At 39.9% G+C, this 58924-nt stretch overlaps 2 protein-coding genes across 3 annotated transcripts in view; one reads left to right on the top strand and one right to left on the bottom strand.

The window, feature by feature from the left end:
- LOC129257520 (acidic leucine-rich nuclear phosphoprotein 32 family member B-like) overlaps nt 1–3001 on the bottom strand; it is a 19910-nt gene extending 16909 nt beyond the window's left edge. Inside the window, exon 1 of one of the 2 annotated variants that reach the window (XM_054895860.2) lies at nt 2545–3001. In XM_054895860.2, the coding sequence (XP_054751835.2) occupies nt 2545–2610 (66 nt within the window). In that variant the 5' untranslated portion in view covers nt 2611–3001. The remainder of the gene's footprint in view (nt 1–2544) is intronic. The other variant, XM_054895861.2, reaches the window with a different exon arrangement.
- A 13567-nt stretch (nt 3002–16568) lies between these two features.
- On the top strand, nt 16569–28887 carry LOC129257521 (charged multivesicular body protein 5-like). Its single transcript, XM_064096736.1, has 7 exons — nt 16569–16753; nt 21599–21703; nt 22051–22097; nt 23153–23318; nt 24003–24111; nt 25305–25417; nt 26353–28887. Exons 1-7 carry the CDS (start codon nt 16685–16687, stop codon nt 26401–26403), a joined length of 660 nt encoding a protein of 219 aa, XP_063952806.1. The 5' UTR covers nt 16569–16684; the 3' UTR covers nt 26404–28887.
- Nucleotides 28888–58924: the final 30037 nt, after the last annotated feature.

The raw sequence follows: 58924 nt of genomic DNA, 5'->3' as shown, positions 1-58924 counted from the left end.
AAAACAGATGTATGATTTTGCAGGTGTCATCACACTGGTTATGCTGAAATGTTGAATACCCCGATACCTACATGTTTGATAATCTGTGCACCTTTTTATGCTGTATCAAATGATAAACCAGACACAAATTTCAACTTGCATTCTAGCCATTACTTTCATGTTTTTTACTTTGGAATCCATTTTTTTTTTTCATATTCAGTCAGACACCCCCTGCCATTCGTGCACATACTATTTGGGTTAAACCAGAAGTGGATCCAGTAAATATTATACCATTTTAAAGTGTGCCCCATCCCCCTTGAAAGTGAGGACCCTTTTTTTTTTTTTTTGTCAAATTTCTTGCAGACTAAAATCACTAAATGACCTTCAAGTCCTTCATTTAGATGAAAACCTTTTTTTTTCTAGCTTGTCAAATTTTCATTGGAAAATTGCACCCCCCCCCCCCTCCCTTTGGAAAATCCTGGATCCGTCACTGGATTAAACTTATCATTAGGCAACAAAAAAGAATGAAAATATCATCTATTAACTTTTACAAAACTTTCTACTAAATTACTGAAGACTACAGTATACAAGTATTACAAAATACAAGGTCCATATTTTATCAATCTACATCTCTAGATCTACTTTCAGGCAGATCTCTTCGGGATTAGAACTTTTTCTTCCCACAATTCCATCATTTTGCAGGTTTTTGTTTTCAAAATCAATGTTTGTTTTCCTCAACTTTGCTGAGATTTGGTTCATTCTATTTTCCTGGCTGGTTGGGTTGTCAATAGCATCATATCATCCCACTTAAAACATAACTGTTAATTAGTACATTCTGTTTTTAAATACAGGGGAACTATTAGAGGGGGATGCAGGGCGAATTTGCCCCTAAAATGCCCAAATGAGCCCTGAAAATTCTCATACCTTGCATGCATAGCCACCTAGGGTCCAATGCCATTATGTAACAAAGTCTGGCTGGTCAGAATAATTCTGCACAGCAGAGTGGTTATGGGAAATGTCGAGGATGGGGGTAGGCAGGCATGTATGTGTACATTGATATTCAACCAACCATCCCCCCCCCCCGCCATTTAGGGTTAAAAGCCTGGGGTAAACCTGGGCCCTGTCTTACAAAGAGTTACGATTGAGCCAATTAATCGTAACTCTATGGAAATCCATGTGTCATAATTTTTTCTCCAGGAAATTTGCAAAATGACCTTTGTAAACAAAGGAGAACACACCAAATTGTCAAGAAATCAATGAATTTATGGATATACATTCATATCTAGAATTTTTTTGATCAAACATGCATTTTATATGTTGACTTTGCTGGCTTTCCATAGTTGCGATTGATTGGATCAATCGCAACTCTTTGAAAGACTGGGCCCAGGGCCCTGTCTTACAAAGAGTTATGATTGATCAAATCAATCACAACTATGGACGGCCAGCAACATCAACATCTATTATGCATTTATTTTCTAACTATGAGTATGATGTATATTCATCATTTCATGCATTCTTTGTTTCATTGAAAATTCACTGTGCTTCTCTGTTTACAAAGGACATTGCGCAAATTTCCTGTAGAACAAATTATGACACTGATCATCTGATGGTGATGGATTTCCATAGAGTTATGATTGATTGATCGTAACTCTTAATTTGTACATGTTGTAAGACGGGGGCCCGAGTCTACCAATATTTGTATCAATTCTGATAAAACCAAAACAACACTGACACTGAGTATATGGAAGTCATCCACACTAAAACACAGTGTTATTGACAATTTGTGCACCACTGGCACTGACTGGCAGTGTGGCACTGCCACTACTCATAGCCCTCACTACGTCCTCCCAATGAGAGCTGAGCCTGGTGGGTCGACCTGTCTGGCTGAGCTGACTTTCCATGAAAAATGCCAAAGTTGACATTTCAATGTTTTGACTGAACTATAAACATGACTAATATTTAGCTCCTGCTCAAATTTTACAGATTACATTATAACACTGCCTCTAGCTTTGATTCATTGTTGATTTCGGCACGCACGATCACTCCAGTTAGAAATTATTGAACAAAAATGACGAGCCGAGAGGCCTTCTTTTATGTGTGGCGCGAATTCGCGTCGACTTTGAATTTCAAAAGTTGTACACACATCTCAACGTGCTACGCTACGTTATAATGGTAGTGCTGCATGCAGCGCAGACACATGTGCACTGTATGGGGAATACACAAACCGTTTAGCTCTATGGCATCAACTTGGTCAACGACCGTCATTTCTAAACAGACATGGTTGGGTATTGGAGGATTTTATATGGTATCAGAAAGGTTTTAAGTTTTCAAATCATGTGGAATATATTCTTATGATATAACGTAAGTGACCTATACTAATGAAAAGTTTGAGAAATACTTCGAACAATGTGAAATTTTGGACACAGAATTATGTTCCGACCAACGAAATGGGTAAAAAAAATGGCAGCGATCCTATGCATCTGAAAGTAAAACACAACAGTCCACAAATGAGAATAACAAGCGGAACACTGAATTTTATGAACAAATATTTGTAATGAAAATTACCTTCTGCGGATCTGCACCACGTAACTCCAGCTCGATTCTCCGATCCATCGTGGGTGCTGTTGTCATGCTCCTCAAAACTACTCCCTGCACTTTCCGATTGTCGGCGGGTGCGCTATCGCTAGTTCGAGCTGAGCAGTAGTAAAATTTGTAGAGCTAAGTTAGCCGGTCGCGGGGGTACGGTACCTCGATCATACACTGCGTCCAACGTATATACACGCGCTGTATGTGTTATCTCACTGCACTAGCTGGCTGGAGCTAGCAACTCCTTGATTCGGGCTAGGTAACTGCCGCGCATTGGTCGATTGGAATTGCATGCTTTTCGTACACACGGTACGGCGATGTGTATATTTCGTCATTGACTGTACAACAGTTTACAATAGACGTGCAATAGACGTGTAGCATATAGGCCAACATGTATTTCTGTGTAGAGAAGGCGTAAGCACGGTAATTTAAAGCTGCATTACTTAATCATGTGCATTTGCTTCAGAAGGAATATGCATAAAGTAAACCAGAAAATAATATCTATACAACGTAAATGATGAGATTTATGATAATAATGATAAATGCTGGTACTGATACTAAAATGTTAATTCAAATAATATCAATGTTAATGATAAACTTTATAAATCCGGGTATATCATAGGCCTAATAAAAATACAAATAAGTGATAATAATGATGATCATGATCATCATAATAGATAGATACATATAGATAACACAATAAAATGAAGATATCAACAAGTAGGCCTAAAGAAAGTTAAAAATGGCATTAATGAATGATCGACGTAAAGAAGTTAAAGGTCAAGTCCACCCCAGAAAAATGTTGATTTGAATAAATAGAGAAAAATCAAACTAGCTTAACGCTGAAAAATTCATCAAAATCTGATGCAAAATAAGAAAGTTATGACATTATTTTTCACAACAAAGTGATATGTACAATTGAATGACATGCAAATGAGACAATCGACGATGTCCTTCACTCACTATTTTTTTTTTTTTTTTTATTGTTTGAATTATACAATATTTCATTTTTTACATATGTGACAATAATTAAGGACCACCATGACTGAATCATATAGTATTAAATAATAATAATTTCACAGGTTCAGGGAGGAATTAATTGTTGTTTCACTTGATAATGAGGAGAAAATTCGAATATTTCGTATTTCATATAATAAAATACAAAAGAGTGAGTGGATGGCATCATCAGGCAGTCTCCTCATTTGCACATACCGACCAGAATGTGCAAATAACTGTTTTGTGAAATTAAGCAAACCTTTAAAATGTCATAACGTTCTTATTTTACAACCGATTTTGATGAAATTTTCAGTGTTGTGCTTGTTGGATTTTTCTCTTTTTAATCAAATCAACTTATGGGGTTGACTTGTCCTTTAAGAGAAATAATTTTTCACTTAATTCCTTTATGAACAGATTGAAATACTTATTTCGGTCGTACCAGCATTACGATTCATGAAAGTGAATTAAAAGTGGATTATTATGACTACCTTTGAATATCAGTCGACATTCCCTGATTATAGTTTTTTTCATACATCAGGGGCAGTGGCAGGGGGCACTTCCCCCCACCCCCACCCCCCCCCCCCAAAAAAAAGTAAACAAATTAAAAAATTATCCGTATGAAAAAAAAATCACTTTTTTTTCAAAATGAAATGCGCCCTTTTTCAAAATGAAATACCCTCATGGAGTAAAATAAGATAAATTTTTTGGTTAAAAAATAATCAAATTTTTGGCTCGCGCTTTGCGCTCTCATCAATTATTGTTTAGTAAGGTACTCATTCTGTCCTTGGTTACAAAATGCTTAGAATGTCCAGTTTTCAGGTTGGAATATCACAAATATTTGGCTCACGTTTTACTCTTGAATCAATTATTATTTAGTAATGTAGGCCTATTCATTATGTTCTTGGTTACAAAAAGTGCTTAGAAGTCAAGTTTTCAGGTTGGAATATTACAAATTTCACCTCAAGCTTCGCGCTCGCATTTTTCGATTGGTGAGATATGTATATATTATTCACCAGTCACTAAATGCAGTCCTTATCAGGGTTTTTTTTGCTGGTCAGTATATTTGAAATTTTCAGCTCACGCTTCGCGCTCGCGTTAACTCTTAAAAAGTGCTCGAAATGTTGAATTTTCGTGTCCTATTATAATTATGAAATGTCCAAAAGTTTGAGCTCGCGATTCGCGCTCGCAACATTTTGCAAGGAACGATGCCCTTTTACTGGCAGTTATTAGTGCCATAAAGGCCAGAAAGCGAGTTTCACAACTTAAGATTTGAAAAACTTTCCAACCCGCTCGCGGAAAAAAAAAAAAAATCAAAGCCGGAATCAGTGTGTTCTTATCAATCAGAAATCACTTCAAATATGCTTTGCTCAACTTGATTACTACAAAAACACACAACTACTTCACGCAGATGATAATCTCATGGTAAAAATATATGTTTAGTGCACCAAAATGCGCCGGTTTGACATGATAGTGCCCTTTTTTTACTTTACCCCCCCCCCCCAAATGAAAATACGTTCCGCCGCCCCTGTTATACATAAAAAAAATGATTATTTGGTAAATCCTTTTTTTCTTCTCACGTTTTCAATTAAACCAGAGGTGCTTTTGAATTGATAGGAAACCATATCTAAAGGTGTGGATGCAGGATTGTGATGAAAATATCATGTAAAAATCTATCAACCCATAAAATTTTTGTATTTAAAATTCTTATATTTTGCTCTGTCGCTTACGCTCACTGGTAACTTTTAAGAAAGTTTGTCCCATACGGCATGTCTGCCCCTAATTTTTCATTGGCTCGATACGTCTCTTCACCGCCCTTCAAGTTGTGCATGCATATCGCTGTTTGGTGTACACTGGGGTGTACACTGTGTCTGATTTCCCCCTTTTAAGGTCATTTATGTCTGCTTAACTTTTTTTTTCCTTTTTATGTTTCAAATTAACTGGTTGCTTGGGCACAACTGGAATTTCATTGCCCAATTATTTCCCCATTTATTTATTTATTAATTTTTATTTTTATGGGGGGTATACGAATCACAAATCTCCTAATTTTTTTACAATCAGGATAGTGTCAAAAGTAAAATCACGTATGTAAATACTCAGGAATTTTTCATTCTGGGGATATTTTTCCGCCAGCTGAGCTATGATTGATAGTATAAACTTAATGGCCCGAATTATCTAAGGGTGGCTGACTTTGGCCCACTGGGCTAACTATCCCCCGAGGGCTATAAGTTAGCCACCCTTCGAGAATTCGGGCCATTATGTTACAAAATATAATGTGCATTCATTGTGATGTCATGATAACCACGAATTTTCATGGTCGGCGCGCGGGCGTAATGACGTCACGCTATCGGGATTGGGGATTCCCCTCCCCGCGCCGCTGCTATGCTGCGCGCTGCTCCATTCAATCTCTTCGCATAGTTATGTCATAATGAGCCCGATTGCTGCTGCGCATTGTGACGTCATAATTCAGTTCACAAATATGATGGATGTGCATTGTGACGTCATAATGAGATAACGCACGGTGCGTAAATCTACAGACACAACATGCAAACCTTGATGTTTGTTTTGACGCGTGTACGCGAGATGTCTACACCGGTTTATAGTATTTTGATTTGCACTAGCTTCGACAGTGAATTGCATGAGATCATGCTGAATTAGCTTGACAGCAATTTTTTTATGGTAAACAAATTTTCTTGATTTCGTTTTGCTTACAGACTTTTTTTAATCATCACTCATTATAAATATTGAAACCATTTTTAAAATATTATTTTAATTCCGTATAAACATATCACAAAACTGAATTTTTATTTTAAAAAGGGCAAAATTTGCCTTCCTCCCCGCTCTGCTTTTGTTGTTGTTGATTGTTTTAAAAGAAGGCCATGTTGTGCTCCTTCATATATATTTTGGCCACTAGTATTATATAATTTATTTCAAATTCGAGATTTTTATTATCATTATCTTTATAATGGCAGTATATGTCGTTTATCTATAATATCAATTTTCAAGACAAAAGTTTAGAATCCGACAAAAGCGATTATCGTAATAAAAATTCAGCAAAAGTGATCAATACAGATAGAAAGATCGATTTCTCAAAAAAATATATTTTGGGGTTTGGGCGTGACAATAATTATCAGCCCATGCACCTGAATAATGACGGCACGCATGGATCTGTTTTACAAAATATTGCTGAATTAAAAAAATATATATTATTCAATGACTTCATTATTTCTATCAGATTTTGATTATATTTTAGCATTTTGCTCGTTGAATTGATTTAATTACTATTATGTGCCTCCTTAAAACGATAACATTAAAGTTAATATAATGAAATATACTTGAAACAGAATTGAGAAAACGTAATCAGTTCTCTTATTATTCGCTTGTGATTTAATTATTGTTCAATGAAACCTATATTCATCTTAAAGTGACAAAACTGCCTTAATGATGAAATTTCCAGTGCTTTGTATAGGCCCTATGCTTATTCAATTTTCTCAATTTATCTATATATAACAATCAATTTGTAGGGAATAAAACTTCAGGCCTCTAATTGAAGTAAGCCGTTTTGTTTTCAGACAAACTTATTTTTTTCTGATCCTTTCCATTATAGAAGAGAGTATTGAGACCAATATGATGTTCGGGGGTTGAAGAAGGCGTGGTCGCTCAAGCCCCGCCTCCATATTAATTGCTTCCTCCAATCACAAATCAGATGTGCATGTTGGGTAATATCAAACTCCGTTATATACCTTAACAGAATTTAGGCAATTTACCCGCGCAATGTATTATCACAGAGCCAACTTTTAAAGGGGAAATACGCTATTTATGATAATTAACTTTCGAGGAGTCACCGTAGTCACGCATGCATACAGAGAGTGCACCACTGCACGATTTCAACGGGTCATATCTTAATGTGACAATTTTATGGAAATTTTTTTCTTAGATCTCAGAATGTATATTTATGGTCAAGGGCAACTCAAATATAGGCTTGTTCAAAGATTTTCTGCGGGCAAATCTATAGGCGTATATAAGTTAAAAAGTTCCATGAAGGGAAACTTGTGTAACTCGGCCTAGGCGCCTTTATTTTGCCTCTTTTCTTTCCCTGCATTGGCTTTCCCGTTCTTTTTTGCAATCCTTTAACTTACTTTTATATCTACCCTCTCTACCTCAATATAATTTCAAATTGATTTGTTCTCTCTCACATCTTCTTCTATCCTCCCCTTCACTCTAAAAAATATTGGGTAAAACTGAGTGCTCCATGAGGGTAATTATGTGTCCAACCAACATTAGGCATTTCTTTTGGGAATTTTTATTTATCCAGTGTGATGAAAATTTTGCCCATTCTAAAGTAATAATTGCTGCTTATATTTTAACCTTACTGGACCATATTGGGTAAAATACTGCCCAAACTTGGTTGGACTCATAATTACCCTCGTGGTGGTAACAAATTTACCCAATATTTTTTACAGTGTTTCCCTCTTTCATTAGTGTTTTTCCTTCTTCACTTTCTTTCCCGTTTTCATTTTCTTTCCCTTTTCTTTTTTTCTTCTTTTTTTTCGTTTAGTTTCCTACTTTTATTACTTTTCTTTTCCTTTCTTTCTCCCCACGCAGGCTTTTCCCTTTTCTGTTTTTTTATAATTTTCCTGGCGAAACAAAAAATTATCCTCCAAGAGGAAGACTCTCCTGCCCCGCCCCCCCCCCCGGTCGGCTTACGCCACTGGTGTTGGGGTATATATAGGAAGTTCTACAATACTTGAAAAAATGCATCGGCCTACTATTATTCTTAATACATATGGGAATATATTATCATTTCATGCTAATATATGGGGCTGGAAATATCTAAATAGATTGAGTAAAATTCACCCAGCAAAAGGCTTGAAATATCATCAGTTTGTATAAAAAAAATTAACGAAGTTATTTGCTGCATGATAATATACGAGCTGATGATATCATGTCCCCATTTTCCATTTTTAATCATGATTATTTCATATTTCCATTCAACTTGTGATATGTATCCCTTTTGACAAAATAGTTTCTCCAAAGACTATCTGACACATTAAAAAAAATAGTGAATTAATTATTATTATTCTTTTTTTTTTGGGGGGGGGCTGGGAAATTGAACAAAATTTAATATGAATTAAATAAAATACAAAATTATAAATGGGGACATGACGTCATTTCGCTATATTCCATATTCATCAAGACATATGCGTATAGAACTACATGTTTCATCAAAACAATTGCAAATAAAAAAAACTTTGTTATTCCTTGTCCGAGTTTGAGTGTTTGTCTGATTTATTATCTAAATTTTATAAATCATACTATTTTCAGCCTGAAGCATTGGCGGCGGAGCAGAGGATTATCTTTTGTGTTTGGGGGGACGCAACAATAGGCGCCCCCCCAAACACAAAGGATAATCCTCTGCTCCGCCGCCAATGGTCTGAAGTACCCCTTAATAATATATTCATAAATGATTATGATATCATCATCATTATCATTATTTTCAGCATTATCATGTTTCTAATAGTATATTATTTTTATAAATTTTATGATCATTATCATCATCATCACCACCATCATCATCATCAATTGTTTTATTAGTTTTTCCCCTTTACATGGCACCGGCTTATTCATCTGTTGATAAACATGCAAACACTCTGTAATTCTGTTATATTCTAAAAAGTATTTTCAACTTTTAGTTTATTTCAATCTAAACAAAACTGACATATTGGGCGGACTTTGCCTGTGATCTTCACTGTTATCAACCGATATTTTACATTTTATACCTTTTCCCGATATTTTGGCGCTAATGGATATTCTGACGAGGTCAGAATTCATCGATACAGAGCCCAAGGGTAGCTTAAAATCTTCGCCTAAACCGCGGGTTACACATTGAAAAAATATATGTTTTCTGAATTTACAAGTGTGATAAAAATATTAGAAATAAAGTAATATGCAATAATTTCAATGCTATGTATGAACACGGCAAATTAGATAAAAATCATATCAAGTGCAACTTGTAGGCCTCAGTATTATCGTCAATGTACCTCATTATGCAAGCAACTCGGTTCTTTATAATAAGTGCAAAAGCGCAACAGCAGTAGGCCTATGCCTCTAAGATATAATTTTTTTATCCCCGATCAGTTCCCCGTGTGTTCTTTAGCTAAAGCGGCTTTCATCACAACATATTTTCAAAAGTAAAGAAGTAATTCACAATAGGAGGAGAATTATGCAATACATGGAATGCTACATGTATCGTGACGTGAACACCGGGTGTGAACATCTATTAAAATCCGTAGTGCGACTTTAACGGCCGAACTGGTTGTTCAGTTTCACGATGTCGGGCGCGAAGGCAATAGCGCCTATAGGGGGTAGAGCTATTGTGTGAATAGCAGTACCCTCTACTCCGTATTTACATTCAACTCGGCGGCAAATCGTTCGCCTTCCAAAGTTGGTGCACTGCACTCATCCGAATGTGTCTTCTGCTAAAAAGTTGAATATGTCTTCTTTCAGGTTTTCATGTGGAAGAACATTTATTTCAGAATATCGATGTATTTGTTGAGGTTTGTATGAAAAATTGTGGACTGAAAACATAGTTCCAGGAAAGACGCGATCGCCACGCGATCGTTCCGCATGCAAAATCATGAGATATCGTCGTGTCCCTATGTCAAGCGGGAACATTATATGAGCGCCAAATTTGAATAGGCATCATACTGCTCGTAGACCGTGAGGACTCTCTCTCTCTCTCTCTCTCTATATATATATATATATATATACATGTATATATACCAGGATATATGTAATTCCGTTCATGATCGAAAGCTCAATTTGATTACTGTTGCTTCTAGGATTTTAATTTATTCTTATAGGCCCTATGGTTTTTGTAGTAGAATTAGGTCTATTGTATTGGTAGTATTTTTATTGTAATAATGATTAATGATGATATCTCTATTGCCATTGCATCATTAACACAATAATGAAAATAATGATAATCATGATGATGATGATAATAAATAGTAAACATTGTCATGGTAACTCAGCATGATGTTTCTGCATGGGCGGATTCAGCTGATCGGCCCCTCGAAAAGTGAAGGCGTATATTATTTTGTTCACCTCGATCACTGGATTAGTATAGAGAAAATCTGACAAGCATATAGGAATATAACGCTGAAAATTTGATTAATCGGATAAAATTGCGTTTTGAAAATTTGGCTTATTTTCCCAAATGCAGTATATAGGCCTAATATAGTACCCCCCCCCCCACTCAGTGTTATTTAGGGTATATATATGCCTATAACATACCGCGCCTATTATGCTCGTTCCCTCAGTAAAGCACCCCCTATTTGATATCTGATTCTGCCAAAATTTGTGAACCCCCCTTTCGCGTGCTTTTCCTGCCGGTGGAGACCCCTCTAAATCCGGAACATTGCTAAATGTACCCGGGCCCCCGGTATCTCAAGTCCGTACTTTCGAGTCGATTATGGCCGGGGGACTATGTTTTTACTTTTCAAAATGAAATAATCCTGAATAAGCTATCAAAATTAGCAGGAATTTTAGGAATTTGATCCCGAGATTTTATCATTTTTTCTATGATATCCAAGATATTTTATAACCCTCTTTTAAATTTCTCAGGAGTCCAATTAAGAGAGAGAGAGAAAAAAAAAACACACCCTTTTAAAAGAAATTATCCGGGTGAATTATTATATACCCCTTTTTTACAATTCGCGGGCCGGACTTGTCCCGCGAAAAAGTACCCCTTTACCGGACATTTTGGGAATTGTGGTCCCTCCGACCCCGGGAGTGGGGGGGGGGGGACTATAATATAGTACTAGTGCAGGAGGATAATGATGGAACCTATATCGCAGGCTGCATAGCCGGGGGGGGGGGGGGTGTTCGTGGATCGAGTCCGCGGACGCCCCCAGGACGCCCCCCCCCCCCAGCTAACACAAAAACATTGACAAAATGTCATAAAAATGTTTGGTCGAACATCATGAAAATGTTAAAATCAATTGAAAATGTATGGTTTTCTCATTGCTAGAACATTTTCCTAACGTTAAGCTGCAACATAAAAAAAAACATTTTCAACACATTTTCCTAATGTATATTAATATTGATAAAAATGTTACAATGATATCGTTCTGATGTTTTAAGATATTGTTATAAAAAATATTTTTTAATCTTTTCTGAAACCATATATTCTATATATAATTTGAACGTTTTTTTAACGTTATAATGTTCGTTTAATGTTCTAAAATGTTATTTTAATAATGTTGAGGAAATGTCGCAAATATGATATACTTACTGATGTTTCAAGTGAATGTTTTCAAAATATTCATTGGTTTAAAGTTGAAGTTCATCATTATAACCCATACTATCAGATATTTTATCCTACTCCTGTAATAATCTAAGACCTATCATCCTATAGTACACCTATCCACTAAATACAATAATTGATTCCTTAATATATGTGACGACTTTCCAATACTTGGCAAATTACAGTTAATAACAGTTTTCTATATTTAACCTTGAAAATTTCACATACATGAATCATTTATTTTATGAAAATGATATGTTAATCAAGCTACATACTTTTGTGAAACTTTTGATGGTGGAACAAGTACGTAAAAATAATCACCTTAATTGTTATATATATTTAAGCTGAAATTTTTGTCATTCACTATTTCATGAATATTCATGAATATTCATGACTGCTAATCATGTCCAAATGATGGCCAAACGTTTTCTCAACGTTGGCATAATGTTTTCCCAACGTTGGCATAACGTAATTGTTTTGAACAACCCATGAACAAACTAGATTCCAACTTTGTATCATCGTCACAATCACCATATTCACTATTCAAGTGAAGCTATATTGCAACCAGATTTTGCGGGTTGGATTATGTACAAATAAAATGGATGAACAACACCATCTCCTTTTTTAGTAAAAATACTATGAAAACGTAGTTTCATAACATTTTAAGAACGTGTGATGTTATTACAATAATATTATAACAACCTTTAAAAAATATCTTTAGATCCCATGTAAAACTTTATTAAGATGATAGTAAAGTTAAAAAATGTTAAAATTGTATTATAAAGACACTAAAATAAGAATGTTTCTCATACATTTTGAAATATTTTTGGCAAATATTATTTTTTAAAATTGTTAATGTTTTGTTGAACTATTATAAAAACATTTTCATTATGTACGTTTCTATAATGGTTGATGTTATTGTCAGAATATTCTAAAAACATTTTTGAAATGTTAGTTTTTCATCAAAATATACCCTTATAAAAATGTTTGTAAAATATTAATAAGTTTCTGTAAAAAAATGTAAAAATCATATTATAAAAGCATCGGAAAATATGTTTGAAATACATTTCAGTAACGTTTTTTAAAAATATTAGGAAATATTTTTACAAAAAAGGTTTAGTTAAAATATATAAACATATAGTTTCATAACATTTAAATAACGTTTGATGTTATTGTTGAAATATTTTAACAGCGTTTTATATCCAATGTATAATATTATAAAATTGTTAGTAAAATGTTATTTTGTTTCCCCAAAATGTTAATATTACATCACACAAACTTGAAAATAAGGATTTTCTAATATATTTTTGAAAAACTTTTGGAAAATATTGGAGAAACATTTTTCAAAAATGTTTTGTTAAAATATTGTAAAACCATAAATTCAATTCATTTCAAGAACGTTTATTATTCCTTTCATAATATTCTAACAAAGTTTTTAAAATGCCATTTTTACATCCAAGATATAACATTATAAAGATGTCAGTAAAATGTTATTGTGTTTTTCTCAAAATGTTAAACTGATATCACAAAACGTCTAAATTAATGTTTCTAAAACATTTTTGAAACATTTTTAGAGAACATCAGAAAAATATTTTTCAAAAGTGTTTTGTTGAAGCAATTTGGAAACATATTTTCATGGCTCTTTATAACATTATATTTTATTCTTAAGATTGGTTTAAACATGTTATTTTTACATTAATTTTGTAACATTATAAAAACGTTAGAAAATATAATTTTGTTTTCTTAAGTTTTTTTTTTCATGTCATTTTAACATCACACTTGGACACTTTGATAAGATGTTTTTGATCAGGGCGACCAAATTTCACAAAACTTTTTGATGAAATACGGGACAATCGACAAAGCACGATGCACGAGCGGATCGATCAACCAAGCCGGATCGACGGAGCCAGGTCGATCATTAATAAAATAATCAACAAAGAAGGCTACACAATGTTAGACTTTTTTAAAATTTGTAAAGAAAAGGAAGGGAGGGTGAACAAAAGAATGAACCAGAGAAAGAAAAGAGATCAATTGAGAGCAAAGAAAGAAAAAAAAAATGAAGGGGAAAATGAAGTAAAGAAAATGAAGGGGGAAAAATAAAAGAAAGAAAGTTAGAATAAAAGAAGGATGAAAGAAAGAATAAAAGACAGAAAAGGTTTGCGTCATTCTTTGAAATTAATAAAAAAAGAAAGGAAGGGAAGATGAATGAATTTGTGAATTAAAGAAAAAAAAGGAAGAAAGGAAAAATGAAAGTAAGAAAAAAGGAGGAAGAAAAAAAGAATGAAGGAAAAAAAATGTGTAATTCATTCTTTGATAGAAGAACGAAGAAAAACAGGAAGGAAGTGATAGAAAGAATAAGGGAAAATAATTCGAAGGACAAATTGAAAAAAAGAATGAAAGAAAGGATGAACATGATGAAAGAGAGGGAGGAAAATTAAGCATGAAGGGGGAGAATAAAAAAGAAAGAAAATAATGGAAGGGGAGAAAGAACGAAAAGAAAAAGGAGGGGAAGGAAGATAGAGGCAGATAGAAGTTTAAGAAAAGAAAGAATGAAGGAAATAAAAAAGGAAATTTTAAAAAGAAGGAAAGTAAGAGAAAGAATTAAGGAAAGAAAGAATGTACAGAGAGAAAGGATCAGGAAAGAAAGCTATAGGAAAGATAGATGGAACAAAAAAGGCAAGCGGGACGGATTGAAAGAATGATAGGAAAAAGAAAACAAAATGAAAGAAATTCTAGGTCTAAATCTAAAACATGCGCGATAGTCTGCATGTTCTTTATTTAAAATTTGCTTAAATCCAGTTTCAGATCAAAATATCAATAATTGTCTGCTCGCGCTTCACGCTCGCCGTATTAATGATACCCAATTATTGATCATATCTTATTCACGATTTATAAAATATGAATAGAGTGTCCCGCTTTTAGGTCTAAAATCTCAATTTTCTTTCTCTCGCATCAATTGTTTAGTTACATACCTATCCTATTTATGATTAGAAAAAAGTGCTTAGAATGACCATTTTTTTTAGGTCGGAATGTAAAAAAACTTCCCTTGCGCTCCCAGTATTGAAATATGTATCGTCTTTGTAGGTAACTGTAAACAGTCCTAAACATGTCCCTTTTCAATCATGCTAGAACATTTATTAAAAAATTTTGCTCGCTCTTGGCGTTCACAGTAATTATCTAGTTACATACGCATCTTGTTCAGGATCACATACATTGCTCAGATTGTAAAATTTTCAGGACAAAATACATAAAAGTTTTTTAAAAATTCGCTCGCGCTTTGCGCTCGCACTTTTTATATAGGGCTTATGAGATTATTTCATATTTATGTTGTTTTATAAGAATAAAGCTAAGAAGTGACTGATCGGGGAAAATATAGGTGAAGATAATGTCGGGCCCCACCCCTATGCTATTGGCGAAAGTCGGATCCGCACACACAGAAAAAAATGTTGCCCCCCTGAAAAAGCAAGGACCCCCAAGTGCCCCCCAGGAAAAAAATCCTAGCTACGCCACTGCCCCCCTAGGCCGATCATCAATTATTCGGCACCCCTTTGAGGCACCCCCTACAGATCGAACAGAAATTTGGCGCCCCCTATATGAAACTCAGGTTTGTATGTGCCACTATGTAGAATACCGTTTCGGTGCCCCTAGATTCCCCCCCCCCTTTTTTTTTTCTCTCTTTCTCTTTTCTTTCCCTCCTTTCTCTCCCCTTTTCTTTTCCTCTTCTCTTTGGCGCTCCCCTTTTCGCCTGCGGGGGGGGGGGGGGGGGGGGGGAGAGGGGGAGGGCCCCGAAAACCCCCCCCCAACGATCTCTAGGGGGTGCCTCAAAGGGGTGCCGAATAATTGATGATCGGCCTAGGGGGGGCAGTGGCGTAGCTAGAATTTTTTTCCTGGGGGGCACTTGGGGGTCCTTGCTTTTTCAGGGGGGCAACATTTTTTTCTGTGTGTGCGGATCCGACTTTCGCCAATAGCATAGGGGTGGGGCCCGACAAAAATTAAAAAATAGGCGCATGCTATCATTCTTTGGTATCAATTTTAATTAATTTTTCATCTTTATCACTTTTTTTTCTTTATATTCATCATCTATGAAAATCTCTGGTCTTATACAATTATATTACGTACATTTTGTTTCATTCACATTCCTTCCATATTTGTTATCCGTTTTTTCTTCTTCTCTTCTCTTCATGTATATAGCTTCCGGCCCCTAGTTTATTTTCCTTGGATGTTGTCTCGTAGAACCTTGCGATGACGCTTGGCACCATCCTTTCCAAGACCCTTTCCTCCTTTTCCGCGACCTGACATCTTCATGATTTTTTTTCTTTTTGATGCTGTTGGCAAACAGGGGTTTTGAGCCCCCGGTTCCGCGGACCCCCCCCCCCCCCGACGTTGGGCCTGGTAAGAAAAGAAAATTGCAATATTTTTCATTACTATCAGACGACACAGAATAACGTGACAACTCGTCAGCTGTTAATTTCCAAAAATAGAAACAGTGATGTCATCATTGTGATGTTTGGGTCCAAATTTGTTGTAATCGATTAACTCGATGCTGTCTGATTTTTCCCCTATTAACATAATTTACTAACAGTATCATCAGACCCATTATCAATCCAAATATTGAAAAAGGTCTATCTAATAAGATATTTAAAAAAGAACAACTTTGAATTGTCTATCACCCTTTAAAAATTCGGAAATGTCTATATATGGCATATGAAATTTAAAGGGCAAGCGTAATCGATCATCTTTTTTGTCTGAACTTGAAGAAACAGCCTACATAAACGACTCGTATTTCTGATTTTTAAAGAGCTCATAACATCATTCAACATGAACAGACTATTTGGAAAAGGAAAACCGAAGGAACCTCCCCCTAATCTCACAGACTGCATATCAAATGTGAGTATAAATAAAGGTGTTTTCAGCATTTTTAGGGTCTCCCTTTTTTTAGTAGGAAATATATTTTGGTTCGGTCCCACCTAATGGTATTTTCGTAAGTTGAATTAGCAGAATGTTATAGACCTAGAGTTAGACTCTATTTGCATTGGGTATATTTCATTTCGCAAACAAGAAACACCCGAAGTTTTTAGAACGATTGTTGGGAGAGGAAGGAGTAGAAAATTACCGGTATTAGGAAGATTGGCCCAGGCTGGCCAAGACTACTGTCATTTACTGACTGTCTAAATCACTCCTAGTAGTGAGTAGTACCAATGGCAATGAGGTCCAACATTACATGTATGGACCTCATAGGCGACATCAGTAGTATTTTTGGTTAGAAATCTCTGAGAACAGGATATTTATATATTATATCACAAGTACAAGCTATATTCCTTTCTCTTATTTAAATTATAATTTTATAGTGTAAATGCATCGTTAGCAAAAAAAAAAAATGAAAGAAATGAAGGGGAACTTACATTTTCACGGCTTTTTCCTGATTTTCTGGGCAGCTGCTCTTCTCTTCTGACTCGCGATCGAAGCTGATATGAAGATCACGTGATTCGCGTTCTCGTCAGCTGATCGGTTGGTTATTCTTTTCGTCAGACGTTAATAATATATATTTTATAATGCTAGCATTCATCGCTAATTTAGGTGAAAGAGATTGAAGTTAAACAGCGCCAGGTCGGAATCATAATTATTTTGGAAGAGTGTATTTATACACTCGATCTCATACCTGACGTAGACGGCGCTATTCAACAAATGCACAATCTTCAATATAAAAAATAAAACAGAAAGAACGCCTTGAACACAGGCCAAAATGCCTAACGATTTCTCCGCGGCATTAACAACTATCGTAAAGGGCGCTCCATTTATCAATAAAGATGGATGCTAAGCTGTCTATGGCGACAAAATTTGCCGCAAATATTTACGAAGAATTGTGAGAAATGGTCTGAAAATGCAACAAAAGAACTGGTGAGTACCGATTAAATATTATCAATTTATTTAATAGAACATATTTAATGACTACAATGTAACAATTTCTAGATAATATTGCTTAGTTCTAAGCTAGGGCGGCCCAAATGCGCGTGAGTGGAGTCCCAGTTTATTAGCACGGGTAAGTATTGGGGTGTCGCCTAGAGTGGTCTAAATCAAATGACATGAAATGAGAAAGAGCCTCATCACCTGGCCCACTCACACGTATTGCGAGGTTAGTATTCGTATACTAACCTGGCCTGGCTCTGTCTCTTAGTTTTGTAATCCCCATTGCCATTGGCATTGCTTTATTTTGTCTGTTCCTAAGACTAAGTTACTCATGTTACTAAATAAATCAGAGTTGCATTTATTTCTTTTAAATTCAGTCTTCATTGCCTTATTTCGTCGATTAGTACCGGGTAATCAGGATTGCATCTTCCTCTTTTTTCACAATTAAAAATGTTGCTTTATTTCGCCGAGAACTCATAAGTTTTTTATTTAGATTTACTAAATAAATCAGAATTGCATCTAGGCCTATCTCATTTCAGTCTCCATTGGCATTGCTTTATTTCGCCGGGTCTTATAATTTACTTAGTAAATCAGAATTGCATCTACTTCTTTTCAGTCTCCATTGCTTTGTTGTTGTTGTTGTTCCATTGCTTTATTTCGTTGACTAGTAAATTTTATACTAAATAGATATATATCAGGATTGCATCTTGATTCATCTACCCCTCATTCCCTCCTCTTCAAAAGCACTCTGCCACTTTTAGACAGATTCCTAGAGATGGTAAATGAATATTTTTCATAATACGAATCATTAAAATCAATAATATCACATTTAAAAGGACTGCTAAACTGTCTAATTACTCCTTGTGATCCTTGTCCCCTTCCCATGTTGAGACTGTCAAATTTTCTGAAGGAGGGGACTCTGATAACGAGGAGTACTATTACTCGTGATCCAAGTCCCATCTCCCAAATAAATACAAAATGGCAATAAACCTGTTGATATTCCTCTTCAAAGCACTCTGCCACTTTTTGACAGTTTCCTACAGATAAATGAATATTTTCTGTAATATGAATCATTAAATAAAATCACATTAAAAACACTAAAACTGTCTCATTACTCCTCGTGATCCAAGTCCCCCCTCCCAAAAATAAATACAAAACGGCAATTAACCTGTTGATATTCATCTACCCCTCATTTCCCTCCTCTTCAAAACCTTTTAGACCAGTTCCTAGAGATGAAAAATGAATATTTTTGATAATGAATCATGAAAATTAATGAAAGCACATTAAAAACACCATAAAACTGTCTAATTACTCCTCGTGATCTGAGTCCCCTTCCCGTGTTGAGACCGTTAAATTTCCCATACAAGGGGACTTAGTTCATGAGTAATAGTATTCCTCGTTATCTGAGTCCCTCCTAGGGGAAATTGGACAGTCTCAGCACGGGAAGGGGACTCGGATCACGAGGAGTAATTTGACAGATTTATAGTGTTTTTACTTTTTAGTGTGATTTCTTTTGTTTAATTTAGTGTTTCATCAATTTGGAAGAATATACAGGAGTGAAAAGATGATTATTTTTGTCGTTTGAAAAAGTGTCAGAGTGAATTGTTTTTGTGTCAATAGAAAAACATGTGGTGGAAGGAAGTCCGCCGTTCAGTGAGAAGCTTCGCACCGTTTCGCATTGCGAACAATAGATTTCTTTTGAAAATCTTCCAACCGTGGATTCTATTGAAAGATTGCTGATATTTGAGGTGTGTCTCGAGTTTGTCCCCAGTGACTTGGATGATGATAAGGCCATTAAAATATTGATGAAGGTTTGAGGAAAATCCATTAAAGATTAAGAAAGTTATTAGAATTCAAATTTTGGGATTTGTGACGTCAAAGATGAGCAGCTGCCCCATATGTTATGTAATATGTCATAAATTTCAATTTTTTACTCGTTTGTGGTGACTTATTTTTGTTTTCTTTTTAGGAACAGGTGTGAAATGATTTGTCTGTTGATATACTGAAAGTACAGTAAAAACCATTTTCAAATTTCTGAGAAAATTACATATTTCATTGATTTTTCACTATACGATATGTGAGTAAGCTGCTCACATATGTCGTCACTAATCAAATAATTGAAATTCTATTGATTTTTTACTCTTGATCGATTTCTCAGACCTTCGGCAATATGTTTAAAATTATTTTTCTACAATTTTTGCAATAAACTTGTCAGGGTGAACTTCCCCTTTAACATTAGATCTACAGAAAGAGCCATGCTAGCGAGCCCAAGTAGTGTCAAGAAAGCAAAGGCAAGAGGAAGAAAGAGAAAAATGTGAAGGATTAAGAAGACAGGAAGAAGGAGAGGAGCTGATCAGACAGTAGATTGAAAAATCTGCCGTTTCTGATGAGTTTTTTTTAAACATTTTCTGATTTTTCTTGGTTTTCCTACACAGACAGAAAACTCCCATAGGACTTGTAATGGTGGTGGTTTGCATAACGCTTTACTACAGCATATACGGGGAAAAGGGTGCGCTACCTCACCCTCTTCGATTTCTCCTTAAATCCCACTTTTAAGGGAATTCAATCATCTTACCAGTTTTTCGAAAAAAGTGATGTAAAATCCAAAACTTTTATTCCAAAGAGCCGGTGTCGGGTTCATCAGTCGTTCATTGTCATGTTTGTATTGCGGCTTGAGCATACAAATGTTGCAGCCATTCATGTTCCTTTACCATCAGGGCATGATTCATACAACCACTGTGGTGCGTATGGGATACTTTGGTCTAATCAGACTGGTTCTGTACTACTAGTGAAGTAACCCTAAGTTAATGGGGGGGGGGGGGGGTTCAAATTGAATGTTAACTACCAGACTGTATAGTAAAATTTTCCAAAATTTCATAATTGATTGATTGAAAAATAGTTAATGAGACAATAATTTTCTTGAAAATTTTACTAGAGTCATGTACAGTCTTGTAGTTTACATCCAGCTTTACGTATGTGCAAATTTTGGGGGCAATCCCGCAACAGCGGCTGGGATTTGAAATAAAAATCTGGTCTGAAATAGCCCAGTTAAAATAGGGTTAATGAAATAAATAGTTACTGGTAGTACTAGTGAAAGGCATTTGGAAATAAATAGTTTTCATGTGAAAAATTAACAAAGTATAGGAAGAAAAATATTAAGAGCTAGATTGAGGATGCTTAGAACTTTGCAAAAATTTTCCAAAGGGAATTTGAAAAGAAAAATGAGAAGAATGGCCAAAAACTTATTTTCAAGGTCTTTATTTTCTTTAAGAAACAAATTGATTAAAATAGCTGATCAGTGATGTTTATTGATTTTTCAACTTTTTTTGCTGAAAAATGCCTGAGATCACTTGCTCGGTAATAAAATTACCATTTCAAGTGGCCTAAAAATTTCAGATGCAAAGTAGTCTGCTGTGCAAACCCTTCACTCGAGTAAAGTGTCTGAATTGCAGCCTACTCATGCCTTGTGTACTGAAGGCCCTCTCGCTCAGGCAAGTTTTGTATGTGCTAGTCTTTGTGTGGAGACACACTTGTTGATCAAAATTTCAATCAGGGTCTGTGCCTGCAGACTAGATGCAAAGAGGAGTATGATCAGAAGCTTATTTCGTTAAAAGAAACTGATCTTGGCAAAAATCTTACATATTTACTTTTTGTAGGTATTTGTCTATTTATGGTGAAAGTTTGATGAATATTTAGAAAATATTTTGTTCAATGTGATTGAAATAGTTGAATTTATAAAAAGTGTTTAGTGATTATGTGTAGGATGACGAGTTTTGCTTGACTTATATAACAGCTACCATCTGTAATGTATGTTTTACTTAATAGGTGGACAGTAGGTCAGGATCCATAGAGAAGAAGATATCAATGTTAGATGCAGAACTCAAGAAATACAAAGATCAGATGAAACGTATGAGGGATGGACCAGCAAAGGTTAGTTGCAGTTTGATTCTTGTTTTAACCTCCATACAAATGGCACTTTTGTTAGGTACATCTACTGAGCTATGTTGGTCATGCTTTTCATGTTATTTTTAATGCAGAATAGAAACACTCTTATCAGCTGTTAATCACTTAATTATTTGATGTTTTATTAGAATGGAATATCATATGTTTGCAGTAATTTATATAACAAAGGTGTCATAGCCTTAGCCAAAGTGCTCAATAATCTTGAATCTTAATCAAATATATTTTGCACCTTTTTGGAATGATATTGAGGTATTTACAACTATTTTATCAGATATTTGGATTCATCTTGTGCTATTCGTATCTTGTTGTTACAGAATACAGTCAAGCAAAAGGCCCTTAGGGTTTTAAAGCAGAGGAAAATGTAAGTATACAGGTTTAATGTACATTCATGTCAGAGTAGCATAATAGAAAGTATTCCACCCCCCCCCATGAAAATAAGAAGGGGGGGAACAAGACATAAACTGTGCCACTGATATAAAGAGTATCTTCATGCTAGGATAGCTTGGTAGCTGCTTTTCTCTTTAAACTTATTTACTTCAAGGAAACCCTAGCTTTCATACATCTTTTTATGGGATAAGTATCCAATCAGCAAGAATAGAAATTGTGTCATTTAAAAGTACAACTTGTATTTGAGTAACTTTAAGAATATTTAAGACAGTCTAAACATTTTGAATGCCTAAAATCCTATATGAATTATGCAAACCCAGAAGCATATTTAAAGGACAAGTCCACACCAAAAAAAAGTTGATTTGAATAAAAAGAGAAAAATCCAACATCCAGCATAACACTGAAGATTTCATCAAAATCAAATGTAAAATAAGAAATTATGACATTTTAAATTTTCGCTGAATTTCACAAAACAGTTATATGCACATCTCAGTCGGGATGCAAATGAGTGAACTGATGACATCACTCACTCACTATTTCTCTTGTATTGTATTATATGAAATATTCTAATTTTTTCCTCATTGTCCTGTGAAACAAAGTTTTATTTCTCCCTGAACATGTTGAATTACCACTGCTTAACATTTTATGGTTCAGTCAAGTTGGTCATTGTCAAATCTGCAAAAATTGAAATAATGTATAATTCGAACAATAAAAAACAAAAGAAGTAGTGAGGGACATCATCGATTCTCTCGTTTGCATGTGACTAAATTGTGCATATAACTACTTTGTGTAAAATAAGGTAAACTTTAAAATGTCGTAACTTTCTTATTTACATCCGTTTTTTATGAAATTTTCAGCATAATGCTTTTCTGATTGTTCTCTATTGATTCAAATCAACATTTTCCTGAGGTGTTGATTCAAATCAACATTTTCCTGAGGTGGACTTGACCTTTAAGAAAATTTAATTGATTGCGACTGTAGAAAGCAGTTATCTTATGATTGTCTTGCTTCCCCCAATGATACCTGTAGGTATGAGTCTCAATTGGACAACCTGAGGCAGCAGTCATTTAACATGGAACAGGCAAATTACGCAACCCAGACTCTGAAAGACACAAAGGCTACTGTGGATGCCATGAAGACAGGAGTGAAAACAATGAAGAAGGAGTTCAAGAAGGTTGATATCGATGAAATTGAGGTTAGACCAACTAGTATTTGTGCTGCATGCTATTATATTTTAGTATTCAATTATCATGAGCTGTTATATCAAGATACAAAAGACAATAGCCATTTGCTTTTTCTGTTGTTGTGGAAAGTACCAGTTTTCAATGCCTTTGATATTTTGATTTCACAGTAACCAACCCTTCCAGAGAGAATTTCACAATTAAAAAAAATTATGTAAAAGCTTCCTTGTAACTCTTTTTGAACATTATGCAAAACTTTTATTTTACAAATATTTGTTTCTAGGATTTTCACCACTCCAGCTATAGATGAAGGTGATTTAGAAGGGGTGTTGACCATTAATGACATAATCATTATTATCATTTTTTTTTTATCATTGCTCCTTCAAAAGAAATGTTGCTTTTGTTATTGGTTTTCTTCTGTCGTTGAGGCCAGTGTAGGTTCACTGTCTGTTGAAAAGGTTAAATTTTGAATAAGAGATTAGGATTGAATTCAACCTTTGTAATGGAATGATGCGTGAAAGTAGAAAAAAAGCCAAAATACTGACAGTGATGAAAGTTTGAAAGAGATTGTACCAGGAATGAGACAATTATAGCCATTTTGAAAATGAAATCTCTAATGCTATGTAAATCTCAAACTGGCAATTTGATGAGTTTAATTCCCTTTGACTTTAATATGTACTATGCTCATGTCAATACAGGATCTGCAAGATGACATGGAAGATATGTTAGAACAGGCCAATGAGGTACAAGAATCACTCTCAAGGAGTTACGCAACACCTGATGTAGATGAAGATGATTTAGAAGCTGGTAGGATATTATCTTGCTTTATTTTCTCCCTTTTTACTGTCAGTAGTACATCATTTGTTTATATCCAACATGCCGCAGTCACTTTCAACTGATACAACGTATTTACTCATACTCATTCTTACCCAGCATGCAACATTTTGAAAATGTATAGTCTTATAATTAGCATAGGAAATAAGTGAGGATGACAGTCGATTTTGCCTTCTTGATTGCCCAAATTTACCCTTAAAATTCTGATAATGAAAGGCTTTAAAGCAAGCATCACTATATCTATATTGCAGAATATTTAGAAAGATAATATTCTTCATACAGCAGAATAATTGCATCTACTGCATAATTGCTCATTTCACTTAAAGTAGCAGTGGGAAAAGAAATAGCCCCCCAAATTCAACATTCAACAAGTGGGATGAAAAAAATAGTCCCCCCCCCCCCAATAAGAGTTTTTTTTCTATCCTGCTTGTACAGTAGTATGCCCACTAGAATGATAAATAAGTTACTTCTGCTACTCTTTATAACATTAATTACAAGAAACAAAATATTTACAATGTTGTCCATGGCACTTTTATGCTTTGATTTATTGAAAGAACATCAAATGGCCATCATGGCTTTTCTTAAAAAAAAAAATCACAATATATTTTAAATTTTATTTACACACTTGCACCTATGCTATCACAAGATGTTAATTGTGTGCTTCTTGGGAGTTCAGTTTCCCCTTGAATTGCATGGTGATGGAGTTAAGATATAAATGTATAACCAGTATAAATATATGTTTAGTGATATAAACGGACCCAAACTTTACTGAAATTGACTTTGTGTCAATAAGATGTTGAGTGTGGGTGATGGGATAAGTGCTTGTTACTTGATTTTTTTTTGCTGAAAAAATAGTTTCTTTTTGTGTAAGTTAGGACCTTTTAGGATATGTGAGGTGTTTTTAGAGACATCACAATTTATTAAGCATCATCATCGTCATCATTAACATCATTATCGTCATCATTATCAACATCACCATCAACATAATCATTATTATCATCATTATCATCAACATCATCTTCTTCTTCAACATCTTGTTCTTCATCTTCTTCTTCATCATCATTATCATCATCATATTCTTCTTGATCACCATATCTTCTTCATCATCATTATCATCATCACCATCATCATTATTATCATCACAAATATTATCATTATTATTTTAGAACTTGAAGCTCTTGGTGACGATATGCTGATGGACGACGATACATCTTACCTGGATGAAGCCGCAAGTGCACCCGCTGCACCTGATTCCTTGCCTGGTGCAGAATCAACAAAGGTAAGAATGACAGGCAGGAACCGGGAATGGGAGAGGAAATGTTGGGTTAAAAGCTTATATGGTTATAGAATGGGTTTCATAAAAAAGTGTATTTCATTATTAGAAAAGAATTCCTGTATTGTTTGAAGATCTTAAAAGTTGAGTGAACTGACTAACACTTTGTGTTGTCTGTCATTGACTGTGTGTTATAAAAAGCAAGTCTTAAAAGGTTCCTTTTGAGATACTATTAGTAATAAAGAGGATAAATTAACCTATGATTTTATTCGTGGAGAAATACCAAAATGTTTTTGAGAGGAAAAGGTATCTGTTTTATTGTGCTACTTGGTAACAATTACTGCGATATGACTTAAGCAGGGAATTGGTGTGTTTTAATTCAAGTGGGCCTATATTACAAGACAACACTGCTGAGAATGTTGCATTGTGGGTAGTGAACCTGACCAGATAGGAGTAGTACAGGACTTGAGGTGGGGCTATAGGCTGCTGGTGCATATGCCCTATTAGTCAGAGATAAGAGATTGGAGAAAGGCATACATTTGTGCCATGATCTAACGACCGGAGTAAGCATAGATCTTTGTGTAAGAGAATGTTCTTTTAATGAATGAAAGGAGAATTTTACCCTTTGAACAAAGTAGCTTGTGTGAAAACAGAATAATCTAATAATATTGTACCAATGAAAGTTTGAGAACGAAATTACAAATGAAAAGAAGTTATGAGCTTTTGAATGTTGGGGTCACTAATGCTATGGCGACGCTCCCTTTGACAATGCCACAATGGTTTGTGATGTCATACATGTGCAACTCCCCTCTTTGTACACAGGAAATATACGCCAAAACATCTACTTTTGCTCATTCTCATGTTGGTACAAACTCTTTGTCAATTGCATTTTGATTATTAAAATGATTTCCTAATACTGTTTTTTTCTTTCATTCTTTCAGGATGGTGTTTTGGTGGATGAGTTTGGTCTACCACAAATTGCCGCAACATGAGAACATGCACCTAAACTTCTTTAAATTCCTATTTTCTTATAACTCAGTTAATAATCATATAAATAGTTGTTTGCTATATATATATATATCATTGTAAAATATTGTGCTGAGTAATGTATGTTCTTGCTTTGTAGATTGTAGAACTGAAAGTGAATATCAACTGATGTACTTTCAATGTCCTTGTTGTTACATGATAATTCTTCACTGACAAAAATATAATGTGGACACCAGTGGAGCATTTCATCAACATTTTCATCCGACAAGTTGTCAGATCTGACAACCTATCTTAATTCTGATTGGCTTAGAAGCACTGTTGCTATGGTAACTGTCAGATAAAACAGGACTTGTCGGATCAAATCCTTTCATGAAACGCTCCCCGGGAAGACTAGGGAAGACTAATTGGTGTAAGATGTGACAATATCAGTATGAATTTATTACATATGTCAATTGTTGAATGTCTCCCCAATAATTGACTTTAACACGTAACACTGCAACAAGTGAAATTCTCTTTTACCAACAAAAAAGACAGGATACATGTAATAACAACTCTTCTCCATGCTGGACCCCCCCCCCCCTCATTTTTTTTTAGGACTGCTGGATCATGTGTATATAAAAGCTTATTCGATGTCACAGATTCAAAAGGTTTGAAAAATGAAATGCTTTCCTTTCTCTATTTTTTTGCATCGGCATTTATACGAGTAAAAATTTAGATAGTGCACTTATATAAGTTATATTGGAATTACAGACTAGCTTGGATATTCCATTCCAATGCTGTTTCAATAGTGATTTTGTACTGAATCCTCCAAATTTGTACCTTTAAAATGCCCTTTATGTAGAAAACTGATTTCTACAATTTATTTTAGCAGATAGAAAACTTGAACAAGCATTGCATTCTCATCTATTATTAGGTATTTATATAACCCTTTTTCATAGTCTCTATTTATAGTATGTTCAGCAATATAAAGTAACATTTTCAATTGCATAAGCATTTCATGAGATGATGTTGTAATTGTAATTTTGTACATGACGTTTTATGAATATACTTTTTGTTAATGCAACTGTCTTGTGTAGTGGAGGTATTTTGCATGCATGTATATGCGGTCAGAAGCCAGTATGTAGTACAAATCCTTGATACTGTGGTTGTAAATTTTCATGAAATATGATATGATCTGTCATATTCATTTGCTGGTAGCTTATTGATATTTCAAGAATTTAAAATACCTGATGTTTAATCTGATCACGGATTACCTTTATTACGGGGGGGGGGGGGGGGGGGGGGCGGGGGGGGGGGTGCTGGCTCTATTCAAATTTTGTAATTTTAAGTTTATTATGAAGGAAAACACATTTTTAAATAGATGGGTCTGGAGTATACTACATATATCATACATTACTAGTAATTGCATTTCAGGGCCCTGTCTTACAAACAGTTGTGATTGCTCCAATCAATATTAACTATGGAAAGCAACCAACACTGTAATTGAGAACACATGTATGTCCATCCAAAGTGTTCACACCTGTATGGCGAACACTAGTGCATGTATCATTGTTCAAATCAAACCATCTCGTATGTGTTTTTCATTTACAAAGGGCCATTGCAGATGCCTCCAAAGTTGAATAGTAACATTTCTGGTCATGATTGGATCAATAGCAATTCTTTGCAAGGAGTTATTTTCTTTAAAAGGCTCGTCATGATTTTTTTTATCCCTTGCTCCAACAGCTAGGCGTGAATCCTGCCAGATTAGACACAATGGCCCAAATTCACAAAGGTGGTTTTTTAAACCATCGGTTGAACCCATGGTTTATGCAGATTTCCTGTATAAATTACGCTTATTTACCGCGTATATTAAAAAAGTCCAATGCTGATGCGCGCTTTTGTCACAATGTGCGAAATTGACGCCTGTTGCCGTGGTTAAGTACGATATTGTATTCATGAATCCACTGTTTGAAGAGTGTTCATGAGTCCACTGTTTGAAGAGTGGACTCATTAATTCCTAACAGTGGACTCATGAATGAAATAGCATGGATAACCACGGCAACAGGCATCAATTTTGCGTACTGTGACAAAAAAGCGCATCAGTATCAGACATTTTTTAATAGACGCGATAATAAGCGTAATTCATACAGGAAATCTGCATAAACCATGGGTTCAACCGATGGTTTTAAAAACCCCCTTTGTAGATTCGGGCCTATAGTTTTGAGAGGCCCACAATTCTGCAAAAACAATATGGCCCCTGAAATGGCATTGTGGTCAATCTGGCTAGATCAGCCATGCCACTGGAATCTAATTTCCCACCTAAAGTAATCCATATAATGAAGAGTCTTAGTATTTCTGATCAAAACTAATCTGAAAATATTCTATTGATTTGTACTATGGAGTTTATTTATAGCTTGTATGATAGCCTTTACTTTATGAAATATTATACATGCAGTGTACAATTTGAAACAGACTTTAAGTGTAATAAATAAAGATAAAATATCCAACAATCAAGATTGCATATGGAGTATATGTTCTTTGCGAATTTAGATTTGTAATGTGTGTGCTTAATTTACCAATAAAGTTGAAAGGAAAAGTCCAAAAAAGTCTTTCTATGAAAAAAATGTATGGAATTTATATTACAAGACAGAGGAAGTTGCTTGCATTGACGTCACAAAATTAGAAAATTAAATTATGATTCCTAACTGCTATTCTCTGAAATTTTTTGGGAAACTTTTTGATATGCATCCCCAATTTTGCTTGTTTGATTAAAACTGACTTAAAGGTGAACTTCCACACTTAACTACCTGCAATCATTTCAAAGCAGGCTATGTGATGTGTGCAATGTTTTGAAAGGTGTACTTCTGATGTTATGTATTTGTCATCCATTAATGACTTTCAGATGTCGATGTAAAACTAGGGGAACATTTCATGAAAAGTTTTGTCAGTGATACCATACGGCTGCCGTAGGGGAAATGTGACAAGAGGCACGATTTCACTGGCAGATGTTATAAGCTTTTGTAAATCCTTGCATCTGATTGGCTGAGAGCAAATTTGCCCCCCCCCCACGGTAGAAAAAAAGAAAAGAGAGATAAAATAGGAAATAAAAAAGCAAATGAAATGGGGGTTGCACATGCATTGCTTGTACAAAGAGATACACATCCAGTTCAAGAGGAATAAATGGCACTGGAATACCCAGATATTTCACTTTTATGCTCCAGATTGAAGAAAAGAAAAAAAAAGAAAAGAAGGGGTCTCCTAGCATCCGAATGGGTGGATATACAAAGAATAAAGAACGAGGTCGAAAATTTTTTCGGGTCTCTCGCCCCACCCGCAAACTGGCGAAATTATGGAAAATTGAGCAAAATAAGTATTTTCCAAAAAAGTCCCCAAAACCCCCCCAAACAAGCCGTCTTTGCTCCGAGGGGTCTTCTAGCATCCGAATGGGTGGATATACAAAGAATAAAGAAGAACGATGTCGAAAATTTTTTCGGGTCTCTCGCCCCACTTGCAACCTGGTCGAAATTATGGAAAATTGAGCAAAATAAGTATTTAAAAAAAAAAAACCCAAAACAAGCCCTCTTCGCTCCGAGGGGTCTCCTAGCATCCGAATGGGTGGATATACAAAGAATAAAGAAGAACGAGGTCGAAAAATTTTTCGGGTCTCTCGCCCCACCCGCGACCTGGCGAAATTATGGAAAATTGAGCAAAATAAGTATTTTCCAAAAAAGCCCCCAAAACCCCCCCAAACAAGCCGTCTTTGCTCCGAGGGGTCTTCTAGCATCCGAATGGGTGGATATACAAAGAATAAAGAAGAACGATGTCGAAAATTTTTTCGGGTCTCTCGCCCCACCCGCGACCTGGTCGAAATTATGGAAAATTGAGCAAAATAAGTATTTTCCAAAAAAGCCCCCAAAACCCCCCCAAACAAGCCGTCTTTGCTCCAAGGGGTCTTCTAGCATCCTAATGGGTGGATATACAAAGAATAAAGACGAACGATGTCGAAAATTTTTTCGGGTCTCTCGCCCCACCCGCGACCTGGTCGAAATTATGGAAAATTGAGCAAAATAAGTATTTTTAAAAAAAGCCCCCAAAACCCCCCCAAACAAGCCGTCTTCGCTCCGAGGGGTCTCCTAGCATCCAAATGGGTGGATATACAAAGAATAAAGAAGAACGAGGTAGAAAATTTTTTCGGGTCTCTCGCCCCACCCGCGACCTGGCGAAATTATGGAAAATTGAGCAAAATAAGTATTTTCCAAAAAAGCCCCCAAAACCCCCCCAAACAAGCCGTCTTTGCTTCGAGGGGTCTTCTAGCATCCGAATGGGTGGATATACAAAGAATAAAGAAGAACGATGTCGAAAAAATTTTCGGGTCTCTCGCCCCACCCGTGACCTGGTCGAAATTATGGAAAATTGAGCAAAATAAGTATTTAAAAAAAAAAGCCCCCAAAACCCCCCCAAACAAGCCGTCTTTGCTCCGAGGGGTCTCCTAGCATCCGATTGGGTGGATATACAAAGAATAAAGAAGAACGATGTCGAAAAATTTTTCTGGTCTCTCGCCCCACCCGCGACCTGATCGAAAGTATGGAAAATTGAGCAAAATAAGTATTAAAAAAAAAAAACCCTAAACCCCCCCAAACAAGCCGTCTTCGCTCCGAGGGGTCTCCTAGCATCCGAATGGGTGGATATACAAAGAATAAAGAAGAACGATGTCGAAAAAATTTTCGGGTCTCTCGCCCCACCCGCGACCTGATCGAAAGTATGGAAAATTGAGCAAAATAAGTATTTAAAAAAAAAGCCCCCAAAACCCCCCCAAACAAGCCGTCTTTGCTCCGAGGGGTCTTCTAGCATCCGAATGGGTGGATATACAAAGAATAAAGAAGAACGATGTCGAAAAAATTTTCGGGTCTCTCGCCCCACCCGTGACCTGGTCGAAATTATGGAAAATTGAGCAAAATAAGTATTAAAAAAAAAAAGCCCCCAAAACCCCCCCAAACAAGCCGTCTTTGCTCCGAGGGGTCTCCTAGCATCCGAATGGGTGGATATACAAAGAATAAAGAAGAACGATGTCGAAAATTTTTTCTGGTCTCTCGCCCCACCCGCGACCTGATCGAAAGTATGGAAAATTGAGCAAAATAAGTATTAAAAAAAAAAAACCCTAAACCCCCCCAAACAAGCCGTCTTCGCTCCGAGGGGTCTCCTAGCATCCGAATGGGTGGATATACAAAGAATAAAGAAGAACGATGTCGAAAAAATTTTCGGGTCTCTCGCCCCACCCGCGACCTGATCGAAAGTATGGAAAATTGAGCAAAATAAGTATTTAAAAAAAAAGCCCCCAAAACCCCCCCAAACAAGCCGTCTTTGCTCCGAGGGGTCTCCTAGCATCCGAATGGGTGGATATACAAAGAATAAAGAAGAACGATGTCGAAAATTTTTTCGGGTCTCTCGCCCCACCCGCGACCTGATCGAAAGTATGGAAAATTGAGCAAAATAAGTATTTTTAAAAAAAGCCCCCAAAACCCCCCCAAACAAGCCGTCTTCGCTCCGAGGGGTCTCCTAGCATCCGACTGGGTGAATATACAAAGAATAACGATGTCGAAAAAATTTTCGGGTCTCTCGCCCCACCCGCGACCTGATCGAAAGTATGGAAAATTGAGCAAAATAAGTATTTAAAAAAAAAGCCCCCAAAACCCCCCCAAACAAGCCGTCTTTGCTCCGAGGGGTCTTCTAGCATCCGAATGGGTGGATATACAAAGAATAAAGAAGAACGATGTCGAAAATTTTTTCTGGTCTCTCGCCCCACCCGCGACCTGATCGAAAGTATGGAAAATTGAGCAAAATAAGTATTAAAAAAAAAAAACCCTAAACCCCCCCAAACAAGCCGTCTTCGCTCCGAGGGGTCTCCTAGCATCCGAATGGGTGGATATACAAAGAATAAAGAAGAACGATGTCGAAAAAATTTTCGGGTCTCTCGCCCCACCCGCGACCTGATCGAAAGTATGGAAAATTGAGCAAAATAAGTATTTAAAAAAAAAGCCCCCAAAACCCCCCCAAACAAGCCGTCTTTGCTCCGAGGGGTCTCCTAGCATCCGAATGGGTGGATATACAAAGAATAAAGAAGAACGATGTCGAAAAATTTTTCGGGTCTCTCGCCCCACCCGCGACCTGATCGAAAGTATGGAAAATTGAGCAAAATAAGTATTTTAAAAAAAAGCCCCCAAAACCCCCCCAAACAAGCCGTCTTCGCTCCGAGGGGTCTCCTAGCATCCGAATGGGTGGATATACAAAGAATAAAGAAGAACGATGTCGAAAATGTTTTCGGGTCTCTCGCCCCACCCGCAACCTGATCGAAAGTATGGAAAATTGAGCAAAATAAGTATTTAAAAAAAAAGCCCCAAAACCCCCCCCCCAAACAAGCCGTCTTCGCTCCGAGGGGTCTCCTAGCATCCGAATGGGTGGATATACAAAGAATAAAGAAGAACGATGTCGAAAAATTTTTCGGGTCTCTCGCCCCACCCGCGACCTGATCGAAAGTATGGAAAATTGAGCAAAATAAGTATTTAAAAAAAAAGCCCCCAAAACCCCCCAAACAAGCCGTCTTCGCTCCGAGGGGTCTCCTAGCATCCGAATGGGTGGATATACAAAGAATAAAGAAGAACGATGTCGAAAATTTTTTCGGGTCTCTCGCCCCACCCGCGACCTGATCGAAAGTATGGAAAATTCAGCAAAATAAGTATTTAAAAAAAAAGCCCCCAAAACCCCCCCAAACAAGCCGTCTTCGCTCCGAGGGGTCTCCTATCATCCGAATGAGTGGATATACAAAGAATTAAGAAGAACGATGTCGAAAAAATTTCCGGGTCTCTCGCCCCACCCGCGACCTGATCGAAAGTATGGAAAATTGAGCAAAATAAGTATTAAAAAAAAAAGCCCCCAAAACCCCCCCAAACAAGCCGTCTTCGCTCCACCCGCGACCTGATCGAAAGTATGGAAAATTGAGCAAAATAAGTATTTAAAAAAAAAAACCCAAACAAGCCGTCTTCGCTCCGAGGGGTCTCCTAGCATCCGAATGGGTGGATATACAAAGAATAAAGAAGAACGATGTCGAAAAAATTTCCGGGTCTCTCGCCCCAAACGCGACCTGATCGAAAGTATGGAAAATTGAGCAAAAGAAGTATTTTAAAAAAAAGCCCCCAAAACCCCCCCAAACAAGCCGTCTTCGCTCCGAGGGGTCTCCTAGCATCCGGATGGGTGGATATACAAAGAATAAAGAAGAACGATGTCGAAAATTTTTTCGGGTCTCTCGCCCCACCTGCGACCTGATCGAAAGTATGGAAAATTGAGCAAAATAAGTATTAAAAAAAAAAGCCCCCAAAACCACCCCAAACAAGCCGTCTTCACTCCGAGGGGTCTCCTAGCATCCGAATGGGTGGATATACAAAGAATAAAGAAGAACGATGTCGAAAAATTTTTCGGGTCTCTCGCCCCACCCGCGACCTGATCGAAAGTATGGAAAATTGAGCAAAATAAGTATTTAAAAAAAAAGCCCCCAAAACCCCCTAAACAAGCCGTCTTCGCTCCGAGGGGTCTCCTAGCATCCGAATGGGTGGATATACAAAGAATAAAGAAGAACGATGTCGAAAATTTTTTCGGGTCTCTCGCCCCACCCGCGACCTGATCGAAAGTATGGAAAATTGAGCAAAATAAGTATTTTAAAAAAAAGCCCCCAAAACCCCCCCAAACAAGCCGTCTTCGCTCCGAGGGGTCTCCTAGCATCCGACTGGGTGAATATACAAAGAATAACGATGTCGAAAAAATTTTCGGGTCTCTCGCCCCACCCGCGACCTGATCGAAAGTATGGAAAATTGAGCAAAATAAGTATTAAAAAAAAAAAACCCTAAACCCCCCCAAACAAGCCGTCTTCGCTCCGAGGGGTCTCCTAGCATCCGAATGGGTGGATATACAAAGAATAAAGAAGAACGATGTCGAAAAAATTTTCGGGTCTCTCGCCCCACCCGCGACCTGATCGAAAGTATGGAAAATTGAGCAAAATAAGTATTTAAAAAAAAAGCCCCCAAAACCCCCCCAAACAAGCCGTCTTTGCTCCGAGGGGTCTCCTAGCATCCGAATGGGTGGATATACAAAGAATAAAGAAGAACGATGTCGAAAATTTTTTCGGGTCTCTCGCCCCACCCGCGACCTGATCGAAAGTATGGAAAATTGAGCAAAATAAGTATTTTAAAAAAAAGCCCCCAAAACCCCCCCAAACAAGCCGTCTTCGCTCCGAGGGGTCTCCTAGCATCCGAATGGGTGGATATACAAAGAATAAAGAAGAACGATGTCGAAAATGTTTTCGGGTCTCTCGCCCCACCCGCAACCTGATCGAAAGTATGGAAAATTGAGCAAAATAAGTATTTAAAAAAAAAGCCCCAAAACCCCCCCCAAACAAGCCGTCTTCGCTCCGAGGGGTCTCCTAGCATCCGAATGGGTGGATATACAAAGAATAAAGAAGAACGATGTCGAAAATTATTTCGGGTCTCTCGCCCCACCCGCGACCTGATCGAAAGTATGGAAAATTGAGCAAAATAAGTATTTAAAAAAAAAGCCCCCAAAACCCCCCAAACAAGCCGTCTTCGCTCCGAGGGGTCTCCTAGCATCCGAATGGGTGGATATACAAAGAATAAAGAAGAACGATGTCGAAAATTTTTTCGGGTCTCTCGCCCCACCCGCGACCTGATCGAAAGTATGGAAAATTCAGCAAAATAAGTATTTAAAAAAAAAGCCCCCAAAACCCCCCCAAACAAGCCGTCTTCGCTCCGAGGGGTCTCCTATCATCCGAATGAGTGGATATACAAAGAATTAAGAAGAACGATGTCGAAAAAATTTCCGGGTCTCTCGCCCCACCCGCGACCTGATCGAAAGTATGGAAAATTGAGCAAAATAAGTATTAAAAAAAAAAGCCCCCAAAACCCCCCCAAACAAGCCGTCTTCGCTCCACCCGCGACCTGATCGAAAGTATGGAAAATTGAGCAAAATAAGTATTTAAAAAAAAAAACCCAAACAAGCCGTCTTCGCTCCGAGGGGTCTCCTAGCATCCGAATGGGTGGATATACAAAGAATAAAGAAGAACGATGTCGAAAAAATTTCCGGGTCTCTCGCCCCAAACGCGACCTGATCGAAAGTATGGAAAATTGAGCAAAAGAAGTATTTTAAAAAAAAAACCCAAAACCCCCCCAAACAAGCCGTCTTCGCTCCGAGGGGTCTCCTAGCATCCGGATGGGTGGATATACAAAGAATAAAGAAGAACGATGTCGAAAATTTTTTCGGGTCTCTCGCCCCACCTGCGACCTGATCGAAAGTATGGAAAATTGAGCAAAATAAGTATTTAAAAAAAAAGCCCCCAAAACCACCCCAAACAAGCCGTCTTCGCTCCGAGGGGTCTCCTAGCATCCGAATGGGTGGATATACAAAGAATAAAGAAGAACGATGTCGAAAAATTTTTCGGGTCTCTCGCCCCACCCGCGACCTGATCGAAAGTATGGAAAATTGAGCAAAATAAGTATTTAAAAAAAAAGCCCCCAAAACCCCCCAAACAAGCCGTCTTCGCTCCGAGGGGTCTCCTAGCATCCGAATGGGTGGATATACAAAGAATAAAGAAGAACGATGTCGAAAATTTTTTCGGGTCTCTCGCCCCACCCGCGACCTGATCGAAAGTATGGAAAATTGAGCAAAATAAGTATTTTAAAAAAAAGCCCCCAAAACCCCCCCAAACAAGCCGTCTTTGCTCCGAGGGGTCTCCTAGCATCCGAATGGGTGGATATACAAAGAATAAAGAAGAACGATGTCGAAAATTTTTTCGGGTCTCTCGCCCCACCCGCGACCTGATCGAAAGTATGGAAAATTGAGCAAAATAAGTATTTAAAAAAAAAAACCCAAAACCCCCCCAAACAAGCCGTCTTCGCTCCGACGGGTCTCCTAGCATCCGAATGGGTGGATATACAAAGAATAAAGAAGAACGATGTCGAAAAAATTTCCGGGTCTCTCGCCCCAAACGCGACCTGATCGAAAGTATGGAAAATTGAGCAAAATAAGTATTTTTAAAAAAAGCCCCCAAAACCCCCCCAAACAAGCCGTCTTCGCTCCGAGGGGTCTCCTAGCATCCGGATGGGTGGATATACAAAGAATAAAGAAGAACGATGTCGAAAATTATTTCGGGTCTCTCGCCCCACCCGCGACCTGATCGAAAGTATGGAAAATTGAGCAAAATAAGTATTTAAAAAAAAAGCCCCCAAAACCCCCCCAAACAAGCCGTCTTCGCTCCGAGGGGTCTCCTAGCATCCGAATGGGTGGATATACAAAGAATAAAGAAGAACGATGTCGAAAATTTTTTCGGGTCTCTCGCCCCACCCGCGACCTGATCGAAAGTATGGAAAATTGAGCAAAATAAGTATTTAAAAAAAAAGCCCCCAAAACCCCCCAAACAAGCCGTCTTCGCTCCGAGGGGTCTCCTAGCATCCGAATGGGTGGATATACAAAGAATAAAGAAGAACGATGTCGAAAATTTTTTCGGGTCTCTCGCCCCACCCGCGACCTGATCGAAAGTATGGAAAATTGAGCAAAATAAGTATTTAAAAAAAAAGCCCCCAAAACCCCCCCAAACAAGCCGTCTTCGCTCCGAGGGGTCTCCTAGCATCCGAATGGGTGGATATACAAAGAATAAAGAAGAACGATGTCGAAAAATTTTTCGGGTCTCTCGCCCCACCCGCGACCTGATCGAAAGTATGGAAAATTGAGCAAAATAAGTATTTAAAAAAAAAGCCCCCAAAACCCCCCAAACAAGCCGTCTTCGCTCCGAGGGGTCTCCTAGCATCCGAATGGGTGGATATACAAAGAATAAAGAAGAACGATGTCGAAAAATTTTTCGGGTCTCTCGCCCCACCCGCGACCTGATCGAAAGTATGGAAAATTGAGCAAAATAAGTATTTAAAAAAAAAGCCCCCAAAACCCCCCAAACAAGCCGTCTTCGCTCAGAGGGGTCTCCTAGCATCCGAATGGGTGGATATACAAAGAATAAAGAAGAACGATGTCGAAAATTTTTTCGGGTCTCTCGCCCCACCCGCGACCTGATCGAAAGTATGGAAAATTGAGCAAAATAAGTATTTAAAAAAAAAGCCCCCAAAACCCCCCAAACAAGCCGTCTTCGCTCCGAGGGGTCTCCTAGCATCCGAATGGGTGGATATACAAAGAATAAAGAAGAACGATGTCGAAAATTTTTTCGGGTCTCTCGCCCCACCCGCGACCTGATCGAAAGTATGGAAAATTGAGCAAAATAAGTATTAAAAAAAAAAGCCCCCCAAACAAGCCGTCTTCGCTCCGAGGGGTCTCCTAGCATCCGAATGGGTGGATATACAAAGAATAAAGAAGAACGATGTCAAAAATTTTTTTGGGTCTCTTGCCCCACCCGCGACCTGATCGAAAGTATGGAAAATTGAGCAAAATAAGTATTTAAAAAAAAAGCCCCCAAAACCCCCCCAAACAAGCCGTCTTCGCTCCGAGGGGTCTCCTAGCATCCGAATGGGTGGATATACAAAGAATAAAGAAGAACGATGTCGAAAATGTTTTCGGGTCTCTCGCCCAACCCGCGACCTGATCGAAAGTATGGAAAATTGAGCAAAATAAGTATTTAAAAAAAAAGCCCCAAAACCCCCCCCCAAACAAGCCGTCTTCGCTCCGAGGGGTCTCCTAGCATCCGAATGGGTGGATATACAAAGAATAAAGAAGAACGATGTCGAAAATTTTTTCGGGTCTCTCGCCCCACCCGCGACCTGATCGAAAGTATGGAAAATTGAGCAAAATAAGTATTTAAAAAAAAAGCCCCCAAAACCCCCCAAACAAGCCGTCTTCGCTCCGAGGGGTCTCCTATCATCCGAATGAGTGGATATACAAAGAATTAAGAAGAACGATGTCGAAAAAATTTCCGGGTCTCTCGCCCCACCCGCGACCTGATCGAAAGTATGGAAAATTGAGCAAAATAAGTATTAAAAAAAAAAGCCCCCAAAACCCCCCCAAACAAGCCGTCTTCGCTCCACCCGCGACCTGATCGAAAGTATGGAAAATTGAGCAAAATAAGTATTTAAAAAAAAAAACCCAAACAAGCCGTCTTCGCTCCGAGGGGTCTCCTAGCATCCGAATGGGTGGATATACAAAGAATAAAGAAGAACGATGTCGAAAAAATTTCCGGGTCTCTCGCCCCAAACGCGACCTGATCGAAAGTATGGAAAATTGAGCAAAAGAAGTATTTTAAAAAAAAGCCCCCAAAACCCCCCCAAACAAGCCGTCTTCGCTCCGAGGGGTCTCCTAGCATCCGGATGGGTGGATATACAAAGAATAAAGAAGAACGATGTCGAAAATTTTTTCGGGTCTCTCGCCCCACCTGCGACCTGATCGAAAGTATGGAAAATTGAGCAAAATAAGTATTAAAAAAAAAAGCCCCCAAAACCACCCCAAACAAGCCGTCTTCACTCCGAGGGGTCTCCTAGCATCCGAATGGGTGGATATACAAAGAATAAAGAAGAACGATGTCGAAAAATTTTTCGGGTCTCTCGCCCCACCCGCGACCTGATCGAAAGTATGGAAAATTGAGCAAAATAAGTATTTAAAAAAAAAGCCCCCAAAACCCCCCAAACAAGCCGTCTTCGCTCCGAGGGGTCTCCTAGCATCCGAATGGGTGGATATACAAAGAATAAAGAAGAACGATGTCGAAAATTTTTTCGGGTCTCTCGCCCCACCCGCGACCTGATCGAAAGTATGGAAAATTGAGCAAAATAAGTATTTTAAAAAAAAGCCCCCAAAACCCCCCCAAACAAGCCGTCTTCGCTCCGAGGGGTCTCCTAGCATCCGACTGGGTGAATATACAAAGAATAACGATGTCGAAAAAATTTTCGGGTCTCTCGCCCCACCCGCGACCTGATCGAAAGTATGGAAAATTGAGCAAAATAAGTATTAAAAAAAAAAAACCCTAAACCCCCCCAAACAAGCCGTCTTCGCTCCGAGGGGTCTCCTAGCATCCGAATGGGTGGATATACAAAGAATAAAGAAGAACGATGTCGAAAAAATTTTCGGGTCTCTCGCCCCACCCGCGACCTGATCGAAAGTATGGAAAATTGAGCAAAATAAGTATTTTAAAAAAAAGCCCCCAAAACCCCCCCAAACAAGCCGTCTTCGCTCCGAGGGGTCTCCTAGCATCCGAATGGGTGGATATACAAAGAATAAAGAAGAACGATGTCGAAAATGTTTTCGGGTCTCTCGCCCCACCCGCAACCTGATCGAAAGTATGGAAAATTGAGCAAAATAAGTATTTAAAAAAAAAGCCCCAAAACCCCCCCCAAACAAGCCGTCTTCGCTCCGAGGGGTCTCCTAGCATCCGAATGGGTGGATATACAAAGAATAAAGAAGAACGATGTCGAAAATTATTTCGGGTCTCTCGCCCCACCCGCGACCTGATCGAAAGTATGGAAAATTGAGCAAAATAAGTATTTAAAAAAAAAGCCCCCAAAACCCCCCAAACAAGCCGTCTTCGCTCCGAGGGGTCTCCTAGCATCCGAATGGGTGGATATACAAAGAATAAAGAAGAACGATGTCGAAAATTTTTTCGGGTCTCTCGCCCCACCCGCGACCTGATCGAAAGTATGGAAAATTCAGCAAAATAAGTATTTAAAAAAAAAGCCCCCAAAACCCCCCCAAACAAGCCGTCTTCGCTCCGAGGGGTCTCCTATCATCCGAATGAGTGGATATACAAAGAATTAAGAAGAACGATGTCGAAAAAATTTCCGGGTCTCTCGCCCCACCCGCGACCTGATCGAAAGTATGGAAAATTGAGCAAAATAAGTATTAAAAAAAAAAGCCCCCAAAACCCCCCCAAACAAGCCGTCTTCGCTCCACCCGTGACCTGATCGAAAGTATGGAAAATTGAGCAAAATAAGTATTTAAAAAAAAAACCCCAAACAAGCCGTCTTCGCTCCGAGGGGTCTCCTAGCATCCGAATGGGTGGATATACAAAGAATAAAGAAGAACGATGTCGAAAAAATTTCCGGGTCTCTCGCCCCAAACGCGACCTGATCGAAAGTATGGAAAATTGAGCAAAAGAAGTATTTTTAAAAAAAAACCCAAAACCCCCCCAAACAAGCCGTCTTCGCTCCGAGGGGTCTCCTAGCATCCGGATGGGTGGATATACAAAGAATAAAGAAGAACGATGTCGAAAATTTTTTCGGGTCTCTCGCCCCACCTGCGACCTGATCGAAAGTATGGAAAATTGAGCAAAATAAGTATTTAAAAAAAAAGCCCCCAAAACCACCCCAAACAAGCCGTCTTCGCTCCGAGGGGTCTCCTAGCATCCGAATGGGTGGATATACAAAGAATAAAGAAGAACGATGTCGAAAAATTTTTCGGGTCTCTCGCCCCACCCGCGACCTGATCGAAAGTATGGAAAATTGAGCAAAATAAGTATTTAAAAAAAAAGCCCCCAAAACCCCCCAAACAAGCCGTCTTCGCTCCGAGGGGTCTCCTAGCATCCGAATGGGTGGATATACAAAGAATAAAGAAGAACGATGTCGAAAATTTTTTCGGGTCTCTCGCCCCACCCGCGACCTGATCGAAAGTATGGAAAATTGAGCAAAATAAGTATTTTAAAAAAAAGCCCCCAAAACCCCCCCAAACAAGCCGTCTTTGCTCCGAGGGGTCTCCTAGCATCCGAATGGGTGGATATACAAAGAATAAAGAAGAACGATGTCGAAAATTTTTTCGGGTCTCTCGCCCCACCCGCGACCTGATCGAAAGTATGGAAAATTGAGCAAAATAAGTATTTAAAAAAAAAAACCCAAAACCCCCCCAAACAAGCCGTCTTCGCTCCGACGGGTCTCCTAGCATCCGAATGGGTGGATATACAAAGAATAAAGAAGAACGATGTCGAAAAAATTTCCGGGTCTCTCGCCCCAAACGCGACCTGATCGAAAGTATGGAAAATTGAGCAAAATAAGTATTTTTAAAAAAAGCCCCCAAAACCCCCCCAAACAAGCCGTCTTCGCTCCGAGGGGTCTCCTAGCATCCGGATGGGTGGATATACAAAGAATAAAGAAGAACGATGTCGAAAATTATTTCGGGTCTCTCGCCCCACCCGCGACCTGATCGAAAGTATGGAAAATTGAGCAAAATAAGTATTTAAAAAAAAAGCCCCCAAAACCCCCCCAAACAAGCCGTTTTCGCTCCGAGGGGTCACCTAGCATCCGAATGGGTGGATATACAAAGAATAAAGAAGAACGATGTCGAAAATTTTTTCGGGTCTCTCGCCCCACCCACGACCTGATCGAAAGTATGGAAAATTGAGCAAAATAAGTATTTAAAAAAAAAGCCCCCAAACCCCCCCAAACAAGCCGTCTTCGCTCCGAGGGGTCTCCTATCATCCAAATGAGTGGATATACAAAGAATTAAGAAGAACGATGTCGAAAAAATTTCCGGGTCTCTCGCCCCACCCGCGACCTGATCGAAAGTATGGAAAATTGAGCAAAATAAGTATTTTAAAAAAAAGCCCCCAAAACCCCCCCAAACAAGCCGTCTTCGCTCCGAGGGGTCTCCTAGCATCCGAATGGGTGGATATACAAAGAATAAAGAAGAACGATGTCGAAAATTTTTTCGGGTCTCTCGCCCCACCCGCGACCTGATCGAAAGTATGGAAAATTGAGCAAAATAAGTATTTAAAAAAAAAAAACCAAAACCCCCCCAAACAAGCCGTCTTCGCTCCGAGGGGTCTCCTAGCATCCGAATGGGTGGATATACAAAGAATAAAGAAGAACGATGTCGAAAAAATTTCCGGGTCTCTCGCCCCAAACGCGACCTGATCGAAAGTATGGAAAATTGAGAAAAAGAAGTATTTTAAAAAAAAGCCCCCAAAACCCCCCCAAACAAGCCGTCTTTGCTCCGAGGGGTCTCCTAGCATCCGGATGGGTGGATATACAAAGAATAAAGAAGAACGATGTCGAAAATTTTTTCGGGTCTCTCGCCCCACCTGCGACCTGATCGAAAGTATGGAAAATTGAGCAAAATAAGTATTTAAAAAAAAAGCCCCCAAAACCCCCCCAAACAAGCCGTCTTCGCTCCGAGGGGTCTCCTAGCATCCGAATGGGTGGATATACAAAGAATAAAGAAGAACGATGTCGAAAATTTTTTCGGGTCTCTCGCCCCACCCGCGACCTGATCGAAAGTATGGAAAATTGAGCAAAATAAGTATTTAAAAAAAAAGCCCCCAAAACCCCCCAAACAAGCCGTCTTCGCTCCGAGGGGTCTCCTAGCATCCGAATGGGTGGATATACAAAGAATAAAGAAGAACGATGTCGAAAATTTTTTCGGGACTCTCGCCCCACCCGCGACCTGATCGAAAGTATGGAAAATTGAGCAAAATAAGTATTTAAAAAAAAAGCCCCCAAAACCCCCCCAAACAAGCCGTCTTTGCTCCGAGGGGTCTCCTAGCATCCGAATGGGTGGATATACAAAGAATAAAGAAGAACGATGTCGAAAAATTTTTCGGGTCTCTCGCCCCACCCGCGACCTGATCGAAAGTATGGAAAATTGAGCAAAATAAGTATTTAAAAAAAAAAACCCAAAACCCCCCCAAACAAGCCGTCTTCGCTCCGAGGGGTCTCCTAGCATCCGAATGGGTGGATATACAAAGAATAAAGAAGAACGATGTCGAAAAAATTTCCGGGTCTCTCGCCCCAAACGCGACCTGATCGAAAGTATGGAAAATTGAGCAAAATAAGTATTTTAAAAAAAAGCCCCCAAAACCCCCCCAAACAAGCCGTCTTCGCTCCGAGGGGTCTCCTAGCATCCGGATGGGTGGATATACAAAGAATAAAGAAGAACGATGTCGAAAATTATTTCGGGTCTCTCGCCCCACCCGCGACCTGATCGAAAGTATGGAAAATTGAGCAAAATAAGTATTTAAAAAAAAAAACCCAAAACCCCCCCAAACAAGCCGTCTTCGCTCCGAGGGGTCTCCTAGCATCCGAATGGGTGGATATACAAAGAATAAAGAAGAACGATGTCGAAAATTTTTTCGGGTCTCTCGCCCCACCCGCGACCTGATCGAAAGTATGGAAAATTGAGCAAAATAAGTATTTAAAAAAAAAGCCCCCAAAACCCCCCCAAACAAGCCGTCTTCGCTCCGAGGGGTCTCCTAGCATCCGAATGGGTGGATATACAAAGAATAAAGAAGAACGATGTCGAAAAATTTTTCGGGTCTCTCGCCCCACCCGCGACCTGATCGAAAGTATGGAAAATTGAGCAAAATAAGTATTTAAAAAAAAAGCCCCCAAAACCCCCCAAACAAGCCGTCTTCGCTCCGAGGGGTCTCCTAGCATCCGAATGGGTGGATATACAAAGAATAAAGAAGAACGATGTCGAAAAATTTTTCGGGTCTCTCGCCCCACCCGCGACCTGATCGAAAGTATGGAAAATTGAGCAAAATAAGTATTTTAAAAAAAAGCCCCCAAAACCCCCCAAACAAGCCGTCTTCGCTCAGAGGGGTCTCCTAGCATCCGAATGGGTGGATATACAAAGAATAAAGAAGAACGATGTCGAAAATTTTTTCGGGTCTCTCGCCCCACCCGCGACCTGATCGAAAGTATGGAAAATTGAGCAAAATAAGTATTTAAAAAAAAAGCCCCCAAAACCCCCCAAACAAGCCGTCTTCGCTCCGAGGGGTCTCCTAGCATCCGAATGGGTGGATATACAAAGAATAAAGAAGAACGATGTCGAAAATTTTTTCGGGTCTCTCGCCCCACCCGCGACCTGATCGAAAGTATGGAAAATTGAGCAAAATAAGTATTTAAAAAAAAAGCCCCCCAAACAAGCCGTCTTCGCTCCGAGGGGTCTCCTAGCATCCGAATGGGTGGATATACAAAGAATAAAGAAGAACGATGTCAAAAATTTTTTTGGGTCTCTTGCCCCACCCGCGACCTGATCGAAAGTATGGAAAATTGAGCAAAATAAGTATTTAAAAAAAAAGCCCCCAAAACCCCCCCAAACAAGCCGTCTTCGCTCCGAGGGGTCTCCTAGCATCCGAATGGGTGGATATACAAAGAATAAAGAAGAACGATGTCGAAAATGTTTTCGGGTCTCTCGCCCCACCCGCGACCTGATCGAAAGTATGGAAAATTGAGCAAAATAAGTATTTAAAAAAAAAGCCCCAAAACCCCCCCCCCAAACAAGCCGTCTTCGCTCCGAGGGGTCTCCTAGCATCCGAATGGGTGGATATACAAAGAATAAAGAAGAACGATGTCGAAAATTTTTTCGGGTCTCTCGCCCCACCCGCGACCTGATCGAAAGTATGGAAAATTGAGCAAAATAAGTATTTAAAAAAAAAGCCCCCAAAACCCCCCAAACAAGCCGTCTTCGCTCCGAGGGGTCTCCTAGCATCCGAATGGGTGGATATACAAAGAATAAAGAAGAACGATGTCGAAAATTTTTTCGGGTCTCTCGCCCCACCCGCGACCTGATCGAAAGTATGGAAAATTGAGCAAAATAAGTATTTAAAAAAAAAGCCCCCAAACCCCCCCAAACAAGCCGTCTTTGCTCCGAGGGGTCTCCTAGCATCCGAATGGGTGGATATACAAAGAATAAAGAAGAACGATGTCGAAAAATTTTTCGGGTCTCTCGCCCCACCCGCGACCTGATCGAAAGTATGGAAAATTGAGCAAAATAAGTATTTAAAAAAAAAGCCCCCAAAACCCCCCCCAAACAAGCCGTCTTCGCTCCGAGGGGTCTCCTAGCATCCGAATGGGTGGATATACAAAGAATAAAGAAGAACGATGTCGAAAATTTTTTCGGGTCTCTCGCCCCACCCGCGACCTGATCGAAAGTATGGAAAATTGAGCAAAATAAGTATTTAAAAAAAAAGCCCCCAAAACCCCCCAAACAAGCCGTCTTCGCTCCGAGGGGTCTCCTAGCATCCGAATGGGTGGATATACAAAGAATAAAAAAAGAACGATGTCGAAAATTTTTTCGGGTCTCTCGCCCCACCCGCGACCTGATCGAAAGTATGGAAAATTGAGCAAAATAAGTATTTTAAAAAAAAGCCCCCAAAACCCCCCAAACAAGCCGTCTTCGCTCCGAGGGGTCTCCTAGCATCCGAATGGGAGGATATACAAAGAATAAAGAAGAACGATGTCGAAAAATTTTTCGGGTCTCTCGCCCCACCCGCGACCTGATCGAAAGTATGGAAAATTGAGCAAAATAAGTATTTAAAAAAAAAGCCCCCAAAACCCCCCAAACAAGCCGTCTTCGCTCAGAGGGGTCTCCTAGCATCCGAATGGGTGGATATACAAAGAATAAAGAAGAACGATGTCGAAAATTTTTTCGGGTCTCTCGCCCCACCCGCGACCTGATCGAAAGTATGGAAAATTGAGCAAAATAAGTATTTTTAAAAAAAGCCCCCAAAACCCCCCAAACAAGCCGTCTTCGCTCCGAGGGGTCTCCTAGCATCCGAATGGGTGGATATACAAAGAATAAAGAAGAACGATGTCGAAAATTTTTTCGGGTCTCTCGCCCCACCCGCGACCTGATCGAAAGTATGGAAAATTGAGCAAAATAAGTATTTAAAAAAAAAGCCCCCCAAACCCCCCCAAACAAGCCGTCTTCGCTCCGAGGGGTCTCCTAGCATCCGAATGGGTGGATATACAAAGAATAAAGAAGAACGATGTCAAAAATTTTTTTGGGTCTCTTGCCCCACCCGCGACCTGATCGAAAGTATGGAAAATTGAGCAAAATAAGTATTTAAAAAAAAAGCCCCCAAAACCCCCCCAAACAAGCCGTCTTCGCTCCGAGGGGTCTCCTAGCATCCGAATGGGTGGATATACAAAGAATAAATTAGAACGATGTCGAAAATGTTTTCGGGTCTCTCGCCCCACCCGCGACCTGATCGAAAGTATGGAAAATTGAGCAAAATAAGTATTTTAAAAAAAAGCCCCAAAACCCCCCCCCAAACAAGCCGTCTTCGCTCCGAGGGGTCTCCTAGCATCCGAATGGGTGGATATACAAAGAATAAAGAAGAACGATGTCGAAAAATTTTTCGGGTCTCTCGCCCCACCCGCGACCTGATCGAAAGTATGGAAAATTGAGCAAAATAAGTATTTTAAAAAAAAGCCCCCAAAACCCCCCAAACAAGCCGTCTTCGCTCCGAGGGGTCTCCTAGCATCCGAATGGGTGGATATACAAAGAATAAAGAAGAACGATGTCGAAAATTTTTTCGGGTCTCTCGCCCCACCCGCGACCTGATCGAAAGTATGGAAAATTGAGCAAAATAAGTATTTAAAAAAAAAGCCCCCCAAACAAGCCGTCTTCGCTCCGAGGGGTCTCCTAGCATCCGAATGGGTGGATATACAAAGAATAAAGAAGAACGATGTCAAAAATTTTTTTGGGTCTCTTGCCCCACCCGCGACCTGATCGAAAGTATGGAAAATTGAGCAAAATAAGTATTTAAAAAAAATGCCCCCAAAACCCCCCGAAACAAGCCGTCTTCGCTCCGAGGGGTCTCCTAGCATCCGAATGGGTGGATATACAAAGAATAAAGAAGAACGATGTCGAAAATGTTTTCGGGTCTCTCGCCCCACCCGCGACCTGATCGAAAGTATGGAAAATTGAGCAAAATAAGTATTTAAAAAAAAAGCCCCAAAACCCCCCCCCCAAACAAGCCGTCTTCGCTCCGAGGGGTCTCCTAGCATCCGAATGGGTGGATATACAAAGAATAAAGAAGAACGATGTCGAAAATTTTTTCGGGTCTCTCGCCCCACCCGCGACCTGATCGAAAGTATGGAAAATTGAGCAAAATAAGTATTTAAAAAAAAAGCCCCCAAAACCCCCCAAACAAGCCGTCTTCGCTCCGAGGGGTCTCCTAGCATCCGAATGGGTGGATATACAAAGAATAAAGAAGAACGATGTCGAAAATTTTTTCGGGTCTCTCGCCCCACCCGCGACCTGATCGAAAGTATGGAAAATTGAGCAAAATAAGTATTTAAAAAAAAAGCCCCCAAACCCCCCCAAACAAGCCGTCTTTGCTCCGAGGGGTCTCCTAGCATCCGAATGGGTGGATATACAAAGAATAAAGAAGAACGATGTCGAAAAATTTTTCGGGTCTCTCGCCCCACCCGCGACCTGATCGAAAGTATGGAAAATTGAGCAAAATAAGTATTTAAAAAAAAAGCCCCCAAAACCCCCCCCAAACAAGCCGTCTTCGCTCCGAGGGGTCTCCTAGCATCCGAATGGGTGGATATACAAAGAATAAAGAAGAACGATGTCGAAAATTTTTTCGGGTCTCTCGCCCCACCCGCGACCTGATCGAAAGTATGGAAAATTGAGCAAAATAAGTATTTAAAAAAAAAGCCCCCAAAACCCCCCAAACAAGCCGTCTTCGCTCCGAGGGGTCTCCTAGCATCCGAATGGGTGGATATACAAAGAATAAAAAAAGAACGATGTCGAAAATTTTTTCGGGTCTCTCGCCCCACCCGCGACCTGATCGAAAGTATGGAAAATTGAGCAAAATAAGTATTTTAAAAAAAAGCCCCCAAAACCCCCCAAACAAGCCGTCTTCGCTCCGAGGGGTCTCCTAGCATCCGAATGGGAGGATATACAAAGAATAAAGAAGAACGATGTCGAAAAATTTTTCGGGTCTCTCGCCCCACCCGCGACCTGATCGAAAGTATGGAAAATTGAGCAAAATAAGTATTTAAAAAAAAAGCCCCCAAAACCCCCCAAACAAGCCGTCTTCGCTCAGAGGGGTCTCCTAGCATCCGAATGGGTGGATATACAAAGAATAAAGAAGAACGATGTCGAAAATTTTTTCGGGTCTCTCGCCCCACCCGCGACCTGATCGAAAGTATGGAAAATTGAGCAAAATAAGTATTTTAAAAAAAAGCCCCCAAAACCCCCCAAACAAGCCGTCTTCGCTCCGAGGGGTCTCCTAGCATCCGAATGGGTGGATATACAAAGAATAAAGAAGAACGATGTCGAAAATTTTTTCGGGTCTCTCGCCCCACCCGCGACCTGATCGAAAGTATGGAAAATTGAGCAAAATAAGTATTTAAAAAAAAAGCCCCCCAAACCCCCCCAAACAAGCCGTCTTCGCTCCGAGGGGTCTCCTAGCATCCGAATGGGTGGATATACAAAGAATAAAGAAGAACGATGTCAAAAATTTTTTTGGGTCTCTTGCCCCACCCGCGACCTGATCGAAAGTATGGAAAATTGAGCAAAATAAGTATTTAAAAAAAAAGCCCCCAAAACCCCCCCAAACAAGCCGTCTTCGCTCCGAGGGGTCTCCTAGCATCCGAATGGGTGGATATACAAAGAATAAATTAGAACGATGTCGAAAATGTTTTCGGGTCTCTCGCCCCACCCGCGACCTGATCGAAAGTATGGAAAATTGAGCAAAATAAGTATTTTAAAAAAAAGCCCCAAAACCCCCCCCCAAACAAGCCGTCTTCGCTCCGAGGGGTCTCCTAGCATCCGAATGGGTGGATATACAAAGAATAAAGAAGAACGATGTCGAAAAATTTTTCGGGTCTCTCGCCCCACCCGCGACCTGATCGAAAGTATGGAAAATTGAGCAAAATAAGTATTTAAAAAAAAAGCCCCCAAAACCCCCCAAACAAGCCGTCTTCGCTCCGAAAGGTCTCCTAGCATCCGAATGGGTGGATATACAAAGAATAAAGAAGAACGATGTCGAAAATTTTTTCGGGTCTCTCGCCCCACCCGCGACCTGATCGAAAGTATGGAAAATTGAGCAAAATAAGTATTTAAAAAAAAAGCCCCCAAAACCCCCCCAAACAAGCCGTCTTTGCTCCGAGGGGTCTCCTAGCATCCGAATGGGTGGATATACAAAGAATAAAGAAGAACGATGTCGAAAATTTTTTCGGGTCTCTCGCCCCACCCGCGACCTGATCGAAAGTATGGAAAATTCAGCAAAATAAGTATTTTAAAAAAAAGCCCCCAAAACCCCCCCAAACAAGCCGTCTTCGCTCCGAGGGGTCTCCTATCATCCGAATGAGTGGATATACAAAGAATTAAGAAGAACGATGTCGAAAAAATTTCCGGGTCTCTCGCCCCACCCGCGACCTGATCGAAAGTATGGAAAATTGAGCAAAATAAGTATTAAAAAAAAAAGCCCCCAAAACCCCCCCAAACAAGCCGTCTTCGCTCCGAGGGGTCTCCTAGCATCCGAATGGGTGGATATACAAAGAATAAAGAAGAACGATGTCGAAAATTTTTTCGGGTCTCTCGCCCCACCCGCGACCTGATCGAAAGTATGGAAAATTGAGCAAAATAAGTATTTTTTAAAAAAGCCCCCAAAACCCCCCCAAACAAGCCGTCTTCGCTCCGAGGGGTCTCTTAGCATCCGAATGGGTGGATATACAAAGAATAAAGAAGAACGATGTCGAAAATTTTTTCGGGTCTCTCGCCCCACCCGCGACCTGATCGAAAGTATGGAAAAGTGAGCAAAATAAGTATTAAAAAAAAAACCCCCAAAACCCCCCCAAACAAGCCGTCTTCGCTCCGAGGGGTCTCCTAGCATCCGAATGGGTGGATATACAAAGAATAAAGAAGAACGATGTCGAAATTTTTTTCGGGTCTCTCGCCCCACCCGCGACCTGATCGAAAGTATGGAAAATTGAGCAAAATAAGTATTTAAAAAAAAAGCCCCCAAAACCCCCCCAAACAAGCCGTCTTCGCTCCGAGGGGTCTCCTAGCATCCGAATGGGTGGATATACAAAGAATAAAGAAGAACGATGTCGAAAAAATTTCCGGGTCTCTCGCCCCAAACGCGACCTGATCGAAAGTATGGAAAATTGAGCAAAAGAAGTATTTTAAAAAAAAACCCCAAAACCCCCCCAAACAAGCCGTCTTCGCTCCGAGGGGTCTCCTAGCATCCGGATGGGTGGATATACAAAGAATAAAGAAGAACGATGTCGAAAATTTTTTCGGGTCTCTCGCCCCACCTGCGACCTGATCGAAAGTATGGAAAATTGAGCAAAATAAGTATTTAAAAAAAAAGCCCCCAAAACCACCCCAAACAAGCCGTCTTCGCTCCGAGGGGTCTCCTAGCATCCGAATGGGTGGATATACAAAGAATAAAGAAGAACGATGTCGAAAAATTTTTCGGGTCTCTCGCCCCACCCGCGACCTGATCGAAAGTATGGAAAATTGAGCAAAATAAGTATTTAAAAAAAAAGCCCCCAAAACCCCCCAAACAAGCCGTCTTCGCTCCGAGGGGTCTCCTAGCATCCGAATGGGTGGATATACAAAGAATAAAGAAGAACGATGTCGAAAATTTTTTCGGGTCTCTCGCCCCACCCGCGACCTGATCGAAAGTATGGAAAATTGAGCAAAATAAGTATTTTAAAAAAAAGCCCCCAAAACCCCCCCAAACAAGCCGTCTTTGCTCCGAGGGGTCTCCTAGCATCCGAATGGGTGGATATACAAAGAATAAAGAAGAACGATGTCGAAAATTTTTTCGGGTCTCTCGCCCCACCCGCGACCTGATCGAAAGTATGGAAAATTGAGCAAAATAAGTATTTAAAAAAAAAAACCCAAAACCCCCCCAAACAAGCCGTCTTCGCTCCGACGGGTCTCCTAGCATCCGAATGGGTGGATATACAAAGAATAAAGAAGAACGATGTCGAAAAAATTTCCGGGTCTCTCGCCCCAAACGCGACCTGATCGAAAGTATGGAAAATTGAGCAAAATAAGTATTTTTAAAAAAAGCCCCCAAAACCCCCCCAAACAAGCCGTCTTCGCTCCGAGGGGTCTCCTAGCATCCGGATGGGTGGATATACAAAGAATAAAGAAGAACGATGTCGAAAATTATTTCGGGTCTCTCGCCCCACCCGCGACCTGATCGAAAGTATGGAAAATTGAGCAAAATAAGTATTTAAAAAAAAAGCCCCCAAAACCCCCCCAAACAAGCCGTCTTCGCTCCGAGGGGTCACCTAGCATCCGAATGGGTGGATATACAAAGAATAAAGAAGAACGATGTCGAAAATTTTTTCGGGTTTCTCGCCCCACCCACGACCTGATCGAAAGTATGGAAAATTGAGCAAAATAAGTATTTAAAAAAAAAGCCCCCCAAACAAGCCGTCTTCGCTCCGAGGGGTCTCCTAGCATCCGAATGGGTGGATATACAAAGAATAAAGAAGAACGATGTCAAAAATTTTTTTGGGTCTCTTGCCCCACCCGCGACCTGATCGAAAGTATGGAAAATTGAGCAAAATAAGTATTTAAAAAAAAAGCCCCCAAAACCCCCCCAAACAAGCCGTCTTCGCTCCGAGGGGTCTCCTAGCATCCGAATGGGTGGATATACAAAGAATAAAGAAGAACGATGTCGAAAATGTTTTCGGGTCTCTCGCCCCACCCGCGACCTGATCGAAAGTATGGAAAATTGAGCAAAATAAGTATTTAAAAAAAAAGCCCCAAAACCCCCCCCCCAAACAAGCCGTCTTCGCTCCGAGGGGTCTCCTAGCATCCGAATGGGTGGATATACAAAGAATAAAGAAGAACGATGTCGAAAATTTTTTCGGGTCTCTCGCCCCACCCGCGACCTGATCGAAAGTATGGAAAATTGAGCAAAATAAGTATTTAAAAAAAAAGCCCCCAAAACCCCCCAAACAAGCCGTCTTCGCTCCGAGGGGTCTCCTAGCATCCGAATGGGTGGATATACAAAGAATAAAGAAGAACGATGTCGAAAATTTTTTCGGGTCTCTCGCCCCACCCGCGACCTGATCGAAAGTATGGAAAATTGAGCAAAATAAGTATTTAAAAAAAAAGCCCCCAAACCCCCCCAAACAAGCCGTCTTTGCTCCGAGGGGTCTCCTAGCATCCGAATGGGTGGATATACAAAGAATAAAGAAGAACGATGTCGAAAAAATTTTCGGGTCTCTCGCCCCACCCGCGACCTGATCGAAAGTATGGAAAATTGAGCAAAATAAGTATTTAAAAAAAAAGCCCCCAAAACCCCCCCCAAACAAGCCGTCTTCGCTCCGAGGGGTCTCCTAGCATCCGAATGGGTGGATATACAAAGAATAAAGAAGAACGATGTCGAAAATTTTTTCGGGTCTCTCGCCCCACCCGCGACCTGATCGAAAGTATGGAAAATTGAGCAAAATAAGTATTTAAAAAAAAAGCCCCCAAAACCCCCCAAACAAGCCGTCTTCGCTCCGAGGGGTCTCCTAGCATCCGAATGGGTGGATATACAAAGAATAAAAAAAGAACGATGTCGAAAATTTTTTCGGGTCTCTCGCCCCACCCGCGACCTGATCGAAAGTATGGAAAATTGAGCAAAATAAGTATTTTAAAAAAAAGCCCCCAAAACCCCCCAAACAAGCCGTCTTCGCTCCGAGGGGTCTCCTAGCATCCGAATGGGAGGATATACAAAGAATAAAGAAGAACGATGTCGAAAAATTTTTCGGGTCTCTCGCCCCACCCGCGACCTGATCGAAAGTATGGAAAATTGAGCAAAATAAGTATTTAAAAAAAAAGCCCCCAAAACCCCCCAAACAAGCCGTCTTCGCTCAGAGGGGTCTCCTAGCATCCGAATGGGTGGATATACAAAGAATAAAGAAGAACGATGTCGAAAAATTTTTCGGGTCTCTCGCCCCACCCGCGACCTGATCGAAAGTATGGAAAATTGAGCAAAATAAGTATTTTTAAAAAAAGCCCCCAAAACCCCCCAAACAAGCCGTCTTCGCTCCGAGGGGTCTCCTAGCATCCGAATGGGTGGATATACAAAGAATAAAGAAGAACGATGTCGAAAATTTTTTCGGGTCTCTCGCCCCACCCGCGACCTGATCGAAAGTATGGAAAATTGAGCAAAATAAGTATTTAAAAAAAAAGCCCCCCAAACCCCCCCAAACAAGCCGTCTTCGCTCCGAGGGGTCTCCTAGCATCCGAATGGGTGGATATACAAAGAATAAAGAAGAACGATGTCAAAAATTTTTTTGGGTCTCTTGCCCCACCCGCGACCTGATCGAAAGTATGGAAAATTGAGCAAAATAAGTATTTAAAAAAAAAGCCCCCAAAACCCCCCCAAACAAGCCGTCTTCGCTCCGAGGGGTCTCCTAGCATCCGAATGGGTGGATATACAAAGAATAAATTAGAACGATGTCGAAAATGTTTTCGGGTCTCTCGCCCCACCCGCGACCTGATCGAAAGTATGGAAAATTGAGCAAAATAAGTATTTTAAAAAAAAGCCCCAAAACCCCCCCCCAAACAAGCCGTCTTCGCTCCGAGGGGTCTCCTAGCATCCGAATGGGTGGATATACAAAGAATAAAGAAGAACGATGTCGAAAAATTTTTCGGGTCTCTCGCCCCACCCGCGACCTGATCGAAAGTATGGAAAATTGAGCAAAATAAGTATTTAAAAAAAAAGCCCCCAAAACCCCCCAAACAAGCCGTCTTCGCTCCGAAGGGTCTCCTAGCATCCGAATGGGTGGATATACAAAGAATAAAGAAGAACGATGTCGAAAATTTTTTCGGGTCTCTCGCCCCACCCGCGACCTGATCGAAAGTATGGAAAATTGAGCAAAATAAGTATTTAAAAAAAAAGCCCCCAAAACCCCCCCAAACAAGCCGTCTTTGCTCCGAGGGGTCTCCTAGCATCCGAATGGGTGGATATACAAAGAATAAAGAAGAACGATGTCGAAAATTTTTTCGGGTCTCTCGCCCCACCCGCGACCTGATCGAAAGTATGGAAAATTCAGCAAAATAAGTATTTTAAAAAAAAGCCCCCAAAACCCCCCCAAACAAGCCGTCTTCGCTCCGAGGGGTCTCCTATCATCCGAATGAGTGGATATACAAAGAATTAAGAAGAACGATGTCGAAAAAATTTCCGGGTCTCTCGCCCCACCCGCGACCTGATCGAAAGTATGGAAAATTGAGCAAAATAAGTATTAAAAAAAAAAGCCCCCAAAACCCCCCCAAACAAGCCGTCTTCGCTCCGAGGGGTCTCCTAGCATCCGAATGGGTGGATATACAAAGAATAAAGAAGAACGATGTCGAAAATTTTTTCGGGTCTCTCGCCCCACCCGCGACCTGATCGAAAGTATGGAAAATTGAGCAAAATAAGTATTTTTTAAAAAAGCCCCCAAAACCCCCCCAAACAAGCCGTCTTCGCTCCGAGGGGTCTCTTAGCATCCGAATGGGTGGATATACAAAGAATAAAGAAGAACGATGTCGAAAATTTTTTCGGGTCTCTCGCCCCACCCGCGACCTGATCGAAAGTATGGAAAAGTGAGCAAAATAAGTATTAAAAAAAAAACCCCCAAAACCCCCCCAAACAAGCCGTCTTCGCTCCGAGGGGTCTCCTAGCATCCGAATGGGTGGATATACAAAGAATAAAGAAGAACGATGTCGAAAATTTTTTCGGGTCTCTCGCCCCACCCGCGACCTGATCGAAAGTATGGAAAATTGAGCAAAATAAGTATTTAAAAAAAAAGCCCCCAAAACCCCCCCAAACAAGCCGTCTTCGCTCCGAGGGGTCTCCTAGCATCCGAATGGGTGGATATACAAAGAATAAAGAAGAACGATGTCGAAAAAATTTCCGGGTCTCTCGCCCCAAACGCGACCTGATCGAAAGTATGGAAAATTGAGCAAAAGAAGTATTTTAAAAAAAAAACCCAAAACCCCCCCAAACAAGCCGTCTTCGCTCCGAGGGGTCTCCTAGCATCCGAATGGGTGGATATACAAAGAATAAAGAAGAACGATGTCGAAAATTTTTTCGGGTCTCTCGCCCCACCTGCGACCTGATCGAAAGTATGGAAAATTGAGCAAAATAAGTATTTAAAAAAAAAGCCCCCAAAACCACCCCAAACAAGCCGTCTTCGCTCCGAGGGGTCTCCTAGCATCCGAATGGGTGGATATACAAAGAATAAAGAAGAACGATGTCGAAAAATTTTTCGGGTCTCTCGCCCCACCCGCGACCTGATCGAAAGTATGGAAAATTGAGCAAAATAAGTATTTAAAAAAAAAGCCCCCAAAACCCCCCAAACAAGCCGTCTTCGCTCCGAGGGGTCTCCTAGCATCCGAATGGGTGGATATACAAAGAATAAAGAAGAACGATGTCGAAAATTTTTTCGGGTCTCTCGCCCCACCCGCGACCTGATCGAAAGTATGGAAAATTGAGCAAAATAAGTATTTTAAAAAAAAGCCCCCAAAACCCCCCCAAACAAGCCGTCTTTGCTCCGAGGGGTCTCCTAGCATCCGAATGGGTGGATATACAAAGAATAAAGAAGAACGATGTCGAAAATTTTTTCGGGTCTCTCGCCCCACCCGCGACCTGATCGAAAGTATGGAAAATTGAGCAAAATAAGTATTTAAAAAAAAAAACCCAAAACCCCCCCAAACAAGCCGTCTTCGCTCCGACGGGTCTCCTAGCATCCGAATGGGTGGATATACAAAGAATAAAGAAGAACGATGTCGAAAAAATTTCCGGGTCTCTCGCCCCAAACGCGACCTGATCGAAAGTATGGAAAATTGAGCAAAATAAGTATTTTTAAAAAAAGCCCCCAAAACCCCCCCAAACAAGCCGTCTTCGCTCCGAGGGGTCTCCTAGCATCCGGATGGGTGGATATACAAAGAATAAAGAAGAACGATGTCGAAAATTATTTCGGGTCTCTCGCCCCACCCGCGACCTGATCGAAAGTATGGAAAATTGAGCAAAATAAGTATTTAAAAAAAAAGCCCCCAAAACCCCCCCAAACAAGCCGTCTTCGCTCCGAGGGGTCACCTAGCATCCGAATGGGTGGATATACAAAGAATAAAGAAGAACGATGTCGAAAATTTTTTCGGGTTTCTCGCCCCACCCACGACCTGATCGAAAGTATGGAAAATTGAGCAAAATAAGTATTTAAAAAAAAAGCCCCCAAACCCCCCCAAACAAGCCGTCTTCGCTCCGAGGGGTCTCCTATCATCCAAATGAGTGGATATACAAAGAATTAAGAAGAACGATGTCGAAAAAATTTCCGGGTCTCTCGCCCCACCCGCGACCTGATCGAAAGTATGGAAAATTGAGCAAAATAAGTATTTTAAAAAAAAGCCCCCAAAACCCCCCCAAACAAGCCGTCTTCGCTCCGAGGGGTCTCCTAGCATCCGAATGGGTGGATATACAAAGAATAAAGAAGAACGATGTCGAAAATTTTTTCGGGTCTCTCGCCCCACCCGCGACCTGATCGAAAGTATGGAAAATTGAGCAAAATAAGTATTTAAAAAAAAAAAACCAAAACCCCCCCAAACAAGCCGTCTTCGCTCCGAGGGGTCTCCTAGCATCCGAATGGGTGGATATACAAAGAATAAAGAAGAACGATGTCGAAAAAATTTCCGGGTCTCTCGCCCCAAACGCGACCTGATCGAAAGTATGGAAAATTGAGAAAAAGAAGTATTTTAAAAAAAAGCCCCCAAAACCCCCCCAAACAAGCCGTCTTTGCTCCGAGGGGTCTCCTAGCATCCGGATGGGTGGATATACAAAGAATAAAGAAGAACGATGTCGAAAATTTTTTCGGGTCTCTCGCCCCACCTGCGACCTGATCGAAAGTATGGAAAATTGAGCAAAATAAGTATTTAAAAAAAAAGCCCCCAAAACCCCCCCAAACAAGCCGTCTTCGCTCCGAGGGGTCTCCTAGCATCCGAATGGGTGGATATACAAAGAATAAAGAAGAACGATGTCGAAAATTTTTTCGGGTCTCTCGCCCCACCCGCGACCTGATCGAAAGTATGGAAAATTGAGCAAAATAAGTATTTAAAAAAAAAGCCCCCAAAACCCCCCAAACAAGCCGTCTTCGCTCCGAGGGGTCTCCTAGCATCCGAATGGGTGGATATACAAAGAATAAAGAAGAACGATGTCGAAAATTTTTTCGGGTCTCTCGCCCCACCCGCGACCTGATCGAAAGTATGGAAAATTGAGCAAAATAAGTATTTAAAAAAAAAGCCCCCAAAACCCCCCCAAACAAGCCGTCTTTGCTCCGAGGGGTCTCCTAGCATCCGAATGGGTGGATATACAAAGAATAAAGAAGAACGATGTCGAAAAATTTTTCGGGTCTCTCGCCCCACCCGCGACCTGATCGAAAGTATGGAAAATTGAGCAAAATAAGTATTTAAAAAAAAAAACCCAAAACCCCCCCAAACAAGCCGTCTTCGCTCCGAGGGGTCTCCTAGCATCCGAATGGGTGGATATACAAAGAATAAAGAAGAACGATGTCGAAAAAATTTCCGGGTCTCTCGCCCCAAACGCGACCTGATCGAAAGTATGGAAAATTGAGCAAAATAAGTATTTTAAAAAAAAGCCCCCAAAACCCCCCCAAACAAGCCGTCTTCGCTCCGAGGGGTCTCCTAGCATCCGGATGGGTGGATATACAAAGAATAAAGAAGAACGATGTCGAAAATTATTTCGGGTCTCTCGCCCCACCCGCGACCTGATCGAAAGTATGGAAAATTGAGCAAAATAAGTATTTAAAAAAAAAAACCCAAAACCCCCCCAAACAAGCCGTCTTCGCTCCGAGGGGTCTCCTAGCATCCGAATGGGTGGATATACAAAGAATAAAGAAGAACGATGTCGAAAATTTTTTCGGGTCTCTCGCCCCACCCGCGACCTGATCGAAAGTATGGAAAATTGAGCAAAATAAGTATTTAAAAAAAAAGCCCCCAAAACCCCCCCAAACAAGCCGTCTTCGCTCCGAGGGGTCTCCTAGCATCCGAATGGGTGGATATACAAAGAATAAAGAAGAACGATGTCGAAAAATTTTTCGGGTCTCTCGCCCCACCCGCGACCTGATCGAAAGTATGGAAAATTGAGCAAAATAAGTATTTAAAAAAAAAGCCCCCAAAACCCCCCAAACAAGCCGTCTTCGCTCCGAGGGGTCTCCTAGCATCCGAATGGGTGGATATACAAAGAATAAAGAAGAACGATGTCGAAAAATTTTTCGGGTCTCTCGCCCCACCCGCGACCTGATCGAAAGTATGGAAAATTGAGCAAAATAAGTATTTTAAAAAAAAGCCCCCAAAACCCCCCAAACAAGCCGTCTTCGCTCAGAGGGGTCTCCTAGCATCCGAATGGGTGGATATACAAAGAATAAAGAAGAACGATGTCGAAAATTTTTTCGGGTCTCTCGCCCCACCCGCGACCTGATCGAAAGTATGGAAAATTGAGCAAAATAAGTATTTTAAAAAAAAGCCCCCAAAACCCCCCAAACAAGCCGTCTTCGCTCCGAGGGGTCTCCTAGCATCCGAATGGGTGGATATACAAAGAATAAAGAAGAACGATGTCGAAAATTTTTTCGGGTCTCTCGCCCCACCCGCGACCTGATCGAAAGTATGGAAAATTGAGCAAAATAAGTATTTAAAAAAAAAGCCCCCCAAACAAGCCGTCTTCGCTCCGAGGGGTCTCCTAGCATCCGAATGGGTGGATATACAAAGAATAAAGAAGAACGATGTCAAAAATTTTTTTGGGTCTCTTGCCCCACCCGC

This window comes from Lytechinus pictus, chromosome 3 (assembly GCF_037042905.1).
Source record: "Lytechinus pictus isolate F3 Inbred chromosome 3, Lp3.0, whole genome shotgun sequence".
Lineage (NCBI taxonomy): Eukaryota > Metazoa > Echinodermata > Echinoidea > Temnopleuroida > Toxopneustidae > Lytechinus > Lytechinus pictus.
This window is presented reverse-complemented; position numbering and strand designations above follow the sequence as displayed.

Bases quoted from the DNA above. Each gene is read 5' to 3' on its own strand.
- LOC129257521 (XM_064096736.1), top strand. From the start codon at position 16,685: ATGAACAGACTATTTGGAAAAGGAAAACCGAAGGAACCTCCCCCTAAT. The intron at 16,754-21,598 runs GTGAGTATAAAT...TTTACTTAATAG, and splicing joins TCACAGACTGCATATCAAAT to GTGGACAGTAGGTCAGGATC. The intron at 24,112-25,304 runs GTAGGATATTAT...TTATTATTTTAG, and splicing joins TGAAGATGATTTAGAAGCTG to AACTTGAAGCTCTTGGTGAC.